Raw genomic sequence first — 72,089 nt, 5'->3', positions numbered from 1 at the left:
GCGGTGAAAGCTTATGGCCAGTGAGCCGCCATAGCGGCCACTCAGCAGCCCTAGCGGTACTGCTAAAGCGGTGAACGTAATTAAAACTGGGGCAGTCTCGTATAGTGAAAACACTATCTAAGACTTCATTTCGGGAATTGGTCTCATTTTTCTCCCAACCCTAAATTCCAGCCGCCTAGGTCCTTTAGGAAATAAAAAATAATCAGATTGTTGGTCTTGATAATCCTTCTAAGACCTTCAAATTCTCCTTCCACCTAGTAAATTTCTCCAAATAAATCTTCACCTAGAGAACCATCTAATGGGTATTACAAGTATCTATGGTGGGAGAATGATGGGTTAGCAATAATTTTCACCCGAATCCCATTAAGCAATCTTCCATGTTCTTCCCCTAAATGCGTTAATAACCTAGATTCCTACCTTTCTTTTTCTTAAAAATGAGTTCTTCCATGGATCTTGGAAATGGGTCTTCCTCAATATAAGCTTAAAAATTGGTGAATCACCTAGTGTTGTTGTAGATGGGATCTAGGAGTGGGTTAAGATCCCAAATCCTTCCTTTTAATCTGAAATCTCTTATGAGGGTTCTGATGGTAATTTCTATTCTTGGGCCTCATGGTTGTCTCCAAGCTCTTCATGCGGATTATGGTGTGGTGATCGAGTTGAAGAATCAATGGATGTTCATGGCACCCGTTCGGCCATGATGTAGGTTATGGCTTCCCTTTCGGTAGACCCCGGTTAGTTTCTCATATTCATGTACTAGAAGGAACAGAGAATGCATGTGTAGGAATTTGGAGATTTGAGATGGAATCCTAGGATGGTATTGTTGTGTATGTTCAGGCTTGTGGCCTGTAGATTCTATAGAATTTTTTATGTGGTTTCTTGAATATCGGTGGATTTATGTGACTTGGGAGTAGTGAGTGATATCTAATTCTTCTATGTCTCACGATAGGAACTTCCGTAATATGTGATTAGTGTTGAAACCCAATTTTGTCCCTCCCTTATTTAATTTTATTTACTCGGGCTTCTAAATTTACTGACGAGCTAAATACTTTATTTTCACTATTCTATTTTATTTCACTACTATTATTTTCGCTACTTTTATTTTCAACATTACGAGCATTACTTTATCACAAATTTTAAATGTTCTTCATCGTTTCATTTTCGGGTTTGGAATAGTTAAATTAATTACAAGACAACACTTTTTAAAATCTTTATTTCTCTACATGTTAATTATTAATTGTCTCCACATGGTATATATTGTACTAATTATTAAATTAGAGGCCCAAAAATAACTAAATAGAGGAGGAAGGATCAACAATTTTCAGCCAAATTAATGGCCCAAAATACAAATACAATATTACTTCCCTATCCAAATAAACAACCCACATTATATCAGCCCACATTTAAATTAATCGACCAGCCCAAACGAATTATTGACCCGGCCCAACTCCCCTTTTAACAAAAATGAAACCTAGGGTTTCATTTTCTCCTCACCCGCCTCCTTCGTCCCTCACTCTCTCTCTCTCATTCTCCTCGCCACCTCTCCTTACCCCCACGCTCCTCCCTGTCATCTCCACTCTCCCCGGTCCCCCACATTCTCTGCCACTTCCACCACGCCTCTGTCTCCTCCATCCCTCTCTGTCCCCCGCGCCTCTCTCTCATACGCTCCTCTCTCTATAAAGGGAGAAAGATTTACTCAGTTGAAAAAAAAAGGAGAAGGATTCAGTTTTTGAGAGACCCAACTATCTTCACACTTGATTTTTCCTTTTCCGGTGAACTTTAGCCGCGACCAACAATTACTCTATTTTCATTTTTCGTTTTGAAACTTTAATACTCTAATCGGGTTCGGGTTCGTTCGAGTTCGAGCATAGATTCGAGACGTCGATGTCTCAATTCACTGCACTCGAAACAGGTGAACTTACCTCTCCTTTAGTTATTTCTGCGTTTACTGGTGGTTCTCATTTTCTGTGTATGTGTTAGAAGATGGCCATGTTAATTGCTAGTTTAGGATATATTTATGTGCGTTAATTCCTATCTTTGTTTAGTTATGCTTAGTAGTAGTAGTCTAATATAATTCAATTTGTGCTTTATTGGCCATTTCAGCTGAATTATGTTGCTAGTAATAGTTTAATTAGTTTAATTTTGCGCTTTATTTACACTTTCAGTCAAGTTATAAGGATATCAACATGTTTAGCATAGTCTTTGTGCTTTCTTTACTGTTTTAGTCAAATCATGTTGCTGAAGTTAACTTGGCATAGCTTAGTTTCTTTTGTTTCATTTGCTGCCTTAGTCTAGAGTATGTTAGTAATGAAAATTAACCGCACGCTTGCGTGTTTTGTCTACTGATATTTGACTCTTGTGCATAACAAATGCTACTAATGACTAGTTTTCAATCTCAATATGGATCTTCCCTGTCATCTAGCCAAGTGAATGAACATGTCTATGTATTCTATTCAGCCTCAGCTGAGAATTATTAGCTTGTATTAGACTTATTTAAATCAGTTTAGACGACAACTTATATCTAAAAAAAAAACAAGATTCAGAGGCTTACTTAGTTAAACTAACATATTAATAGCTTTGGTGATAGAAGGTGCTGGTTGTTGGGTTAGTCCTTGCCTAATTTAAGTTTGGTGTGCTTATGCTATTTCATGGATAATCTGGTCCTCTGTATGATTGATTGAATAACATTAATATAGTCGTGATTCATTTAAGTATCTAGCTATCTGCCCTCTTAATGAACTCATGAGAGTTTTTAAACTCAGTAGAGGTGTTCAATGTGTTTTTTTTCAAACTAACTGTAAAGAGCCCTGCATGTAAAATGAACTTGAGGTAACATTTTAGGACTTCAACATGACTGTCCAAGCTTGTCATTTGCCTAGTTTAACATGGTAACTGCCTTGAGTTGCTTAATGCTTAGTTTTCTGTTAACATGGTAGGTTTAAGTCCATTATTGGTCTATATGCTTGGGTCTGGAACATGCTAGTGAGTTTATGTTTTCATGTGTTCAAGTACTGTGACTTGGGCTCAGATCAGGTGTGTGTTTAATTGCTATAAGTCTGTCATAGGTTAGCATAACACTTGAAAGTTCATTGACATTCGCTTGTGCTCAGTTCTAGTTGATTTCGGGCACCTATGACTTGTTTAAATAAAATCAGTATGATTTAACCTGTTATTGGTCCAGTCCAGTTTGCACATGTCACTCTAAATTGGTCTTTTGTGGTTGAATTCGTACGAGGAACCACCTACAAATCTGTGGCACATTTTTATTAAAACCCTCTGCCTAATATTAGTTTGGTTCATCTGAGACTTAATGTGATACATCATGCTGCATCAATTAAATATCTTTGTTCCTATTGAGTGATTCCCTTTGTATATTATCGCTTGCTAGTTCGAATCTGTTTTAAGTCGATAGCCATTTTCTTTAACTCTGATTAACATTTAGTGACATAACTGGTTCTGGGTGCGAAAAGGGGCAATCTCATCCTTGGTCCCAAACTTAGTTTAATACCCAGTTCATTCTCCTCTGAATCTGTGTTTATCTGCTGTTCCCTACACAAGATAACTGAGCCATAATGTTCGATGACAATCTGTTGGTTGTTGGTTCTTACGATATCGTCTCAAACCCATTCTAAGTTCAGATTTCTCTGTTAACTGAAGATATACTTGATGTTTCCCTTTTCTTTTCCCTCTCTGAGAACTGGCTGAAAAACATCAAATGTTACCAGTTTTCCTTTCCCTGCAGTTGTAGAATCCACTGAACATTTGTTTGAATTTCAAAACCTTTAAGGGTATCATAGCCAAGCAATTATTGATCTCTCTGTTGCTTTATATTGTATCGTGTTTTGTTGATTGCCAAATGAATGTGTACACCTAAGATATACCAAAATATACACAGTATGTACATAATCTACTGATTTGTTTTGAGTTATATTTTACATGTTTAACCTTATTCGTTGATTATATACTAATCCTTTTCTTTCATTTTATGCATGACTATCGCATACGAGTCCAAGCGACTCGTCATCTCCCGCATTCGGCGTTGGGACAAAGCCCAACGGAATCCTCCTCTCGAGTCAGCCCATCCACAACAATCTATTAAATTTCGCTGGGCCGAAGCCCAATAGCAACAGATCATAGCAGTCTAAAATGGGTTGAGCCCATTCACATTACATCTACTCCTCTATTTTATTTTGTGTGCATTTAATGTGTATTGTATGGCTAACATTTTGTTTGTTAATTTAGATGAACCTTAGTGACATTAAGGGGTTTAGTTTAGTAATGGGTAGTTAATTCAAAGAGAAACTAACAGTCAGCTCCATGGGTTTCATTTCCCTTTTATGTTAAAATTATTTATAGTATCTATACTATTTATTTATTAGAATAATTGATTTTCAAAAACAACATGACAATATATTTTGGCTAAAGTAATCATAATTTATGCTTACTATCTTAGAAGTTTAAATCGTCACAAATTTTACACTAACGTTAGCTTATTCTAAGAAATAAAAGGCAAACTAGTTTCAACAAATAATTCTTTCACTTTAATTTCTTTTCCAACACTTGAAATACATATTTAAAACAACCTTCGCACAATATACAATAAACTAATAGTCTTTCTATAAAACCTTTAAAATTTTATTTTTGTTAGTCATTTTCTCCAAATACATATAAACATTACATGTCCCGCTTCTTTTAGTTTATTTTTAAGTAAACTCTTTTATACAAATAATTATTCTCTACAAGTCTTACTTTAAATAGCATCCTATCTCTATCTATAACTTTAGCAGTATTTATAAGATATTTTCTTAAACATTTAAATATTACATCTACATTTTAGCCTTAATTAACTAACATAAGTCCGGTCGGTTAACCATTGTTAATGGGTCTTAAAGGATGCCTAATACCTTCCCTTTAGACTAATTGAACCCTTACCTAGAATCTTAAGTTTCACAGACTTTTAAAATGGAGTTAACTTTAAAATAACTTTAATAAACTTTAGGTGTCCTAATTCACCATAAATAATTAGGTGGCGACTCCTTAAAATAAACAAAAACAGGAATCACCAATATGTCGTACTTCTAATTTAATCCGGTTAAAATGGGGTATGACAGCTTGGCGACTCCGCTGGGGACTCTACCTAGGTTCTAACCATAACAGACTTAGATTTAATTAGGCTTTGTGTGCTAACTTAGTTACTTTATTTGCCTAAACTGTTACAAATTGTTTGCGTGATTAATTGTTTGTTTGATATAAACTGTTTAAGTGTTACTGCTTTGATAAATTGTCATTCCGTTTCACTTTCCTCCACATCTGGAAATTCACACTATCACACGTACACGCGAGGTGTGTTTTGCGCATCCGCAAATTTCTTTCAAAATCCCAAATTTTAGGAGAGTTGGCGTATGCGCGGGGTGTCCGAATAACGGAGACCGCGTAGCCTTCTCACTCGAGTAGTCCGCTCGGGACCCTTGCGTCTAGTAAACCCACTCTTAGTCAACCTAGGATAGAGCTAAACCAACACCCTTTATTAAGAGCATACATTTCATGACCTAGGAGGTTTAATACCCTTGGTGTATTAAATCCATTAGACAACTTTACCTAAACGTCCAAGCGGGTTCACGACCCCAAGTGACTCTAATCATACTTTATGTGCATGTTTGAAGGATAACTGTGCCTAAATATGGACTATTTGCTTTAACTAATTAAACTTTAGGGGGGAGGGAATGACTAACGTTTCTATGACAGGTATGGACTTCACATTAGAGTACGTTCGTGATCAACAAATGACGAAGACCAAAGGCATCACAAAATGGAGCTAGATGTCATATTTACTTTACTTAGATTAGAAAACATTTTATATTGTACTCATTTGACATGTAATAAATATTACACTACTTTTGTACTCTATTTTGGGGAAATAGAATTTGTTTAATCAAAGCAACGGGATGACGTATTATGGCACACTTTACCCTTCAAACAAACGTTAGGCCTACCTCTGGCACAAAGAGGTCACATGCATATTAGGACGCGCTATTGTTTGATATACTCGTATACATTTGTTTGACAACTTGTTTAACTTTATGACTTTACGTGATCATGACTTTACCTAGATATGTTAATACGACTGACATCATTTGCACTTTGTGTTTCTTTTTATTCCCAAAGAGTTGATTCGTGTTGACACTCGATGGCCGACCATCCTTACCTCACAAGGTCAAAGACGTCATCGTTACCTCACAAGGACAGATTCAGTTTCAACACCGATATCACACCAGATAGAGTCTACATGACTAAGTTAACTAAGAAGTCAACTGAGTCGTTCCGTGAATATGCACTGCGTTGGAGGTCAGAAGCAGCCAGGGTTCAACCTCCGATGAATGATAGAGAAATGACTGCCACCTTCATTGAATGCCAGACTGGCGTATTTTATGAGAAAATGATAGGTATGATGGGACAAAAATTCACAGAAGTTGTCCGAACGGGAGAAGCCGTAGAAGAAGGAATCAAATCAGGAAAGATTCAGGATCTTACAGCTTTGCAAGCTGTAAACAAAGCTATTCAATCTGGTTCTATCAGTGGGACTAAAAGGAAGAAAGAAGACGTAGCTGCAATCATGAACATCCAAGGGCATAGGCCAAGCCAAGCCATTACATACTTTAACCACCCACAACAACCTTTCTACCCTTACCACTACATTGAACCCTACCAAGCTCCACTAACTCCTTACCCTGTCTACAACGCCCAAGCAAACTACTACCAACCTCGAGCACCTCCACATCAAAACCCACGTCCATATCAATCCGTTCAAGCTCCAACTTACCAAAATCGACCACACACTACACCTAAAGCCCGTCCAAACCACGACATCAAAATTACCTGTAATTACACTCTGTTCGCTGAACCCTTGGCTCAATTATTCGAAAGACTGAAAGCTGCAGGTCTGATACAACCGGTTGAAGGGAAAATTCCCGATCCTATTCCAAGATGGTTTGATGGTTCCAAGTGTTGTGCATACCATTCTGGAGTTGCTGGGCACGACACTGATTAAAAACAAAATCGAAGCCTTGATCAAGGAAGGAGCGATCAAGCTCACTGGAGCTAGGCCCAATGTGGTCAACAAGCCTTTACCTGCTCACGAAGATGCCAAGATTTGAAAGAAGCCAGTGCGTCAATTGGAAGGGTGGAAAGGGGCATGTCATCAACTTTGTCGCTCCCGTGGGAACAATCCAAAGACAAACACACATGAAGATTACTGCTGCAACTACTCACAATACCGAGACATCGACCATACGGGGTGCCGAACTAGGAGAGACTCTGAAGAATCGGACTTGTACTCCGTCCCTGATTCGCCGGGAGTCTTGGTAGTTTGAACATGTAGTGAACTTGTTTTTTTTTTAAATTGAAGCTTGAATCATGCCCAAAACTTTTGTTTGCTTTGCTTCATCTTTTGGAAGCCTAATTGCGAAATCTATGAATGCATTTCTGATTCTCCTTAATCATCTATTATTGTTATTTTCTACTTTACTTATCAAATCTGCCAACTCTATGGTTGTGACATAAGATGAACAAATAACATACGTCTCGAGAGAGTAACAAAGGAAAACAAGAGGAAAAAATAAGATCCTACTCGGAAGAAATTGAAATAACCGATAGACAATGATATAAGCATGAAAGCTATCAGTCAAGAAGAAATCAAGGACAACAATAGGTTAGACAGCCTAGTTTGCAACCTTTCCTTTAACAAGGTACGAACTACGTTCCGACCTGATTCTCGTGGTGGGATACGTAGGCAGCCCACATAGGGTTCGGTTGCATTATAACAGAAAATCCAAAATCCTTATGCAAGGATGAACTGCACATAGCCTGATTCCCTCAGCGGGATTCGTAGACTATCAACATACGGGTCAGTCATAGTTAGGTAGAAATCTGACAAAATTTTTACCATTTACATAATAGAACTACGCTGACCTGATTCCCTTGGTGGGATACGTAGGCAATCCACATCGGGTTCGGTCTCTTTATTAAATTCTCAAACCATTTTTTATGAACCTTACGAACTACGTTCTGACCTGATTCCTTTGGTGGGATACGTAGGAAACCTATACAAGGTTCGGTCACACCACAACATAAATTTAGCATACTCTTCTGAACCCAAAACGGGGGCATATTTTGAAAAGATATAGACAAAAGAACGGTTGTACATCGACAAGATTAATGCTACCAGACAGGAAGTATTATAAACCAATGACTTTGGAAGTGTCACAATCTAAAGTTGGCAGAATATTTTACAACTTACATATATATACATTTACATATATATCTTTTCTTATATACATATACTTACGTATATATCTTTCCTTATACATATACTTACATACATACCTTTCAAATGAAACACTTTCTTTCAATTGTTTCACTACTGTTCATCTATCGGGGCTTGAACGGAGATCACAAGACCCAAACAAACAATACGAACGGAGCGCCAACAACGTCAAGCTTCGAGTCAACACGAATCAACTTCCCTCCTCCCGAACTAAGAATTTTTCTTTGAGTGCAGGAACCTAAAACCGCGAGATCAACAGTCAAGTCTATCAATCATGACAGAAAATCATCCTTTGGCCCATTATGGCTTCGCCTCAAAAGCCAAACGACTTTATTTCCAACTTTATCTTTAATTTTATTTTTATCACAATAACTTTATGACTTTATTAACAAATATACCTGTTTTGTAGGTTGTCAAGATTGAAGACGAATTAAATCAGGATTACGTGTCATTAGTTTGGCCTGTCACGATACCGTCAACATCATCAGCCAAACGGATATGCTATCACTTTACTCTATACTTTATCAATTATTTATCATTCACTTTACCTACTTTAACCACTTTACCCTGAACTTTACAGGAATCAACATTAAGTCTCCGAAGACAACCGGAGGCATCATTTGGCTATTCAGCCTCTTCCGCATTAGCCAAACGGCTACACTATCACTTTACTTTACCAATTACTTTATCATTTACTTTACCAACTTTAACGATTTTATCCTGAACTTTGCAGGGATTATCATTAAGTCTCCGAAGACAACCGTGTGCATCATTCGGCTATACAGCCTCATATGCATAAGCCAGACGACTACACTATGACTTTACTCCCTACTTTATCATTCACTTTACCAACTCTAACGACTTTACCCTGAACTTTACAGGAATTATCATTGAAGCCTCCGAAGACAACCGGAGACATCATCCACTTTACGACTTTACCAGTCTAGCCCAATACCTTATGCCCAACCCGGCCCACACTTTCCTATTTTTCTAAACCAAACAAAACCTAATCTCTTTCTCTTTCACCTCACTCTCTCTATTCTCAGCCGCCCCTCCCTTCTCCTCTCTTCCTTCTCTCTCCCACGTTCCCCGCTCCCTCCACTCACTGTTGTCCCCCATGCCTGTCTCCTGCTCCTTCGTATCTCTCTCTCATACGCTCCTCTCTTTTCTTCAATACAAAAAAAACCCTAACCTTTTCCTATAAATACGTCTCTAGTTCTTAGCCGAGGGAGAGAGACTGATCGGACATGGATTGGTGATACATGAGTATTTTCTAAAAATCTTGAGTTTTCTTTCATTTTCAAAAATCGGGTCTTGAACTTTTGTTTCAAATCAGAGAATACTCTCTGTTATGGAATTTGTGTTGAAAAATTAAGTTTCCACAATTCAATCAACTTTCGTCGCTGCTCGGCAAAAGAACTTTAATTACAACAAAGACATTTTAATTTGTTGACTCGAGTTTCAAATCTATCAATACGAGAGTAGATTCGAGGCCTCGACGCCCCAGTTCACTGCGCCAACAAAAGGTCAGTGCATTCTCCTTATTTCGGATCTAAGTTTCCGATGTGTTCGCGTTCTATTATGTGTTTGAGGCTATTGGATTCTCTTCAGATTGTTATGTGTTAAGTACCATGAATTTGGAATGTTTGTTGTCTGTTTGTCGATGACGTTTTAGATATAAAATATGAGTTGTATCTAGTAGCTTGATTGATACGATCGACGTTATTCGGTTTATGATGCCAATCCAGTGTTTTTGACTAAAATACGAATAGGTTAAAGTTGCTAGAGAAGAAGTTGATAAAAACATTTTTGATTATATGACCGAACAATACCTTGTTTGTTAGTATAAGTGGTGTCGGAACAGGCTCATATCGTCAAATTTTCGAGATAAAGATTGTGTGTTCCATGAGTTACTGTTGCCACCAGAAATGTATAGCTTATATGTTTAGGTAATTTGAGTCCGTCCCTTTGTTCAAACATGAACGACCATATGCCTAACTTAGAAAGGTAAGATCTATTTGATTAATTCTGTTAAAATATATTTGTCCAGAACTGTGTATGCCCACCGAATTGGATAAGAGTGTTGTTGTACTCTTTTACTCGAAGTCATCAGTTTGTGCTTGTGGAATGTACATTTGTGTCAATAACCTATTATTCTGTTTATGCTGGATAGAGGAAGAGGTGGCTTTAAATCATTGTGTCTTTTCTTCTGTTTTCATCATTCGCCTTTTATGCTTATGTCTACATGTTAATGCATCTTGGTATAAGCCAAGCTAAGAGTTATGCAGATTTAAAAGATAGATTCTGTTTAGTTTTCTTGATGATACAAGATATAAGTCGCATTTTAGTCTTTCTTACTACTTTGGTCATTTAAATACCCTCACAGTTCGGTGTTATACATACAAATTGGGGTTTAGTCAAATATCTAGGAATAGGACTTAAGAAAGCTTTTTGTTTGAAGGCTGCAGTTGTTTAATAGCATCACTATGTTTGCCTGATTAGCTCAAAAGATTGCACTAATTCATCATTGAAGGATCCCTGAATAGTTTAAGTCCAAGATAAATGGCAAATAGATACTACACTCGTTGCTGCATTTGGGTTGATTGGTGTTATCTTGAGACATACACTCCTGTTGTTATGTTTCTGCTGTATTCCTGAGGCAGACAAATGCTATAATTAATGTCCCAACACTGCACTTTGAGACTGCTAATCGCTGTAAACTTTGACTAAAAATCTTATTGGGTTTTTGAGGCTGAAATCACTACTGCGTTTTGGCCAAGCTATGGTTGCACTTTGAGCAAATTTGATATGCATTGCTGTTGCACTTTGATACCCATTTTGGGAGGGGGGGGGGGGGGGGGGAATTAACTGCTGCTTTTGTTCCATAAAAAATGAACTAATGCTTAGTTCTAGATGTATTATACTTCCAGGTGATTATTTGCTAATTCACGAATGCCTACTGGCTCATTTTCTAAGTCCTAATATATAAGAGTTATCTATACTCAGATTCAGCTTGTTGTTTAAGAATTTGTTTGGGAATTACTAACACGCTGACTGTGAGCAGTCCCTGTTTTAATTAAAATCATTAGGTTGTTAATTGATTGCCACACTTAGTATGTATTTTATGGAGTCTCGAATTGCTATTTTTCTACCCTGCACCATGTGTTCCAAAATGTTTCCCTGTTTTCTCTGTTTATTTTCTCCTCTTGTGCACATGTGTATCCCCTCCCCATCTCCCTTTATCTGCAAAATTAACTCCGTGTATGAGTGTCACGACCCAACTAGGGCCGCGACGGGTACCCGATACTTGTACCGAGCACCCTCTATCTCATATCGTATTCTTATTACTAAGTGGGCCGTATGAACTGCATCATATTTTTTTTTCTGTTCTACTTACCATTACCACTAGTAGCATAGTTATAAACATAGGCTAACAAACTCGGTTAGCACTTTATACAACAACGAGGACCATCAAAAGTACAAAACATCTAACTGTACATATCTGTCTACGAGCCTCTAAACATAGTACACATATACATAGGAAGGGCCGAGTACTGCCGTGCCCGAATATATACACAAAATAGTACCAAGGGACTGAGGCTCCGGGACAACTGGAGCGCTGCCACTTACTGTTGATAAAACTCCTAGGAATCAGGTCCGTCTACCTGCTGACCTGCGCGGCATGAAACGCAGCGTCCACAAGAAGGGACGTCAGTACAAATAGTGTACCGAGTATGTAAGGCATGGAAGATAATATAAACAGGAACATAAAGTACGAATAACGATATCATGGAATCATAGGACATGTAATGAGATAAGAAAGTAACCTGTACATAGGAATTCCCTTTTAGGCCGGATACCATGCATGCTTCGTTTTCCCTTATATAGAAAAAAAAACATTTCTTTTTCATAGTCATAGAAAATAGAGTTTATTCCATATCATGTCTCTTCTTTTTTCATACCATATCGTATCATATCATGCCGTATCGTATCATGTTGTATCATATCATGTCATATCAATGCATATCATATTATATCAAGTCATATCATATCATATCATAGCATAGCACCGAACGACGTCGGCTCGCCCACATAGCGCCGAAATACATCGGCTCGCCCATATATCCCGCGTCCGGGTATCCCGCGTCCAGGATGATAACGCCAGCTGACCAGGTGGCAATGAAACATATGTCCCTTTCCCTTCCCCCATATACATATACACATCATATACATATCTCATATACATACCTCATATACATATATTATTTCAGCGTGCAGGAGAATCCAAAGAAAATCATGTATCTGTCGGAGTGACGTAAGGTCAGTGACCTCCGATTACATTATGAAATAACCGTGATTGCTTTGTCTCACCTCGAAGGAACGAGTATTTTAGGCGAAACTATCAACGAAGAATAGCATTAGAAGTAAGCATAGAATGAAATAATGGATGACATAGAAATCAATTCATCTACTTTGGAACCTTTAGAAGAGGGTATCATAATCAAGGAATAGAATTAAAAATCAAGAACTAGTTTGACACTCTCGTATTCATATTGGGTCCTTATCTTAACACTCTTAGTCATGAGATCATTCTTTTCACACTTATCATAGACGTATTCTCTTCCTTAGCGTCATCGTTATCATGGTCATCATAGACATATTTGCATTAGAATGGTGCGGTACTTATCGTTTGATAATCGGAACAAGGATCAAAAGTTTCCTTTAGATTCTACTCCAAAATAAGTCAAACGGAGCAATAGGGAAAATCCGGGAGCAATGGGCCCACCTCGGGTCAAATGAGGCGGCGTACCAAATTTACGTACATTATATTTCATGACGTCACTTGTGAGGGTTTTGAGGTAGTCGGGTCATATTTATGCAAGTTCTATATGTTTAGGAAGGTTTTCCAACATTTTACACAATTTCTAATTCAATTCTACTGAATGAAAAAGGGGAAACTTTAGGTGCGGATTTCGAAGAATGGAGTTGTCCCCGAGGCTCGTATCCAACCTAGTATGCCTAAGATATGCCATAGAAGGAAGGGTGAAGCCTTACATACCTCTTTCCGCTCCTTATACTATCCCAAATTCAAGTTGCAAATCCGCCGAAATCTATAAATTGGTCACATTTACCAAACTTTGGTTAGAGCATTTAGAATTGGAATCTTAAGATAATACTTGGCTACCGAAATTTCGGCAGTACTTCCCCTGTAAATACTCCATCCCACAAAGTTCAACTTGACCAATTCCAATCAACAACAATCCCGGGAATTCAACCCGGCCAAACTATCAACATAATTTCAACAACCACACTAACAATTTCCATATTCAATCCAAGACACATTATAACAACTTAATCAATTTACTACTTCTTTCAAAACCTTCCAACTCCAATAAAAACAATAACAACCTTACAATATATATATTCCAACAACACCATACTAATATCATTATCTTCCATACATGTAGGAACATAATATTCAATTTACATAATCTTCCAAGACAAGCCTCCAACTACTAATACTTCACTAAGCTCATTAGGCTTTTATTTGCAATATAAAATCCACAACACAACAACCAACATAGCAAATAAAACTTGCTCACATTCCTTCATGATTCACCAAATATACACGGCTATACATCATGCATATACAACTACAACCTCTCCAAAATCATTCAACTTCCATTATCAACATAACATTCACAACAATAACAACCAATTACTAGATAAAATAATTAAAACATGATTTCTACACACACACATGCTACCTCACGGCCACCACCCCCCACTTCCATATTCCTCATGAATTTCATCCATCTTTGTACACTACAACATGCAAAAATATCCATAACATGTAAAGAGAATGAATTCTTACCTTTCTCCTCACTTCTTCACTTGGCTAATACTTCCAATTTGCAAGAATATGAATTTTTTATCCTTCCAAAAACCACTCCACCTTGCTAAGAATCCTTCAATTGGTATGAAATGATTTTTGAAGAAATTTTTGTCAATTTCCTTGGCAATTTTTGCACTTGGCCGAAATTGAAATGGCCTTGGAGAAGTTTCTCCTTCTTTCTTGTTCTTTTAATTTCTTGAAAATTCTAGAAAGTTATGGGAAAATAAGATGACTTTGTCATCTTTTATTTGGTTCATTAAACTCCATGTGGGCTTAAGCCCACCAAGAAGTGGATGGCCAAACATGGCCCATTACCAAGCCCACCCCTTTTTTTTTTTTACAATCCATGAAAAATTATTTTCCAAATTCCAAATTTGCCCTTCGTCCTCCTTATATTTCAACGAGTCATATTGCGAATTTTCCCTTTATACCCTTGACCTTTCTTAATATTCCCACTTCAAAATTTTCATAAACAACTTATGCACCCAACAAGATCAAAATTATAGTCTTGCTATTGACCTTTCGCCATTATCTCGAATTATCCAAATACGCAAGAATGTGGGATATAACAATGAGTATGCCCAGTTAACATGTAAAAAAGGAAACTGCCAAAAGACCTGTTTACATAATCAACGTTATGCCAGCTGTCTATCTTATACTTATGCTCTAGAATGCTCATGTTGGTTTATCTTTGCATATTCCCTAGCTGATTTCCTGTTGTTGTATGTTATACCTCGAAGTATACACGAGTATATGAACCTTAGTATACCCCTGGTGTATACAGGGGTTGCATATCAGTATATACCCTCCAGTTATACCAAATATACTCTGAATACTGTGCATATATCAACCACTGTATATGTCTGAACTCTCCCGCGTCTAATGCACAATAGATGTTATACGGTTTGATTCATCTATGTTGGTTGTTGCCTTGTTTATATGTAGTGTGTGGTGGCTGAATTGTGTGCACATAAGATACACCTAAATATGCATAATAATATACATAATCTATTAATTTGTTTTTTTTAGTTATATTTTACACGTTTTAACTTCATTCGCTGATCATATTTTAATCCTTTTCTTTTGTTTTATGCATGATTACCGCATACGAGTCCGAGGGGGCTCGTTTTCTTCCACATTTGGCGTTGGGCTAAAAGCCCAACATGACCTCTTCGAGTCAGCCCCCATATAGTAGCAGCCAATCCGCAGCCAAACGGGAAATAAAATCTGGGCCAAAGCCCAATAGGCTTGACAACAGCAGCAACATATAAAATTGCTACTGGGCCGAAGCCCAATAGTAGTCAGATCCACAGCAGTCCAGAAAAATAGGTCGAGCCCATTTAATTTCATTTCAGTCTCTATTTTGTTTGCGCATTTAACTTGTATTATTTGACTAACCCGTTACTTTGTTTGTTTTCCTAACTTAGATGAATTCTAGTAAAATTAGTGGGTTAGCTTTAGTAATGGGTAGTTAATTCCACAAATTACATTCACTTCTATTTTTAAAACTATTTATAGTATCTATAACATTTATTTGAGTAATTAATTTTCAAAATAGCATGACTACATCTTTTGGCTAAGGGAATCATAATTTATGTTTACTATCTTAGAAGTTTAAAACGTCACAAATCTTACACTAACGTTAGCTTATTCTAAGAAATAAAAAGCAAATTAGTTTCAACGGATAACCTTTTCACTTTAGTTCCTTTCCAACACTTGAAATACATATTTGTTTAAAACAACCTTCGCACAATATATGTTGAACTAATAGTCTTTCTATAAAACTTTATTAAATAACTATTTTAAATTTGTTAGTCATTTTCTCCAAAAACATATAAACATTACACATCCTGTTTCTTTTAGTTCATTTGTAACTAAACTCTTTTATGCAACTATTACTTTTCTACAAGTTTTATTTTAAATAACATTCTATTACTATCTATAACTTTAGCAATACTTACAAGATATTTTCTTAAATATTTAAATATTTACATCTACATTTTAGCCTTAATTAAATAACATAAGTCCGGTCGGTTAACCATTGTTAATGGGTCTTAAAGGATGCCTAATACCTTCCATTTAGACTAATTGAACCCTTACCTAGAATCATTTGGTTTCGCAGACTTTTAAAACGGAGTTAACTTTAAACATAACTTTACTAAACTTTAGGTGTCCTAATTCACCATAAATAATTAGGTGGCGACTCCTTAAAATAAATAAAATAGGAATCACCAATATGTTGTACTTCTAATTTAACCTGGTTAAAATGGGGTATGACAATTAGTTGTGTTATGCCATTAGTAGCAAGCCTAGTTAATAAATGGAAGGATAAAATGTACCAACAATTGTGATTGAGGTCTAGACTGAGTTGGGACGAATAATTGTGAGTAGAAGGTGAAATTGCTTGTTCTAAGCTAATAGGCTGATTAAGGGAAGTGGTAATAAGGTATATCGACTTAATTAACCTCTTGTGTGTTTGGGACTAGCCATTCTATTGTGTTGTGATTGATTGTTCTATTGTGCTAGCTTGATGCCTTGAGTTATTGATAGATGTTGGATTCTATTTTATCATCTCGATTACGATATTATTGGCATACCCATTGTTGGTATTTGTGATTCAGATATATTATTAGCGTACCCACTGTTGGTACTTGTGATACTAAGCATGAATATTGATGTTAATACATGCATTGCACGCACTCTCATTTTTATGATACACTGTTAAGATACTGATGATACTTGATAAAACATTTTGATGAGCTGGGCTCGGTTTTACTTATGTGAGATGGCTGATATCCGATGTTATTTCCAGAATCGTTGATTGACTGGGTGCATGGACTCCGCAAGTCCCCCAGAGTGGTGCTGGTAAGAACCCCCGTGGGAAAAGATCCGAGGTTCCATCTGTCTGTTAGGCAAAGATCCGGGACAGGTGGCACTTAGACTTTGCGAGTCATACTGGATTGTCCTACTGAGATGTCGATATTTCCGTCCGGACCACATGTGTATACAACATTTCCATAGCATTACACCATGGGTTTTGATTGAGATGTTTGGTGTTGTACTAGTGATGTCGGATTCGGATTTGATATATTCAGACTTGGCACATTTGGGATTAGATGCTCTACTTAGGCGATGGTGTGCGCTTGGTGTGATAGTTGTTGTTTATACTTGTCGAATTATTCCTTAGATCGTCTATAAAATCAATTACATATTGGTCTCTAAGTGGTGTAGGGTAAAGTGTTTTATGATAAGGAGTTGGCTCTTCGACTAAACGCGAACGATATAGTGATATATGAATTGCGAGTTTTTTGTGAAATTGTCTTATGGTTATTAGAGGGAAGTTAATTATTTAAAAGGTATTGATGTTATAATGCGCGGTAGATAGACGTATGACTTGGTTTCGTTACTATCATGTTATCTGTGAATTGTTTTACTTATATATGTTTCTAACCATTGTCGGCTTATGATACTTACTCAGTATGCGTGGATTGTACTGATATAGCACTTGCTACATCCTTTTTGGGGTGTAGATTGTTTCAGGTGGTTAGTTGTAGTATGAAGCAGAAATACGCGGTGACTATCTGGAAGGCCTCTTCTCACTTCATTCCGGGACGGAGGTTGAGTCTTAGAATGTAGTGGTAATCTGGAATCATTTAGTCTCTCTTGTAATAGTCTAGACCAGGTCATGGGAAGTTAGATCGAGTCTGTAATCATTAAATTGTTGTAATCATATTAAATCTTGAGTTTATTGAATATATTATGATGCTCCGTTGTTACTTCTAAATATCTATTGGTTTAAATGAATCGTCTTTATTTAATTGATGTGTTATTCATTGAGAGGGTTCGCCTATCGAGATGAAAAAGACAGGTGTCCACACGGTCCTAAAATGGGTTGTGACAGTTGGTATCAGAGCCTAGGTTACCGGTCTCACGAGAACAAGAGCAATGTCTAGTAGAGTCTCATGGAATTGTACGTAGACCGTACCCATTCACGAGAGGCTATAGGGCATTTAGGAAATTTCCTTCTTTCTTTCAAATTGTGCTACTTCAGTCAAATTGGTATCTCAGTGGATTCAATTGGTACTTGGACGGTCCCAATTGGTATCTACGTAGGAGAAGGTGTTACGTTATATTTCGATCTGAATTGTTCCATGTGTGCAAACTGTCGAAAGTTGAACACTACTATTCAGTGGTATTGCGACAGCAGTCCTTCAGCCGCTATGACGGCACCGCCATGGCAGCTTATTCACCGTTGTAGCGATTACCTGGTGCTCTCATGACAGTCGTTGCGATCCCTACTCCGCTGAAGCGGGACTGCTAGAGCGGTCTGAAAGATTATCGATGCGATGTGCCTGAGATCAGAGACCTGATTTTTCCCCTGTTTGCATTACTTTCCCCTGCTTTGATTTCAGCCAAAAATAGAAACACGACAAAAAGTCTACCGACAGCAATCACATAAAATAAACCCGACAAGGGCGATAAATCATCCAAAGCAGCTAATACAACCCAAATTACTTAAAAACCAAAAAGGAATGGTCCAAAATATAAGACCAAACCACCAAAATCTAAACCAAAAAGAAAACCAATAGAAATTATTTCAAACATCTAAGCCAACAAGGCAAACCAAATGAAAAGATTGTCTGGAAATAAAAGGCCCTACAAGGGCAACCAAGCATAATAAAAAAAGGGGAACGGGGAATCTCTAGGCCTTCCGCATGCTGGTTGCACCATCATCATCCGAGCTACCACCAATGTCATCTAATCCACCTTGTTTGCCATCTTTCCGGGCCTCCTCTCGAAGGAGCACTGCTCGGAGTCATCATCATCCTCCACTAGCATCGGCACAATGGGGTATATGTTATCGCACATTCCCTTAGTGACCCTCAAAGATCTGATGTTAAGCCTGTCGCGCGCCTTGTTCTTTATCCTCTCCTTATCAAAATCATTGCGAAGCATATCGTGGTTTTTAGCCAGGGTGGTGTATGTAGTCTAGAGGCTAGTGAGTAACTTACTCATCTGCGTCTGGGTATCAAAATACCCCTTCATCTCCTTCTGTGTAGGGCAGTTAGCAGTAGCACCTGATGAACTGGGGACATTGTCTGGAATATGGTTACCATCCCATAAAAGCGCGAATCTATGCGCTCAAAGAGGCCCTGGATATGAGGAGCCCCAGTCTCAGCACCACCTCCAACCCCAACCTCAGTATCATCCCCAGCTCCAGTGTCAGCCCCAGCTCCACTTCCCCCTTCGCCTGCATCGTCCACCTTCCTCCTTTTCTAACTGACAATCGCGGTCCCAAAACCCTTCGCTCGCAGCGGATGGAAAGGGGGATCAGGCTGGACCCAATCATCATCATCATCCTTATTTGGAACCTTATCCCTCTTGCATAGGAAGTTGATTAGGGAAGCGAATATCAATCTTCCCCCATCTCTATCCGCAAACTCCTTCCACTCTACAATGACCTATGCCTCCACATTTACCTGTATATCGGCAATAACAAGGGCGCGGGCATAGATCACATCACAGGTTTTCGATGAAAGGCGGACCCGATGACTAACAATGCGTAACCATTTCTTGGCTTCAGCAGTAAAACGATCACTATATATTGCTCCCCTACCATGAGCCCAGGGAGTCTTCGCTACATCATCTGCCTGTACCATGGCATATAATTACCTTACCTAAGACTCATTGCAATCACCTAGGTTTCGGACCAAGCGAGTCCACTTGGTCGCTACTAACCTGCTCCAAAAATTCGGAGACCGCCTTTCCACATCCGTTATGTCAAATCCTCGCTCCAATGGTAGAGGAATGGACTTCTGGCTCAAGTGTAGCCGTTTACTTTGGCGAGTGGAGAGTTTTTCATAAACGGGCACCTCCACATTTTGGGGCACCGCTCCTTGGAATTGAGGTACTTGTTCTTGATTTTCAGCTATTATGCCTGTAAAAGAATTAGAAGTGTATTAATTCTCGTGTTTTATCAGTTTCATATCATTCTAGTAAGAACCAACGTGAAAAACTCGATAAAGAATGCCCTGCCAGGGAACTGCACAGCTCCAGAATCTGCAAGTACCGCTGTAGCGGTCTGCAGACCGCCATGGTGGTATAGCAATGGCGGAAAACAAACCGCCACAGCGGTCCCACTAAATTCCTGATGACTGCCACAGCGGTCAACTGAGTGCCACAGCGGTAAAGCTGTAGCGGTCAGTCAACCTCTGTAGCTGTATCGTCTTTCCCGACAGAAAACGCAAATTTTCAGATTTCAAACCCCACTTTTTAGATCAAAAACTTGTTTTGAAGCACAGATTGGGCAGGAGATCAGTGCACATGAAGTTTAAACGCCATTGAGGTGCTATTCTAATAACAAACTAGCTCGAATTTTGAGAAAACTCCAAAATCTATTACAATAATTTTTCTTTACGATGTGCAAGTTTTTCGGCTCAAATCTGTGCGATGATCACACTGCGTTCGAAGGGGAGGATATCCTAACGATTAACTAGTTCGGATTGCTCCAAAAATTCGTCTTAGTAGAGTGTCAACCCAAAATTCCAAAAACCCTAACTTTGTACGAAATTCTAAAAAATCCTAACCACCTAGACTTGTTAAGCCTATGTGCAGTGTTGTTATTAACTATGTAGCAAAGGGGAATCGAATTTAACCTTGAGTTTTTGAAGCTTCGGATGAGTAGATGGAGGTCGATCCTTTCTTGCTTTGGTTGTCCTTCTTCTTCTTCTTCTTCTTCTTCTTCTTCTTCTTCTTCTTGAGGGAGAGAGAAAAGTGAGTGGATGAGGGGCCGTATTAGTGCTAAATAGGAAGAGTGGGGAATTAAGAGAGTTCTATTTGTGTAGAGGTGAAGTGAGGGTCGGAGTTTTAGGGAATGTGGAGAGGTTTTTTGAATGGGTTAGGAGTGGGAAGTGAAGGAAAAGGGTCCGTTCCCCCTTAATATTTTGCCAGCAATGCCGCTGTGACGGCCATACCATAGCGATCAGGAGGCCGTTATGGTGATATCCTATAGATTTTTGGGTGATCGTCGCAGCGGCCAGTGTTGGCGCTGTGGCGGCACCATCCCAACGATCATATAGCCACTATAGCGGTTTCCTAATTCCGTCCATGCAATACTTGATACATTGGGTAATATTCGAGCCTTACACCTTGTGGAGGACCTCTTACAATCACTCCTTGCCCATGAGTCCTTCTTGCCTTGATACATTGCAAAACATTTATAGTCTAATAGACTCCGAACTTGCTTGGATTGTAGTACAAGTTATGAAAATCAGTAACGATCACTAGTATAGTGTGGGTATGTGAAGCCGAAATCTTATTTGTAACCAGGCGATTTTATTGAGTACGTCTAAGAGCGCTAAGTAACGAAAGGTTCCCCAACTACGTCATTCATCGTGTTCACTTATGATGAATTCGAGCTATGAGGGTAAGATGGTACTATAAAGTCTTGGTTACTAAATGCATCACCTGTCAGCATTTGTTCATTCCCTTGCCGTTCGGGCACAAACGGTTATTCAATTGGTATCTGATGTAACGACCCATTTCGTCGTTACTGTGAATTTCAAAGAAAGACGGTAACTTCGACTCCTTAGTAATGTCTTTATCCAGTTTGCTCTGGAAATTGCTAATTCAATCGAAATCGTTGTGCGCATCGTGTGAGAGATAGAAGTGTGTGCCACCAGTCCCTATCTGAGCTGCCATGGCGCCAGTATTGGCGCTACAGTGTTGGAGCTGTAGCGGTCGAATCACCGCCATAGCGGTAAGAGCTTATAGCCAGTGAGCCGCCATAGCGATCACTCAGCCGCCCTCGCGGCATCGCTAAAGCGGTGAACTTACTGCTGGGGCGGTCTCGTACAGTAAAATCACTATTTAAGACCTCATTTGGGGAATTACTCTTATATTTCTCCCAACCCTAAATTCCAGCTGCCCAAGTCCTTTAGGAAGTGAAAATAATCAGATTGTTAGTCTTGATAATCCTTCTAATACCTTCAAATTCTCCTTCCACCTAGTAAATTTTTCCAAATAAATCTTCACCTAAAGAACCATCTAATGGGTATTACAAGTATTAATGTTGGGTGGATGATGGGTTAGCAATAATTTTCACAAGAATCCCATTAAGCAATCTTCCATGTTCTTCCTCTAAATGAGTTAATAACCTAGATTCCTACCGTCCTTTTTCTTAAAAATGAGTTCTTCCATAGATCTTGGAAATGGGTCTTCCTCAATATAAGCTTAAAAATTCGTAAATCATCTAGTGTTGTTATAGATGGAATCAAGGAATGGGTTAAGATCCCAAAACCTTTCTTTTAATCTGAAATCTCGTATGAGGGTTCTAATGGTAATTTCCATTCTTGGACCTCATGTTTGTCTCCAAGCTCATCATGCGGATTACGGTGTAGTGATCGAGTTGAAGAATCAATGGATGTTCGTGGTACCCGCTCGTCCATGAGGTAGGTTATGGCTTCCCTTTCAGCAGACTGCGATTAGTTTCTCATATTCATGTACTAAAATGAACGGAAAAAGCATGTGTAGAAATTTCGAGATTTGGGATGGAATCCTAGGATGGCATTGTTTTGTGATTTGTATGTTCGGGCTTGTGGCCTGTAGATTCTTTAGGATGTTTGATGTGGTTTCTTGAATATCGGTGGATATATATGACTTGGGATTAGTGGGTGATATCTAATTCTTCTATGTCTCACGACGGGAACTTCCGTAATATGTGATTAATTGTGTTACGTCTTAATAGCGAACCTAGTTAATAAATGGAAGGATAAAATGTACCAACGATTGTGATTGAGTTCTCTACTGAGTTGGGACGAATGATTGTGAGTAGAAGGTGAAATTGCTTTTTCTAATCTAATAGGCCGATTTAGGGAAGTGGTCATAAGGTATATCGACTTGATTAACCTGTTGTGTGTTTGGGACTAGCCATTCCATTGTGTTGTGATTGATTGTGTTCTATTGCGCTGGCTTGATGCCATGAGTTGTTGATAGATATTGGATTCTATTTTATCATCTCGATTATGATATTGTTGGCATACCCACTGTTGGTATTTGTGATTCGGATATATTATTGGTGTACCCATTACTGGTACTTATAATATTGAGCATGATTATTGATGTTGATAATTGCACGCATTCTCATTTTTTTGATACACTGTTGAGATGCTGATGATACTTGATGAAACATTTTGATGAGCTGGACTCGATTTTACTTGAGTGACGTGAGATGGCTGATATCTGAAGTTAGTTTCGGAATCATTGATTGAGTGAGTGCATAGACTCTGCGGTCCCATCTGTCTATTTGGCAAAGATCCGGGACGGGTAGCATTTAGACTTCGTGAGTCACACTGGGTTGTGCTACCGAGATGTTGATATTTCTGTTCGGAGCATATGTGTACACATCATTTGCATAGCATTGCATTGCATCCATACATTATTGCATTGCATTGCATCCACACATTATTGCATTGCATTGCACCATGGGTTATGATTGAGATGTTTGGTGTGGTACTTGTGATGTCAGATTCAGACTTGATATATTCGGATTTGGCATATTTGGAATTAGATGCTCTACTTAGGCATTGAGGTGCGCTTGGCGTGATAGTTGTTGTTTGTACTTGTCAAATTATTCCTTAGATCGTCCGTAAGATCAATTTCATATTGGTCTCTAAGTGCTATAGCGTAAAGGGTGTTATGATAAGGAGTTGACTTTTAGACTAAAAACGAACGATATAATGATATATGAATTGCGAGTTGGTTGTGAAATTGTCTTGTGGTTATTAGAGGGAAGTTAATCATTTAAAGGGTATTGATGTTATGATGCGCGGTAGATAGACGTATGACTTGGTTTGGTTACTATCATGTTATCTGTGAATTGTTTTACTGATATGTGTTTCTAACCATTGTCGGCTTATGGTACTTACTCAGTACGCGTGAATTGTACTGATATTGTACTTGCTACACCCTTTTTGGGGTGTAGATTGTTTCAAATGGTTGGTTGTGGTATGAAGCAGAAATGCGCGGTGTCTATCTGGAAGGCCTCCTTCCACTTCATTCCGGGACGGAGGTTGAGTCTTAGAACATAGTGGTAATCTGGAATCATTTAGTCTCTCTTGTACTAGTCTAGACCAGGTCATGGGAAGTCAGATCAAGTCTGTAATCATTAAATTGTTGTAATCACATTAAATCTTGAGTTTATTGAATATAATATGATGCTTCGTTGTTACTTCTAAATATCTATCGGTTTAAATGAATCGTCTTTATTTAATTGATATGTTATTCAATGAGAGGATTCGCCTGGGAAAGATAGGTGCCCGCACGATCCTAAATGGGTCGTGACATTAACTAAGAGCATTCACAAAAAATTTAAAATAGTAGTTTTTCGTTTAAATAGAAAAACAAATTTCTACTTTGTTTCATTTAATCATGTAATAATTTCTACTATATAGAAGACCCATACTTGGGACGATCAAGGATAGTTTCGTAAATTTATCAAAAAGCTAACTCAGAGCAGTTATACATTGTGCAAGTAAAAACAATGACTTTTCAAAAAAAAAAAAATCAGGCAATATCCATTTAATTCCAAAAGCATCCTCATTAAGTCAATAATTGTGGATTCACTCCCTTGTGTGTATCAACCCATTGGCGCGAGCAAAAGAAATCATTGTAGAACAAAAAACGTGGGCCTCATTTGATTGCTATTCTTCAAAAGTTTGTGTAGGTAGCAAAACCATACAACTTCTTTTTTTTTCTTTTCTTCTATTAGCCTGAGATCTAGTCTAGATATTTAACTGTCGTATTTGCTATTCTGTCATGTCATTTATCTGTAACTAGATAGGGATGCCCGTGCTGAGCACCGGCCCAACACTGCAACTTACGTGTTTGAGCTCATGTTAAGGAAACAAGTTTTAAGTATGATAATTTAGAGAGAAAAGAACATGACTTTGTGATAACTTTGAAAGTATAATGGCAATAGATATGAAGCAGAAGGAAATACAGTAATGGCCAATTCAATTAGTTCATCTATAAGCATGAAAAGCATCTTTGACCACATTGCTTGCTCAACTCCCACAGTAAAGAATCCAAATTCTCACGTTTTTCTTTTTGGGTCACTTTCTTCTAAACAACCTTATTGTTGTTTTGACCAAAGATATATTAGCGTATACATTTCTTGCACTTCAAGAAGCATTTCTTTTCCATTTTTAGAATCCAACTTTCAAAGAAAAAGTTGATAATGTAACATGTCAGCTCATGAAAACATTTTGATTCAAATAATATAGGTGTAATATTCTGTAAGAACTCTCACCATTTGAAGAGAGAATGAGGGTTTTTATATTCGTGCACTTCGTAGTAGATATGTATTTTTTGACATACTTGACTTTCATCAACTACAGAGTTCAGCACTTCAGCCTTCAGGGTTTAGCAAGGTTTTGAATGGGCTGACCTTTCACTAATCATGAGTCTATTTAAGTAAAGAAATCAAGATTATTCTTCATGTTATGACATAGTCACAAACAAATTAAGCAACTATCTTGATAGAAATGGTAATTTGACAAGTTGTTGAATTTTACCCTCTATAGTAATAGAGAACTTCTTTAGACTACGTACAGAGAGAAATCATACTTTCGTGCAATTTAATTCAGAAAAAGAAAAAGAAAGTGAACAGACCACTCAATAAACAACACTGGTCCATTACCAATTGTGCAGAAAGTCAATGACTTTACTACTTAATACAGGCCTACGATCATGGAAAAATTCCTTAAAAGACATAACAATTAACTTAAGACAACACCACAAAGAAGTTTAATGTAGTTCAAATAATTTTCACCTCAACTGCAAACTACTTGGAGTAAATTGCTGAAATTTTCTGTAACCATTACACTCTATTCGTGCCTATTTCATTCCAATGCTAAATAATTCATCTTTCAAGACCAATAGGGGATGAAACTCTTGAAGAATAAACTGACCTACTGAAATATTTCACAAAAGCAATTAACAGAGATTCGCTTTACATGAATTGATGGTGAGAAAGGCAAATAGATAATGGTCCATAGTCAAATTCTGCAAACATGTGAATGTGCATAAAGACTAAAAGTTACTTGCTATGAATGAGAATGAAAATTAATAAAGAAAAGAGCCTGATGCTAGAATCTATCGATTTTTGTAGACATAACTTCATATCTGCATTTTTAGGTATCATGGACATATCAAAAAAGGATCACCAACAGATCAAAAGTAATGTGTAATAAACTGTCGATGCTTCAAATACTATAAAACCATCAAAATATACAAAACCTCAGTCACTTGTGCAAAAGCAAGGCAATAATATCAAATTTTTCATTTATTTAGATAGTATTTGTCCTAAAATTACAACAAAAATGGGTCCAAAAATATCAGATGTATCTTTTAAGTTCAGCCTTACCTACAGAAAAACCTAGGCTGGAAAGAGCGGGCATCTTTGCCTGGTATGAACACAAGCTGAAAGAAATCAAGGGGAGAACAGAGCATATCTGTCGGTCCATTATTGAATAAAAGATATCTCAGATGGATAATTGACAAGTGACAACACATACTAATTGTTCCCCAAAGTCAAACAAAACTATTCTTGGCAGGTATGCCCTTGAAAAATATGGTTACCACCACCTCCTCTAGTTTATGATAGAATTCATGCCTGCAGTTATTTATATTACACGCTCCATATATTCTTAGGGACTCAACCAGAATTGTGCACAATATCACATCTTCTAACATTAAGTAGCAATTTCTTTGCTTTTTCATGCATGAAGCTAGAACAAATATAAAGATTTCTACAATCTTCATAATTCTTCTACAATTGGTTCCTTGACATCCCTAAACTTTTCCACCCTTTTCCTATTCTACCTATGCAAATCAACACTGGAATTCACATATAACAACAAATGAAAAAAATGAAAAAGCACATAATTAAATGCCACCATCTTCTTAATCGCAAAAGACTAAAAACGGGCAATTGAAATACTAACATTTCATACCGCAGGAGAAATTTCAACAACCAATCCAAGATGAAACGTCACAGCTAAGTACAAATAAAAATATATACCAAGATAATCTATCTCACATGGTTAAAGAAAACTTGTTTGCAGTAACTTAAAAGAAAGTGAGACACTACTTTACATGTAAATCTAGAATATTGAGGCCTCAAAATACCTTCATAACCAGCAAAATCATCCTCCCTAGCTTTTAATGATTGATCATCACCAAGTTCATTTGTAGCCTGCATCAAGTCATTCTTAAAAATAGCCCACACGAATGAATGCTTTGATGACCAAGAGCAACTTAAACATATACCAGATATTCACTAAATTAACAGTGGACAGATAATTTTGAACTATAGCTGCTTGAAGGTATCCATAAAAATAGAACCTGACCAAAGTTGAAGCATGATGGCGGTAATATGTTGCATACTAAGCTGGAGCTACTAACATGATAATATTCCTACTCTCAGGCTTCAGTCAATATTCAGATAAGCTTGTATGAAGAAAACATCGTTCAAGCTTTCTTAGGCACTAATTCTGAATAATAGAAATAGTGCAATAGATATATACATACAAGCAAATAGAATATGTCAACTATAAATGTTACACATACACATACCAATATCGTCCATTTGTTTTACAGTATTGTCCATTAAAACTGAAAAAATATACCTTTTGGACTTGTGCTAAGAGATGAATCTGTTGTAGTTCCTGCAAAAAAAAAAAAGGCGTCCGAAAAAATTAATTCAGTTGTTTTAGGCATATAATCAAATAACTTAGACGCATTCTGTGCAGAATAATGTTAGGGTGCTAAGCCAGTAACATCAGTATTAAATTACCCAACTTAATCGTGAGGTAGAAAATAGAAAAGCAGAGGAAAAGATTTACTTTCTAGAACCATATGCTAAAAATGTAAGAAAATCACATGATATAAAGCCAACCATTATTCAAATGAACTATCAAACTAAAAAATTCACCTTCACAACCAGATTTAACACTCAGTTAAATGAAAGTCGCTTACTGTTAACAAAGAGAAAAAGAACAGAACATCACGAAAAATAGAGATGGAGCATCGAAACAGCGAAGCAGTAACGAAGGCAGATTGCGGAACGAGTATCGAAGAGGAGATTAGTGTGGAGAATTGCAGATGTTACTCCCTGTTAGAAGACCCAAATAGTGCTGTAGAGATGGTTACATGTGGTTTACTTTAAGAAAAGTGGAATCCACATGTTTATTCCCGAGTATAAATATAAAATAGCCCGAACCCAACAATACAATCTACACTACTTTTTGTACAATAATTCATTGCAGTGTTCGTACACCATAAGTGTCATTTCTAAATATTACTAGATGGCCGAGCCCGTGCAAAACACGGACGAATGTTGTTATATAAAAGTGGTCTGACTTTTGCAAGGTACTTTCTTATTCGTTTTGTAGGAGTTTAACTAAAAAAAAGGAATTAGTACCATTAAGTTAAATATTACTCATAACATAATATGCTTCATATTGTGCGGAACAAAGTAATATTATTACATTGCCAAGCTTGCTAGAAAGAGAAAAGTTATGAAATTCTTGATGTTCTTGGTGTAAGCGGGTACAATCTGGATTCAACCAGTTGTTGTCGGCTGTGGAAAAGAGAAGAGAAACTTGTACAGTATCCCGATAAATCTGCAAATTGTAATGCAATGTTTAAGGTATACCATCAATCTTGGAGAGAGTTGGAATAAAAGTTCAAAATCATGCAGCAGTATGAGGATTCTATTAACAAACCATAAGAGTTGTCCAAATTAAAAGGTGAAGAATGAAACCAAAACCAAGTTAATTGAGTAGCAATTATCGAACTAAGGGAAGTTCCCTGCAAATTTTCAAGAAATAGAAGCAGCAAAGCAACATACATATTATGTAAAAGAGATCTGATTTCGAGAAGATAATTCCCTATTTGTTTTAATTGTTTAGTAGGAGTTAAATAAAATTAATGTAGTATGCCTCATATTATGTACATTCAATAGTGGAACAAAGTTATAGTACTACATTGTAAATGTAACTGGACTGTAGCAGCAATTGTTGGCAGCATGTGATTCATCTAGGTATTACTTGAAAAAGGAGGACCAAGCATACGAAGTTACAAGTCATAACTAATACATTCATTTTGTGAACCCAAAAATAAGATTATTCTTAATTTGCTCTAATAAACTTTAAATTTTATTCTTTAAAGTGATTTCTTTAAATACATGCTAGATATCAAATTTTATATTCGATGCTTACAAACATTGAAGTATACCTTCATGCCAAAATCTATACTGATCGTATATCTAAAATTAGGCAACCAGAAAATCTCAGACTCAACTAAATAGAAAGCATGGTATCTTCAATAGACAAGTAGATAAATGTGTACCTTCACTTGAAGTAACATTATATGCTGACTTGAGCTTTAAAAGGGAAGAGACACTCTTTTGGTCTGACTTTGATCTGCATCAGAGATAAGGATGATGTTGTAGTAAAAAACTTGGTGGTAAACAAAAGAGCTAAGTCCATAATGTTTTTAATCATTTCCAAACCTACTCTGATCATTATTTATCCCCAAAAATAGATTGTATTGCTAAACAACAATTTCACCCTCAATAGGACCGTAAAGGACCCATTTTCATACTCAAATACCATTTTGAATTTTGTAGAACCAAAATCAAAAACCAAAAACATGCATCTAGGCATATATTTGGAAACTTGTATCTACAAATAAAGAAGGAAAATTTGCATATGCACATATATCAACCAGCCAAGAACAAGCTTGATACAACAGATTTTTTTATGGACATCGATTTGTAGTAATTAATTAGTGCCAAAAATTGAAAAGGTGTCATTGATCAGTAATAAAAATAATATCGAATTACACATACACCAATCATCTATTTTCAGACATGCATGTGCATATAAGATAGAATTACCCTTATATTGCAATAGTAATTTTCACCTACATCAGTAGGAAGTTTAAAACGTGAGTGAGCAGTTCGTCCTCCAGGAAGCACTGAAGCTGCAACACCAGAAGTTGTTGTGGCTAAAGCTATAAATCCCTTTGATCGTACAGTAGCTAATAAAGCGCGGTATAAGAATGTTTTTCCCGTTCCTCCAGGACCATCAATAAAGAATGCTCCTGGTTCATTTGAGAATATTCTATTAAGTATGGCGATGTACGCTTGTTCTTGTTCTTTATTTAGTTTTTTATATAGTAATAAATCTTCTTCAGTTACAATTATGTTTCCTTCTAAATGAGGTGTCTCTAGCCTCTTGCATTATCCTAGAAGATGTAAAAGATGTAATATTTTCTGACGTGAGTTTAAATTCATTGATACTCCATCCCATCGAATGCAATATATCATTTATTTGACTTAGAACTAAATAACGAGTGTTTTTTGTTTGTATGTTTGACATAGCTGTAAAGTTTTCAGACATGGAGCTTTCAAATCTTTCCCATAATCCTTTAGGATTAGCAGGACTACAATATACTAATAGTGTGGCAAATAAACGTCATAGACTATAAGGCATTTGGTAATTTGCAGCTTCTAACATACATTCAATTAAGTTATTGTCAGAAGCTAACAATCCTCTTTTTTCTGCACATTCTCTAAATGTGTTATAGGATTTTTCGTTTACAGTCCTGAGATCTTCGTATGATTTTGTTCCTCGTATGTTCATCAATAATAGTCGAAGGTAGTATCTTTCTCCTTCTGTTGGATGACAACTAATAATACGTCCGATAGCATAACCTTGTCTTCGACGTGACCACATTTTATCAGTCATTGACCAAACAAAATGTTCTGGGAATTCTTTGTACAATAAGTTAAGTTCTATGGCATGTTTATTTTTTTCGTTCATTGAAAAAAATTCTGTCAACATTGTTCTTCGATTTGTAGGATTTTTAAGTATTGAATTTAGATTTGTAGTCGTTTTAAAGGAGACAAATTGTTGATTTTTAAGATGTAGCTGAAGTTGGTATACATTGGGATTCATCTCATTGATATGAAACGCAAACAAATGCCACATAGCTTCTGGGAGTGATACCCATCTGCCTGATCTATATTCCTTTATTTCATCTATGTCTGTATTGTTAGTGTCGTTACTTTGTAGATTGAAAGCAATTTTATCATGCCCTTTACAAATGTATTCATAGAGATATTTAACAACTTTAATATCTGCACAAACTTCAACATTTATGTGACAATTAAACTTTCTTAGTAGATATGGATTGTAAGGAACTACCCATGAATTGTCAAGATATTGGGCTCTAACTTTTACAAATTTTCCAGTATCTCGTCTCCTATATATTGGATGTGAATTCTGACCTTTAGATGTTCCATTGGCATAACTTTTGGGGTATTTAAATTTACAATATCCCTTTTTCTTCATGCACGAATTTGTAGGATTTAAAGTTCCACAAGGTCCATGCCTCATATGCTTAATAACCAAAGAATGTAAATATTGATTTGTATCAGGATTTGGTAGTTCGGCACAAACAATTCTATCATAAGCCTCAGGTGTCAATAATTTATACTCATCTTGAAGTATAATAAGGAAATGTGCATGAGGAAGACCTCTTTTTTGAAATTCTATAGAGTACATAAAAGCAGCAACTTTTCCAAATATACTTTTTTTTAACTATATCAGATTTTAGTTCTTCTAGTTTTGCTTTAAATACTCGGCTTATTAAATCGGGTCTATTTTGTATTTCATCAGTTGGAAGTAAGAAATCTTCTATTTCTGGCCATGAAGGATTACATGTCATGGTCAGAAAGATATCGGGTTTTTCAAAGTGTTGTACTAATGTAATGACATCCATGTATCGACGTCGCATATCTCTAAGACTCCCAGTAAAACTAGCAGGAAGGAATGTTTTTCTGCCAATATTTGAAGCCTCTCTTTCTCCTAGTCTTAAAAGATCAATAAGTCCTGCTAATACTTCAATTCGAAATAAATCTTGATTGAATAACAAGAAGTCTAATCTTTGTGTTTCCACTTTTATGTATTGATCTACATAAAATTGTTGGAATACTCTCCCAGAATGTAAAGTATCATTTTCTTCATCGTCTCTAATTTGAAATTTGTAACAGTAATATTCACGACAAGATACAGTGTTCTTTTTCTGTCTTTCTTTCTGCAAAATTTCTTGTTCAATATCAAGAAATCCATCAATTGAATACATGTTGGATACACTTGGAATGTTATGATGCTTGCAAGAAGAATATTTTCTAGGGAAGTTTGCTTTTTGTATAACTCTTTGGATACCACAATGCCAACTGTTTTCACCGTAGGGAAACAACAAAGGATACTGTAATGCATCGTAACAACCATAGTAATAGTGAACCAGTTGGTTAGTGTTGCTATGTATGTAAACACGAATATGTGGTGTAGAAGTAGGACTGTCCAATTCTTCATTAGTCCATATAGCTGCAACTTCTGAAACACTGGGTAAGTTGTATGTTTGTTGGTCCAAAGCAGAATCACATTTATGTGCGATGTAGAAGTTGGATAAGTTTGGAATATGTGTTAGAGATTTTAGAAAAACGGAGTATGGATTAATTTTTAGAATATCGACTAATTTCGCAATAACAGATCTATTGAGGTTTTATGAAAAGGCCATTCTATTAACTATATCATTCTCATGCATTATCATAAAAGTAAAGTTGTAAATTTCTTGCATTGTTATCTGTAGTAGTGAGGCTATTAAGAAAATGGTACATTTGTCCTTGAACTTTAAATGTGTAGATTCCTTGAGTTCTTTGTGCCAATTCCTTATCGTACTTTACTCCAAGTGAAGTGAATGCAAACATATTATTGTATGTTCTAATGTAAGTACGGAAATGATTGGATTCATCGGAGTTGCCATAGTAGAAACGTTTTAATTCAGGAGGTAGTTGGTGTGAAACTAATCTTACTGAACCATTACTACAGCAAAAGCTTGGGGTTTCATATTGAAATCTTTTGGCTTTGCAGAATCTACAATTTGGGACATTTTTTAAAATAGTAGGATAGGAAGGTAGTCGGTTCATATTCCAACAACCCACTTGTGTTGATTTGCGGCCTGAAACATTTTAATTTTTTAAGATCTAATGTAAATTGAGCGGTCAAGTAAAAATGAAGTTTGATTTAACCAACCATTTCGAGAAGAAGAAGGTGTCTCTCGAATGAACAGAGCAGGTTGTCCCAAAGCAAGGTCTCCTGAAATCATGCTTTTCTGAGTAGAACAGTCAAGAGTAGAATTTTTTGAGAGAGTATGCCTTTCCATAGCGTATTCTACCCGACGCCGTTCTAGAAGTGCTGCCTTTTGGTCAGGCGACATTTCTTTATAGGCAATACGACGTCTAAGATTTTTCTTCATTTGGACGTTGTTCGTCTTTCTTTTTCTGTCAGACATCTAATTTCGAAACAATTAAAAAGTACAAATAGTAATAAAATATGAAGATAAACAATTACGAAAATCAGATTGGTGGTATCTCTCCTCAAAAAATTATATTCACATTTATGGTATCTCTCCCTCGAGATGGCTGTTGACATGGAAGTTACTAAACAATTACTCTAATAAATCTAAATCAAATAGACTCTTAATCTGTTCACATCTTGTTAAATAAACTGATCAAATTTGGGTTTACAAACTAACTCAGCGATGTAGTTGTATAGAAGATAGATAAGAAAAAAATAAACGGAACCAAACATTTTATGCCAAAGTAATGTTGAATGCAAGTAGCTTATTATTGTCTTACTTTTCCAAACCTTTCTCTATGTATTTATATCTAATCTATTTATTTCAATAGAGAAGTTCAAGGCCTGCATTGCCAAAGATCAATATTTGTGTGATAACGTGATAAAACCTAAAAGAAGCAAGAAATAGTAAAGAGGAAGAAAAAAACCTTTGTGAAGTGGGAAATTAAAAAGTCACAAATAAAGCCGAGTAAGTTAAGCAAGAAGAAAAAATGTGTACCAGTAGCAGGAAACTTGGATCCTTGCAAGAAAATCTTATGTTATACCTCCAGCTTTGAGGTCCCTGGCCTGTGATTGGGAAGCAAGAACAAAATTGTTAGCTGTAGAATAAAAAGAAGATACAATTACCCTAAACTATCCTAAAAATGTGCAGGGAATAAAAAGAAGATAGAATTAAAATTTAATTTCACATAGCAATCACAACCGTAAGGTAGAACCGTAAGTTAATATTCGCAAAATAGGATAACAAAAACATAGGCCACAACCAACTTGGGAATAGAATTTAACATTTTGGTCTATCGCTCCGGTAGAATTATTAAGTCAATAGAAGCCAATGCAATCTTCCTCATAGATGAAGGGATAAACAAAACTGTAAGTATGGCTCTCTAAAATTTCTTCTAGATTGGCTACAAGTTAACATGAGAGTTTTCTTTGGCATGAGCCAATGGTGTCCCCAAAGGAATCCTCCACAACTTTCCAGGTATTCAAGGTGTGCATTATCCTCATACTACATAACAACAGAACAAAATGATCAAAATTGTAGAATTATACGATATTAGGAAAAAGACACACTATACTTACAAGTATATGATGCTATAACTTGTCTGGAAAAGGGGCTTGGATACCATAAACAAACTACAAATGGTCCATTTTGGTACTCAGCAGCTGCTCTTTACAGTCCTATAGATTCTTTGACAATAGTTGCTTTCACGAGAATCTGTAAGTTTACATATTTAAGTCCCCCCAAAGACTTTTAAGCAATCCAATTCTAGTGTTGAATATACACCTTTCTTTCATTGTTAGACATCAACTTTTCAAGTGCTTTATAAAGTTATATATTAAAGTTTAATTTGTAAGTTTAAATATTTATTCTATACCACACATAGAAATAACCAGCGAACAGAACACCACCACAAAGAAGCAAAAACAGGCCATCTTTTAGAGGAAAACATCAAATGAAGAAGCCAACTCATATCAATCAAATAGGAGACTCACCCAAAATCAGCAAGCATAAACAAATGGAAGTTTTTTTAAAATCAAACTTTCCACTCAATAATCCAACAACATTTCCAGGAAATTGGCTTGTATTATTCAATATGAAAGAGCTCGAGTTGAAAGACACAGACATGGAAAATCACTTATTTCTACTGTTAATGTGAAACAAAATTGTAGGACCATTACATGCAATTAAATGGATGGAAAAAGTAGGTGATTTTATATAATACAATGGATTAAGTAAAATACAAATTCACGAAATACACTCTATAACCCAGTCATAACACCAGTGAATTTCTTTGTACGACAAGAAATTGTTATTAGGTGTGCATGTCTATGAACTTAGGTATTCATTTTAGTCATCAATTCACTCTTACCTGTGCATCAAATTAACTACCAAGAATAATTCACTCTTACTTGTGCATCAAATTAACTACCAAGAATAGAAGGAAAATAACTTACTGTAACTCACTGATACAACACCACCGAAGACTAAGTCGAACCAAAGCAGAGAAATTGGGTCTGTATTGAGGAGCAGTAACGATGTCAGAAGGGGAGAAGATGAAGTGAGGGTGAATAGATCTGATGTTCTGGTAGCTTCTAAAATTTGTAAGGAGAGCCGTTTTTCCTTTTTTTTCAATATATGAAGATCATTGGAAGAAGTGTGTAGAAGTGGGACACATGTTTGGTTATTAACAGTAGGAAAAAAAATTGATATTTACGTATATACCCTTCGTCGTACCCAACCCTTCACTTATTAATAGTAGAAATATATATATATATATATATATATATATTATATAAGATGTTTACTAAAATAAATCTACTTAAAACATATGTATTTTAAAAAAAAAAAGATAGAATTTATTACTTTTTCATTTTTATTCTTACTCTAATAAATGTGAAAAGAGATTAATGTCGTAAAAGAAAAAAATAATATTAAATTGAGATCAAAGAATAAATAAGGTTAATTTAATCAAATTATTATTCTAACTGACGTTTCCTTAAAAAAAATGTGCAAATACAACATGACAAGTAAATTAAGATGAATGAAGTACTTGAAATTAGAATAAACTAAGAGCATTCACCAAAAAATTTAAAATAGTAGTTTTTCGTTTAAACAGAAAATCAAATTTCTACTTTGTTTCATTTTAAACATGTAATAATAATTTGAACTAATGTAAGTTTGTTTTAATTTTAGAATTATCCAAATCAAAATTTGGTAAAAATAATAAGTATTGTTTAGGTCCAATCTACATACATTAACAATAGAATATTTTACACCTTTAAATTAATCAAATTGAAATTCAAGTTATCAATTGATGGTTAAATATGTACTATTGTTTTGTCTCAAATAAGAGGGGACAATAGTTTTCCTTTTAAAAAAGTCTTCTCTTTTAAAAAGTATTAACAAATCACATAAAAATATCATCTCGAAGAATTTGAGTTTTTGCAAAATTTTATATTCGTAGCAAACATTAATATAATAAAGTTTTGGATATGAGCACAAACTACAGTATTATATTAATCGTGTTTTGAGCATACAACTTATTGGTAATATAAGTAAAATGCGGATTTTTATTTTAAAAAATGCCAAAATAATGAATGAATAAATGCAATTTGAGAAATTATATAACCAATAAACATTAATAAGAACAAACTTTGAAAGAAATTAATTTGATGTGTAACTATATATCATAAACTTTAGTAAAATTTAAATTTGATTTTAAAGAAAATACACTTATGATGTGAGACTACACGATAATATTTTCACTGAATTGATATAAATGGTAAAAGTACTTATTAATAATATATCATTGTAATCATGAAAAAAGAACATAAGCAAATGTTGTATCATGCTAACAACTTTTCTGCTATCTGTCGAGATAAATTACGCATTTTAATTAGGCGCCGAACTTTCTAAGTTTTATTTGTAGTAATAAATTATAAATGATTGATCTTCAAGAGAATAATGTATAATGACTCACTGTTGTTGTATAAAATACAACTCAATCCTAGAAGCAAATATATATCTTTGCAAACCTAATAAATTTATAGCATTAAGCTATAGTATAAGCAGATAGAATGTTAGATTCTTAGTGCTTACAACCTAAGAAATGAATGTTCTGATAATTAATACCAACGTACTATACGTGCAAAAAAAAAAAAAGGTTAAGTTACTTTATTAAATTATACTAAAATTTTGGTCAGGACCAGTAGAATATTGGTCAAAACACTATATAACTTTTTTGGGAACAACTTTTAAAATTTTAATTTTAATTTTTGTTAAATAGGCAAAATAGTAGCAGTAATTTTAAATTTTCTCTATATAAAATTTATCTCAAATTTGTTTACAGCCATATTGGGCCCATGCTCAGCATGAGGTTTAGATTATCTAGTACTTATATAAGAGAATAGAGATTTGATAAGCACTGATAAATACAAGTGTATAAAGCTTTGGATTATATAACATGAATTTAGCAGCGGAAAACTAAAGCTCTTCAGCTAACGTTAGTGGATGATGACACATGAAATATTAGGACAAAAACACTATTGAGACCAGGTGTTACCGGACCAGTTTGTTTGGTCACATCAGTGAGTCGGTGAATTCCTACGTCGGTGGGAACTGTTTACCCTAAAAAGAGTACAATAAAATTTGTATTGTGGTTCAAAGGATACGCGAATTGTTTTGTTATAAACAATAGTTAAAATTAGGTAATTAACAATTGAACAAAATAAATATAAAGTGATTTAGCCTAAGTTGAATGGGCTTGTAAGGAATCCTTCAATATATTGACTCCGGATGAGCAATTGAGCTTGAGTATCAGGTACAAAGAATAGTAGAAAAAGCTTATAAAATGCTTATAGAAATTATACTAATGGTGTTTAGCCTATGAGAGTTGTCCTTCAATCATGAGATTATGATCCTTTTATAAGTGCAATGTCATGACCCAAGCCGCCATGACTGGCACCCATCTAAATCCTAGTGGGCGAACCAACATACAAGACACCTATCCATTCAATCCGGTTTTATATTAACCAAACTAAATAATTATTACTCATTTAACAACAAAAGAAAAAAGTAAATCATGCCATAAATGCTGAAATAAGTGCGGAAGTTCTAACTATTACAATCCCCAAAATTCGAAAGTCATCGTATAGGACTCTAAGCTAAAACATGTCTAAGAATCTGAAGTCTAACAATTAAGTAATCTATAATGTCCAGAGTACGAAAAGACATCATAGCAAGAAGATCTTCGGGCGGCCCGGCATGGGAAGAAGCTCACCCAAAATCCATCAACAAATATCCTCCACGCTAGATGTGAGGACGAGCAACTGTCTCTGTATCAAAATCTGCACTCAAAGAATGCAACAAGGTAGTATCAGTAAAAACATTATGTACCGGTAGATATCATAGGCCGACTAAGATTAGTATCATGCATTTCTCGTAAAATCAATAGAATAAAACAAGCCAGTCAACAGACATGAATATCAAGAAATCACAGCAAGTCAACCAAGAATAATCAAAATGAAATCACCAAGATGTCAAGCAGCTCAATCACGTAAGTCACAACGGAATTAAATTTACCACAATAGCCTCACTTACTGTACATACATGCAAGCTGAATTCTTAGCTTAGTTCGTAGCTCAGTAGCCATGACCTACAGGGGACCCATGGTGTCCATGTACCACCCGTTCCGGAATACCTCTCGGACTCGAGCACAAACCTTCGCCCCGGAACGAACCTCGATTACGGGACATATCAAAGAACCTCTCGTGTCCAGAATGATCCTCGGACCACGAGCCCATAATCTGGGTCACAAGAGTGCCTTTCCACACCCCTTACCAAACAATGTTTCTTACCTTTCCAATATCAACAATCAACTCATCATTTCATGTTACAATACCCTTGAGAAGATTATATTAGCTTCTCATCAAAACACGTCTACTGTAGATTTAATCACACAGGAAACTAGACATGCTTTCTCCTAAGGAGATCACCAAACATACAATCAACTAACCAAAGTCTAACTTAAGTAAACCGTAACCTACCTCAAAGTAGAGCTGGAACACGCAGGTTACTCTGCTACAACCTTTCCTTTTCTCAAAGCCTCAATACATTCACGGTCTAAAAATAGAAGGTTCAATGAGTCACATTGCTCAATTTACAAACACCAAAGCAAGAATACCCTTCTTCTTCCCATTCTAAGGGTGGATGATTTTCTAGGTGATAAACAACCTATCAAGGCCCCTAGTATTCATTAATCATCTATTTATACAACATTCTATCAAACATTCCCATTCCAAACAATTTTCTATGGCAAAGACACCATTATTATAGAACCCTTGGCCTTAAATCACTTAGTTTACTATTCTAATTGTTCAATTTATGACAATTAGCAACTAAACAACACATTTAAATGATAACTAAGCGATAATAACCATAACCCATCAAGTTTAGAAGGTTTATTAACATTCTAGGGTTTCTATTTCAATTTTACCATTAAAGACCCAAGAAAATGATTACCATAATGAAGGGGAAGGGAATGATGGAATGAAAAGCAATGGAACTTACCTCTCGAGGTTATCTTTACCTAGCTGGAAAATTCTCTCTAGGTGCTTGTTGGGAAGTGTGTTGGTGTTTTGCGAAAAAAGAAAATAAAGCTGAGTATATAAAATTCGGGTTACTGTTTTACGCCTACCGCTGCAGCTGTTCCGCTCACCGCTATGGCGGTCGACTCACCGCTATAGTGGTACCGCCATAGCGGTCAATAATTCGCCACAGCGGTCACCCGATAAATGGCAGGCCGCTGGAAGCGGTCCACCCACAGCCACAACAGTATCGCCGTAGCGGTACTCCCACCACTGCAGCGGTCCATTTTGGGCAGTGAGCTCGACTTTGTCCAGTTTTTCCCCCAATCACCCCACATTTCATCCAAGGCCTCAAAAACACAACACAAAGCATGCATACATACAAAATGACACCCATGAATCTACCCGCGGCCTCGGAATTCCCAACAAAGTCCTAATTTCCCATAATGATCGGAAGTGTCTTTACATGCAAATCTTCAACCATTCATCTGTCAATTAATCACCACATAATGAACAATTATGGGTAATTAATGTCCTTTATTGCAAAGACGTTACACTCGGATAAGCAACTGGTTCGAATTCATAATGGTCGTAACGTGCGAACCCTCCCGTATAAATTGGTATGAATCGATTGCTCTGATCTTAAAATGATGTCTTGTTCCCTCGGTTATTTCTCACAGCTAACTCCTTTGAATTTTGTCATTATCCACGTCACCTTATGCCACGTGTAAATACAGAAGTTTTTTTTACCCTATACAGATAGTCCCCCCACTTCCCGGAGGCATCGAACAAATGCATCCGAGGAGTGGATAATGTTTTTTCAGACTTCTCTTTCTTCTTTGGCAGCAAATCCAAATGTCCCGCTGGTTAATCTGAAAGGCAACCGTCGATGCATTGAATGTGCCCTTCTCATCATGACGGTGCCTATTCATTTTTTCCAACTGATTGACATAAATCTACACATTCATGATGAGTTGCAACCCTTTCAACTTCCAAATATTACTTGTATTCTTTACTTATACAATGTTTGAGAATCTTCCTCAAAGATCCTTTCATATATTGCTCTTCCTTCTGCATAAATCATTCAAGAATTTTTTCCTTTTTCCATTACTGTTTTTTTTTTTGGCCAATGTCTTCCTCACCATCAAATTCTTTTTCTAAACGTACCTCCAACAGTGGCAATTCTAATGTACATCACCGGCCCAAAAAAGCTCCTATTTCTCCTTTTATACAGGAAATAGATTTGAATTCGCTCGCCGCTGACATCCTTCTTCCTGGTTTCAAATATCACGGCGATTTTCGTGTTGAAGGTCACCATGAATCTATTGAGTTGATAAACTCATTGATCACTGTTGATATTCTCCCTTAAGTACGTAAAGATTGTAGCTTTGACTTTGAGACTGATGTTGCGATTATGAATCCTAATGCTAGGATGAACCACCATGTTGAGGGTTTTAACATGGTTTACACCTATTGTAACAACCCGTTTGGTCGTTACGGCTAGTTTATTTCCGTTGACCCTGTCCCGAGCTATATCAATGTATATTTGACCCGCGGGGACAGGTGGTACGATTTTCGAGGTCATTAGATGCGAAATAGGTTGGGTTTTGTGAAATTAGACTTAAAGTGAAAAATGTTTGACTCGAAGTTAATTTTTTGGTAAACGGTCCTTTATCGGTAATCCATCAATTTCTAGAGGTCCAGATGGTCATTTAGAATTTATGTGTATATTCCCAATGCACTCGAGTGCATTTTGGGACTTGGCGTGGAAAGTTAGTTTTGAGGTATCGGGAGTTGACTCGATCAACGAGACCTCCGTTGGAAATTCTGAGGTCACGAGTGCGTTCGTAGTGTGTTTTTATGTATAGATTTGTGTGTATAGGGTCTCGAGTGATAATTGGATTTCGGAATGAGTTTGTGAAACGTGAATTATTTTCTGGTTTCTGGTGTACCGCAATAGCGGCACCAGTACTGCAATAGTGGCACTGCTATAGCAGTGGCCACGTCGTAAAAGCCGCTAAATATATTTTTTGGGTAATCGCTATAGCGGTGGGGTGAGCGCTGAAGCGGGACCGTTATAGCGGTCCCATAATCGCAGAAGCAGTTGACGGGCAGTGATATCATTTAATGACTTGTTAAAACCCCAATCCTTATGTCATTATTCTATTCTCATAACCTTAAGCTTGGGAGGCGAATTTAGGAGTTTTGGGGCAGATTCTTCATTGAGGTAATTCACTTGGCCTTAGACTTCCACAATTACTACTCCTAATCATGAATCTAATGCTAGAAATCTATGAATCAAAGGGGGATTAAATGGGTTTTCATGAAAGTTTCTTAAAAAAGGTTTAGACTCCCTAAGTTGATTGTGTTGATGAAATTGGTTGAGTTAGTGATAGGATCTAATGTTGTTGAGCTTATATCTACCATTGTTAGAGATTAATTCTTGAATTGAAATGCTAGGGTTGTACCCAAAAGTGGGGGATTTGCCTAGAATCTGAATTTGAGTAATCCATGATTTCTTCTAGCTTATAATTGGTGGAAATTGATCACCTGGAGTATTAATTTCATGTTGAGACTTATAGATTCCTAATTTTCTCTTTTTAGTTCATAAACCCCATTCCATGTGTTAGGAATTGGGTCTTGAATAGAAGTAAGGTTTGAATAATTATTCTTCTTGATTCTAATTTCCTAATTGGGATATGATTAGACTTTCATTATCATGAAGCACAACGGAAGGACAAGACTAAGGTTTGACTGTGGGAGATTTGCTGTTTCGCTTTCCAGCTAGGTTACAGTTTACCTTATGGTGAGGCTTTAATTAGTGAAGCATATGTTTAGATGATATTATCGGAGAATGCATGTAAACCTTCGGGTATATAGTTTGGGATGAATATTGCCTTAGTTGGGCCTTGTTGTATGATTTGGGGGCTAGCCACCCCGTTGCGTTGTTGAGTTATCTGGTCTATGTACTTGTTGGCTCACCGCCACGTTCAGATATAAGATATTGGTGGTTAGTTATATATCATGATTATGATACTGTCGTACCTTACTTTGTTGATATTGAGATAAGAACTGTGAATCTATTATGGCTTATTTTGTAGCCTTATTGATAATATTACTTGTGTACCCATGTGTGGTACTGTTTGGGATTGATATGGTTTATTGATATTACACTTGCATTGTATTCATACTCATTTCCATGATATATTGATATTGCCTTGATATGGTACCGATGATGGGAAATGAGAAGGAAATACAGATGTATTAAGACATATTGATACGATTCAGCTCTAGGCTGTGTGCGGAGTGATAAGTATTCTTTCGAGAGATATTGTATATTAAGTCATCTCTGGGCTGTCTGCGGAGTAACTGCTACGGAAACACTTATCTATCTGACCCATATTGGATATTGAGTCATCTCTGGGCTGTGTGCGGAGTGATTGGTATTGGATGTTGAGTCATCTCTGGGCTGTGTGCGGAGTGACTGGTTTTGTAAGTTGAGTCATTTTTGGGCTGTGTGAGGAGTGACCGGTACATGGACTTAGCGGGTCCCCCATGGGTTGTGCTGCCGAGACGTGATGTTCCATCATCGGAGTACAAGTGTACGAGTATATGCATTGCATACATATCGTATATATCTTGCATTGCATCTTATCATATCTCTTGGTTGATTATGATATGGACTTGTGATTGAAATCTCTGAGACTTGTCACGATTGGGTTTAGATGCGTGATATGGTTGTGATTGATGGATTCGAAGTTGATATACTAAGACTTGGCATATATTTCTATTGCAATTTTGTTGACTCTTTTATGTACTGAGCGTGATTTGGATTGTTATTGGATTTGATATGGATTGTGTTGGGATCCTTGTATGTGACTAAATAGGGACAGGATACTGTAGTCATAGTTTGGTCTTGGGTGATTATTCTTAAGCTTGGAACATTTAGGCTTAGATGCTATAACATAGATTGTGATTAGTATTGTGGATACTTGTCTAGTTATGACTTGTACTTTACTGTTTACGTGTTATTCTTACTTTATTATCTTCATATATATTAACTAATCTTAGTTGGCCTATGATACCTATCAGTACTTGTTGTTTGTATTGACCTACACTTGCTGCATTATTTTATGGATGCAGAGTACTTGCCAGGTTTCACTTCATCTCCTCGTGGCTGATTTTGAGTTTGCTGTTGAGTCCATTCAGGGTGAGCATGATGAAATTCGCTGCCCGAAGACTCCTCTTTATTGCTTATATCTTACTTCCTATTCCGAGATATCTATTTACTAGAGCTTTTGTATGATTAGACCCTGATATTGTGGTTGGATTTCACTACTTCCGCACTGTTATATTATTATTGCTTTTCAGACTTATGTTATTTCTATTTTCTTCCGCTTTACTTATGTTTATGAATGTTTGGGATAAGAGTTCGCCTACCGAGGTGAGAAAGGTAGGTGCCTGCGCGACTTATCTAAATGGGTCATGACAAGTTGGTATCAGAACATTAGGTTACCCAGTCTATAATACAAGAGCGTGTCTGGTAGAGTCATATGGATCGGTACGATGAGCTCCGTATCTATCTGCGAGAGGCTATAAGACATTTTAGGAAACTTCCAACTCTTTCATTTTCTCGTTGGACTTCATTCAAATTAGTATCTAGTCGATCCCAATTGGTATATGAACTTTCTTATCTTAATCACCCACAGAGGGTGGAAACTCGTCCTCGAGTTCTTATAGGAATGGTCGATCTATGACGTGTTGTGGTATGGTACGAGATGTGTTATTCTGATTCGAATGCGCGATCAAGTTCAGTTTCTAGCTATGGCATAACATTTCGATTGTGTGGAGCCGCAATTAGACTTGGTTGTTGTGTGGGGTCGCGATTAGACTTGTTTATCGTGGGGGATTCTTGAGAAATGGGTTTGTGGAAAGCATATAGCAAAGTAAATTTTCTTAGGATATCTCAAATATGAGTACTTTCGTGATATTAGAAAGAAAAAATTGGTATCTGACATGGTTGTCAGGACAAAGGTTGCAATTGATGCGAGGGAAAATTTCGTGTTCGGTTGTGAAAGGTAAAGGGGGTTTGGCATGATAGAATGGTACCAATGGAAGTGGTCGTCTAAGCTATGGTTATTATAGAGTATTGAATCTTGTGGAAATAATTAGGTATGGTTTGGTAACGATCGTACTTATAAGTTCACGTGATATCTCGGGGATATGGTACTAAAAGTCATTCTTGATATAAGTTGATGTTAAAGGACTACTTTGCTAATAAGTGAATGCTATGGCCATACCGTTTGATCAGTAAATTTGACTGGGTTGTAGACTTTTGAGGAGCTAGTAATCGACTAATAGAAATGACTTCAATTATGGGTGAATGCGATCAGTTAATAACTTAAAGAGTTACTGGTTGTTTTACTTAGATTTGAGGAGAAATATTGGTATTGTTTTGTGGTTCGTCTGGCTTAGATGGATGATTAGTTTAGAGGATCGGGTGTATTTAAGTGTTTGTTGGTAGATAATGATAAAAGTGATTCGAAATGAAATATGGGAACTGAAGGATTACGATGAGGCATCTTGCTATGGGTTCAGGGGATTAAGGTTCGTAAGACTTGAGGTGAGATAATATGGGTACTTAAGTCATGTTTAGATTGCGATGGCATTATATCATTACCTTCAGTAAAAGGTGTGACCGATGAGGTTGATTGGTGTCTTCGAGGTTAAGGGCAGAAGGGGAATTTCTGAAACAAGAGCCAGTAATGTGAGAGCTTGGTTGTGGTGCTACAATATAGAGTGGGCTTCAGAGTTTATGGATGAGTTGGTATGTTCGGTTGTGTCGTGGGCTAATAGAGGTCAGTGGTTGATGAATGGAACGATTATCCGTGTCGGGCCAGTTTAAAAGTTTAGTACTCATGAGGGTGAATCAGGTGTACCTAATGTTGGACTAAGGTTGGGGGCCTTGTATTCATTGTGTAAATTTTACTAGATCCCACTACTAGTGGTGTTATTACTCGGCTTATGTGATTGAAAAAAAAAAAGATAGTCGTGCGAGTGGTTAGAGGTGTTCAGATTCGATAATTGAGTTAAGAGGTGATTCTTTGAGGACTAATAACGTTAATGATTTTGAGTAAGGGATTAGTAAGCAAGGATACTGAAATGGTAGATCAATGATGGGTTAACTGAGTTAAGTTCGGGATAACATTTCGGGAATTGAGAAAGGCAATTCGGGCAAGGACGCTTCAGTGAGATACATGAGGATATTAGTAAGACTGATGATGTGATATGCTGAATTTAGAGAGTTTTCAGTTTAGAGTTGAGTGAGTTAAGGGAAAGCTATACTGTATAGAGTGTATGGCCTACTATTATCTCAAGGGTGATTCAGCTAGTGCCAGACTTATGGTTATCCAATAGATTATTGAACGGGTTCGAGTGATGATTAGACAATGGCAGTGATTATGATCCGATGGGAATTAAGAAATTAAAGATTTAAGAAAAGGCATAGTTGATTAAGAATCGATAACAATGAAATACATCTTTGGGATTACTTGGGTCAGTGTAGATAGTAGTGATGTTATCCTGCATGTTTTAGATGAGTGTGATTGTTGAGTACATGTTATGACCCGGCTAGGGCCATGACGGGTACCCGGGGCTAACCACCTAGTACCACTCGTTCTATTACTCATTCTGCGTACAGTCATATTTCTTATGCTCATAATCGTAGGAAAATCATTTTAATTTGAAACATATTTACCTTTATATACATAAGCCCTTTAGCTGTCAAAATAATACATATATACACGCGGGAATTCGTGAGACCATACTACCCACACATACGTATCTACGAGCCTCTACTAGAGTGCTAGACATAGGGACGGGACAGGACCCCATCGTGCCCAAAATACATGTACATACACAAAAGAATAAGTCAATGGCACCTCCGGAACAATGGAGTGCTCTTAAGTCAGCTAATAGCTCCTATGAGTCTGGATCACCTCCCTGCCTATATGTGGGCATGAACACAGTGTCCAAAGAAAAAGGACGTCAGTACGAACATTGTACTGAGTATGTAAAGCATCAACAATAATAGTACATCAATGAAATAAGGAAGCATCAAATGAGGAGCAACCTATAACTGACTATCAATTATAAAAGAAATAATGCGCGCTGGCTTACACCATAATCCTCATCATATCATGTACGCATATATGTATAAGCTGCCCGACCATATAGGTACGGTGTGATAATCATTAGCTCGCGTCCAGGCCTCCCGCGTTCGGGGTACTATCTTATGCCGCCCATTAGTGTTGTCTGCCCATGCCATCTAGACATGGTGTATATGCTACCCGCCTTAGTAGTGTCTACCCGGCCATATAGGCGCGGTGTAATATCATCATCATGTACTCGTTATAATGCATGCATAGATTTCAAGACAGCTATACTTTATCGGTGTGACATAAGGTCGTGAACTCCCGATTCCTTTATGGAGCATTCATAAGCATTCTGCCTCACCTTGGAGGAATTAGCATATAAGGTGAGTGTATACAATAAACAACATCAATGGATCGTAGTTAACATCATTAGCTTTGTAGAAACACCATATCGTGAACTCTAGAATCTTTGGACTTAAGCTCATCATCATCATCATTTTCATAATATCTCTTAGTTTTAACTCATATGGCTATTCATGAACATAGACTCTTAGTTTTTAGGAATATAGGAAATTCATGGGGAAGGAGGGAAGATCATGCCATAAGATTCATGCCTTAGAAAGAAAGGACTAGCCTCACATACCTTTTCCTTTATCTATTCTACCGCTTGATCGTTCTCCTTCAATGCTCACGTCTTTACCTTCAAGGGAGTTCGTATTAACATTAGCTAAACGATTATAAGAACATGCTTACTAAAGCTAGAGAAAATTTGGCAGCATTTCCTTTGTTTATACAACTTTCCCCATATTCCATATCAACTCTCAAACATCCATAACAACATTCACAATATTATAGGCAATCATCATCATTCATCTACATTATCCACATTTCACAATTTCACTTCAATTCCTCCATAATCATGGTCATAGTTCACTATTGCATTTTCTCACATATAATACTTATCCCATATTCTAAATGTCACTTATAGCATGCTTACAATCACAACATATCAATATTCATGACTCCTTCCAAAATACTACTCAAAATGTCACTATTCCCAGATTCATGACCCATTTTCTATATCCTTCTACTATCCAAGTGTTTCAACTTTTCAATACCTTAAACAATATAGAATGATCATAAAACTTACCTTAGATAGTGTAGGATCAAGTTTTGGATGATAATCTTTCACTTGAAGAAAAACCCTAGCTTTTAATCCAAAGAGTTTTCTTGACTCCAAGCAATCCTAGAGAGCTTCTTGCATTTGATTTCCTTGGTTTGATGAAGTTGATCATAAATTTCTCTTGAGTTCTTGTGGATGAAGAGTGGAGAGGTCTCTAGAATGTTCTTGAAATGTGGAGAGGAGAAATGAAATAAATTGAATGGGGTTGGGTCCTTATATCATTTTTAAGAATCTGTCCCGACACTAATCTACAGACCAACATACGGTCCGTATCTTTTCTACTGGTCGTATGTCTGGCCGTATATTTGGTCCAGTGAAAGAGCCATTACTGGCAGAACATACGGCCAGTATATTTTATACGGCTAGTATGTTGGACCGTATGTTGCCCAACCTTCCGGAATTCATTCTCGTCGACTCGTTTGATCTCCAATTCTTATGGAACCTTCTTAACACTTGTTTAACACCTCATTACCAATCTAAGGGACGTTATAACTCTTCTCCAAAACATTATTAAGCCATCACTAACTCGGTACTCGTAAATCTTTTTCAATACATAACGCATACCTTGTCTTTCTTGGCAAACTTTCTTCTCTTACTTCGAATGTCTTTGAAATCTCAATTAGGATCATCAAATGCTATTTATTACTTATCGAAACATCGTATACCTCTGGACCTTCGTTAGTCTATTCACTGTACGTTAACGGGAAATTTTTTGAGGTGTAACATTCTCCCCCCCCCCCCCCCCCCCCCCCCCCCACACCTTTTGGAACATTCGTCCTCGAATGTTAAGCACTCGGGAAATCTATGAAAATTTCGCCAGAGTTTCCCCTGTAATGTGGAACTACTATCCTATCACAACAGCCCATAATAACAATGCCTCACAGGGCCACAACATAATAACAATATAGTTTGGCCACACACGACCCATATGCATAAAGAGAAAGCATATGCCTCATAATCTTGATGTTTCGTCTTGGATCTCTTCCGGGGATGAAATAAGTGCGGGTACTTGGATTTCATATTTTCTTCCGTTTCCCATGTCATTTCTTCTCGGTTATTGTTTCTCCACAAAACCTTAACTGAGACCACTTCTTTGTTTCTAAGCCTTCGTACTTGCCTATCTAATATGGCAATGGGTATCTCTTCATAAGTCAATTTTTCTGTCACTTGAACATCATTTGCTGGCACGATCCTAGTAGGATCTCCAACACATTTACGAAGCATCGAGACATGAAAAACTAGGTGAACTGACTCCAAATCAGGAAGTAGATCTAATTCATAAGCCACTTTGCCTACTTTGCGCACAATCTCATAAGGCCTAATGTATCGGGGATTAAGCTTCCCCTTTTTGCCAAATCTCATAACGCCCTTCATTGGCGACACTTTTAAGAATAATCAATCTTTCACTTGAAATTCTAAGTCTCGTCGATCCTTTTTCTTACTTAATGATGATATTAAGTCTTACAAGGTTTGCAAATCTATCCCACTTTCTTTCTTCCATGTGACCATGATAATGGTATTGATTTACATTTGTAGAGTCTAGATAAATTCAATCCGAGGTGTCTTGTCGTAGGTGTCCCTCGTCGACTCATTCAAGACTTCATAATTTTCAAGAATTTCATAACCCTTTGGTAACTGTCGGAAATTTGCTATAACCATAATGGTACAAAAATGAAAATTCCGAGGCGTAATATTCTTTTGGTAAATTCCCCCTTCATTCAGTGATCTTATTGCATTCGTAAGTTGTCACACCCCAGGGCTACCGTAGGAAGCATATAGCATGTACTTGTATCATATTATAAGTAATTGTCCTATTTATCCTTAACGATAATCCCAACTCAACATTTCAACTCAATTCACCATATGTTTTCCTTCAACTGACCCGGAGTATCATGACCATACTATTCTTGTTTACCTCTTACTCCTCTTTTAAGTACCCACTTGGTTTCATTGGAGACATGTAAATACTTGCAGGTTACATACACATCTATACATATACATGTATCGTGTACATACACATCTATACATATACATGTATCCATATCCGTATACATATTCGTGTCCATATTCATATCCATAGCATACCCGACCTTAAAGGTTCGGTGGTTTTCGCATACCCGGCCACGACAAGGCTCGGTGTCATACATACCAAAACTTTTTTGTCTATCTGTAGTAACTTCTCTCATCATGCTCTCTTCCTTCCTTTATTTTTTCCCCTTGATTATCATATCTTATGTTCTACTATAGAAAGCCTTAGGTCCCTTTCTTAATTGTCGCTTATAAATCGCAATATCATTAACAACGACTCTACCGTTAGTGCCTTTGCCTCTATTCTAATATAGCATCACTATATTTTACAATATTCCTTGAGTTATTTTCTCTCAATGTCACATGGTTCAAGGTCTTCGCGAATGATTTCCAGCACAGTCTCAGATGCCTGCTCAATTTGTGTTCTTTTATTTACTAGTTATGTCACGACCCAACTCCGTAGGCCGCGACTAGTGTCCGTGCAGGACACCCAAGCGTACCTAATAACCCAAATTGGCGTAATGACAGATTATTTTTAAACATAAAAGTCACTTGGCGTTGGCAATTAGCATGAAAGAACCGACACAGTACATGGAAGCCGATGAGGCTGTCACAGATCATATCATACCCAAACATATACAGAACCCACACAAGTATATCTACAGACCTCTACAGATCATAACATAATCATAAGACGGGACAGGGCCCCGTCATACCCCTGAATAGCATACATATATAATAGCGACGGACTATACCAACATATAGGCTCTGGACAAAAGAGCGCTCCCAATATATCAGAATAGATGTCCTAGGCAGGCGGTCAGCAAATCTGTCTTCTGTACCTGCGCGGCATGAAAACGCAGCCCCCGAAGAAAGGGGGTCAGTACGAAATATGTACTGAATATGTAAAGCATAGAACGTAGTAAGCGAAGTCATAATCAAAGCAGAAGGTACAGAAAATGGACAGAATATCCAGATTAGCAAAATATTGATCATAAAGCATAAATAGTATTTGTTGAAAACATATGTCGTACCTGGTCCCAATACGGAACAAGATCATAACCGAAACAGGACTTACAGAGAAGTAAGTGTGACATCCGACGTATCAAATGCATATTTTCAAAACATGAGGAGTGTGTTCAGAAACATATACCATATCATATCCGGCCCCTGCCAAGGGCTCGGCGAAACAGAACGTGGCCACCCCCCGACGCTGGTGCCACCACATATAAGAAACAGAGTAGGGGATAATCCCGTAACATATCATATCATATCATATCAAATGGCCATATCAGATCATATCATATCAGAATGTGTGTACATGGCACAGCATACTCCAAAACCCATGTACATATATACCTGCCCCCTCACATCGAGGCACGACGAACAATGCAATGGAATACGCTTGACAACATATCCTGGCCCGGGCTCAGTGTGGGAAACATTGGGGCATCCACGAATGGAGTAGTGAGAGACTAAATGCAACAAAAATATCACAGATTTTCAGAGACTCAATGAGGCATATCGAATGACAAATCAAATCAATGAAGTCGGACAGAATCATAGTAGGTGTATGTCGTATGTCATAATGAGTTACGGAAGAATCATCCTTCTGGGATCATTTTCATATTCCAAAATAGTTTACCAGACTTGAGGGAATCATTAAAACAATTTTCCTTAGTCGTTAAAAGGGTAGTTAAAACGTTTCATTTTTTTATATTGTTCGAAGATAAGGCAATAGTACAATAAGAGAGCAAAGTGGGAATAGTGGAGCTAAACGTAATACCAAAATATCGTACCTTTACAGGGACTCAATATAGTATCCAGAATAAGTATCATTAGTAGTTGGAAAAGTAGTTAAGACATTTCCTTAAAAATTACTTGAAATCAAGTTGCAAAGGACCATAAGGGTAAAATCGGAAATAATGGGCCCACCTCGGGACAACCAAAGCGGCTGGCTCAAATTACGCGTATTAAGCTTATGGGGTCACCTACAGAGGTCCTAGGGCATTCCATAACTTCCTAAGTGATTTGGAGAAATTTTGCATAATTTTTCAATAAAGCATACTAAAAGGGTTCAATTCTATTGAACGAAAAGGTGACATTTTCAGACGCGGATTCCGATGAGCAGAATATTCTCCGAGGCGTGAATCCGATCCTAGTACATCTAGGACATGCCAAAAGAAGAATCGGGTAGCTTTACATACCTTTTACGCACTTTACACCTTTCCAAGTTCACTTCCCGTTTCGTCCAAAATCTGCAAATGGTCACATTTACCAAAGGCTAACCATAAGGCTTTAGGCTTAAATCTCAAGTCAACAATTTCCTACAGAAATTTGGGCAGCATTTCCCCTATACATATAGCATCCCCGAGAATTCAACTCGGCCAAAATAGTCAACAACAACCCAACAACAACACCAACCATAACAACAACTACAACAAAACATACAATATGGCACAACTAACCTTCTTTCCGACATAGTGTCAGTCATACCCTTCATTCAAACTTCATATTTTCAAATCAATATCAACATTCTCGTATTCATTACTAATTAAGATCATTACAACACAATTTAGAAGCATTTCATATCACTTCTACAAAATATTCATGAGATATACATAATATACAATCTTCCCGCCAAAGTCATAATTCATCCAAAGCTTCTAATCTTTGGCATACATATTCATGACATGTTTCCATATTTCAAGTTCATCAACAATCATCATAGTTTGCACCTTAACAGCCCCATTTCCATAATGTCATAAAATCATACTAAAACGACATAAACTTCTACATTCCATTTCAATGCAAACTTACATCATTTCATCTTTACTTACATTGCAAGAATCACAACAACACAACTAACATGTTAAGCAAAAGTGATTCATTCCCATTCCAATTTTAATACCACACGGCCAACATTCCATTCTTCCAACTTTCATCAAATCCATTCAACTTTCATTCTCAATATGAATTCCATCCTACACATAACTAGAATACAACATAAATTTCAACTTATCACATGTATACATTAATACATACACACGGCCACACATAGCTATGCACACCCACTTTGCAAACTTCCATATTTTCGTGAATTCTACTCATTTCCATGTATTACAACATAAACAAACCCTCATAACATAATAATATGGAATGAATTCTTACCTTTTTCTCCAATCTTCTTCACTCAAACATGTGGTCATATTGAGGAAACAAGGGCTCTTCCTTTCCAAACAATTGCACCATGTTGTAGAGGGCCCTTAATATGGTAGGAATACCACAAGAAAAATATTTTTAAATCAAGCTTTCAAGGAGGCAAAAATTGAGGGCATGGCCGAATGCCTTGCTCCTCTTGTTCTTGTTGTGCTTGTTTTTCTCCTTGACTTCTTTCTTGAATATTCCAATGGATAAGTGCTTACTTATATTAATTTGCACATGTCAAATATTCATTAACTTGGAGGGGTTTGGGCCAAGTGATGGCCGGCCACCCTCCTCCTTTTTGGGCCTCATTTTCAACTTTTATTTTTTGAGCCCAATTGATAATAATTCTTGTTTTGAAATTCCCGAAACTAATTTTCGAAGTTCCAATTTTTGCCCTTAGCCTTCCTCGACACTTCCACATTAATATTCTTTTCATGAACAACACACACATATATTAATTCAAATCAACATATGGCCTCATTCCTTACAAATCAACATTATTTCAAATTTTCCCGAATACACAAAAATACGGGATATAACATCCTCCCCCCCTTTAGAACATTCGTCCTCGAATGTTAGATTAGTCTTATAGGGTCTGTAAGTACTTCAGGGGAGCTTTCTTTTACGGTCAGCACAATTGATACACATTCGCGTTGAATGTAATCAAGTAAGGAATTTAGATTACCAGTGGGCATAAGAAATAAGTGGGGCCACTTCCTTTCATTCCGTCCTTTACTTCCAAGGTCATTTCTCCTCCATTATTGTTTTGCCATAAGACCTTAATAGGGGTATATCTTTAGTGCGTAATCTCTGCACCTGGCGATCCAGAATGATTTCAGATTGTTTTTCGTCAGACAATTCTTCCATCACTTGAATCTCTCTTACTGAGAATATTTTGGGAGGTCCACCAATGCATTCGCGAAGCATAGATACATGAAATGCTGGATGTACCTCTCCCAGATCAGATGGTAAATATAACTCATAGGGGACATTCCAAATCTTTCAAATAATCTGCTAGGGTCCGATATATCGCGGACTGAGCTTACTCTTTTTGCCGAATAGCATTACGCCTCTCATAGGCGATACTTTCAAAAGTGCCCAATCGCCGACCTGGAACTCTAAGAGTCGACGTCGTTTGTCAGCATACGATCTCTGCCGACTCTGGGCTGCTAATTGCCGCTCTCGGATAAGTTTCACCTTATCAACTGCCTGTTGGATCATACCTGGGCCGATTAATCCTATTTTTCCAATACCAAACCAGTCAATCAGTGACCTGCATTTTCTGCCCTACAAAGCCTCGTATCGACCTAGAATCGTAGCTGTCATTATAAGCAAACTCGATCAACGGCAGATGATCGTCCCGGCTACCTCTGAATTCAATAACACAGGCCCGTAACATATCTTCTGGTGTCTGTATAGAGTGCTCGGACTGTCCGTCATTCTGAAGACGGAATACTTATGCTCAGACTTACCTGAGCCCCTAATCCTTCCTGAAAGCAAAGCACCAGAAATTAGTCATAAACTGAGTACCTCTGTCAGTGACAATAGATATAGGAACTCCGTGGAGTCTCACTATTCCTTTAATATATATAGCCTGGCATAATCCTCAACTGAATAAGTGGTCCTGACGGGGAGAAAATGGGCTGATTTTGTCAGCCTATCACCCATACCCCATATGGAAATCATACTTCCGTGGGGTGCGCGGCAAACCTGTAATGAGATCCATATTAATTATCTCTCACTTCCAAGTCAGAATTCTATTTCCTGAAACAGTCCACCCGTCTCAGCTCGTGCGACCCCTATAAAGTTTCTAACCATTCCACATATCCAAATTCCTTTAGGTTACCCCGAATTTCTTATTCGTCTCTTATACCTATGTTTGCAAAAATTTTTGCACATTTCCCAGGGGGTCACCCATCCCAGAATTGCTCTGGCCCTGGCACGCTTAACCTTACAACTTCAATGTATTTAGGCACGTTAAGACCGGTATAATCACATTGATTGCCCCGCACAGCCCTTTGTCACGTAATTTAAGACAAGTCGGGGTCTTGACAACTTTTCAGAACATTCTCGTAGCGGGTCCCACCCGGACCTAGCGAGAATTCTTTTATTTTTCTGGCTATATAGTTACCGCGTTGCCCCCTGTAAACCCTCAATATTTACGTTCATGCATGTATGTTTCTAAACAGCCCACGAGTTTGACTTTTCATTCCACAAATTCCATCTCCCACAAGTCGAGGAAAACTGATAAAATGTGTAGTAGGGTATCTTCCGACCACCAGCAAAAGAAAGCTAGAATCCAACGAACTTCGCGGAATCTTTTTGTACTTAATTCACATAATTACCTCCATATTTATATATATATATTTGAGTCGTGAGCGAACCACTCAATTCCCGACTGCTTGTCATACGTTTTGTATTCTTCCAATTAGAGGAAACTTAATCGTTGGACATTTTTGCCCTTCCGTATATTTTTGCCCTTTTCATGGGCTATGCTAAAACAAAATAGGGTTAGAACATATTTCTGGTCCCTCCAAATAAATTACGAATTCGCTACTCGTATATGCTCTCTCGAGATAAAATTTTCCCGATAAGGGCAATGCTTCTTACAAATGACATGGAGGGTACCTCTTAAACTTTTAATCCACATAATAGATTTATCCTATCGGTATCGACCTTCAGGCTTCAAGACAGGTTAAGAATTTATATCTCATTTTCCTCTTCATATTCCTAGAAAAATTTGGGCAGAGGTTCCTCTGTATTTCTTACTATCCCAAAACCTGTACACAGGAAATACCAACTATGCCTCACAGGGCCAACACATATACGTATATACGTATCATATCATATCACATCATAGCCACACGGGGCTAACAATTTCAGATCAAAGTATAAATATGCCGAGGCTTACCTCACATGCCCAACTCAAACTGCACCTGCTACACTTTTCTTTTTAATTTTCAACATTATGTTTCAATCGTATTCCAAACACCTTACCCAGCATACATCTTTCATATCATTACTTACCTGTGTACTGTGTAGCTTCCAATATCGGTAGTCGCTGTCTTACGTCGATACCGTTCTCCAGCTGAAATCAAGGGTTAGTAAAGAAAGGGATTCATTTCCTACAGCTGGCTCTATTGCACGATCTAAGAATCAAAGAAAGGTAACACCCTAAATGTCCTGTAGCTTCCTGTTTATAGATGTGGTGCACAACACACCGATAAACAGGACTCTACTAGACACGGTCCGTAGACACTCCGAGGACGAACCGCTCTGATACCACTTCTGTCACGACCCAACTCCGTAGGCCGCGACTAGTGTCCGTGCAGGACACCCAAGCGTACCCAATAACCCAAATTGGCGTAATGACAGATTATTTTTAAACATAAAAGTCACTTGGCGTTGGCAATTAGCATGAAAGAACCGACACAGTACATGGAAGCCGATGAGGCTGTCACAGATCATATCATACCCAAACATATACTTGTGTGGGTTCTGTATATGTTTGGGTATGATATGATCTGTGACAGCCTCATCGGCTTCCATGTACTGTGTCGGTTCTTTCATGCTAATTGCCAACGCCAAGTGACTTTTATGTTTAAAAATAATCTGTCATTACGCCAATTTGGGTTATTGGGTACGCTTGGGTGTCCTGCACGGACACTAGTCGCGGCCTACGGAGTTGGGTCGTGACAAGTTATTAGACTCATTTCTGCGTAACTCTCACTCTTTGTTTTAGAGTCTATATCTGTCACATCTTAGGGTCCATCGTTTCAATCTCTACACTTGTATTCTCTTTACTCGCTTCCCCCCTTTAAGGGTTTTACTTGTACCATTCTCAAATCCGTTGCCTCACTTTCAAATCTTGAATTCATATATCCCTTACTATACTACATCTTATTCATGTCGTTTCCCATAGTTTATAGCTATGATAATTCATGTGTGAAGTCTTAACATACTCATCTTGCAGGTTTGTAATCCAGTAATACAACCGACATAGCAATCCGAACAAGGATGTATTTTACTTAGCTCATCTGGTAGTTATGAGTCAATGTCTAAATCGGCTCCAATTAACAACTTTTGTCCCATAGGGATACTCGAAATAGTAGTATGTCTAGTTATCCATACCATCCATGCAATGTCACTTGCCCTCTTCTTCGGTGCTCAAAGATCACTTGTAACGTCATCTTTGTTTTCCAGGGCCAAAGTCTCATACGCAACTAATACCCCTTATGCCTCATACTCTTTTACTCTTGTGTTGCACTCATCATTGATTTCAAAACCAATCATAATCATATTGTATTTGTCGTTGATGATAGCTTTGCTCTATCGCTTTATCGTCGTACGGTAAACTCATAACTCATGGCCACCTTTTTCTTTTCAACACATTACTTCATATACTTTACTCGTTCTAACTTGGTATATGATATTCGTAGGAGATGCATCTTCCTTTAATCATAACACGACTACTTCTTAAGCGCGCGTACTTTGCGGCGCATTTCCTTCTCTTTCTATTCCCATTCTTATTCCTTTACATTCCTTCCTCCTCAATTTATCTTATTCCTCCCGTTTTATAAGCAATCCTTTATTCTTCGCATGAGGAACCCTATTCTTAACTCAGTACCGCTTTGTCTTTTAGAATATATTACCTCTATACAATTCGTTCTTCGCTTTCAAAACTTATTCTGTTCATTCTGATCATCCCCTCTCATCTTTATTATGCTAATCCTTCTCCTAACAATCGTTCTATTTCGTTATTCATCTTCCCGTAGTCTTGGTCTTTTATATCCAGTCAAAGATATCACTCGTGATCTCGATTATACAAATCACCAACTGTTACTACTTTGCCATATCACTTTTCTCCGATTTCTTTTTCAGGTTGACTTCCCCCTTTTGTTTGCTATCATTTCTGTCATTGAGGAACCCTTATGCTGGATTTTCCCCTAACAAGGTCTGATAAGCTTTCTCATCTACTGCCCCATGGCTCGCTTGTTAGTCTCACCCTTGCATTCACTCTTTATTAATATAGAACATGTCACATCTTTAGTCATTTCCTCGCTATACTTTGCTTACATTGTATTGCAGTTCTTGCCACGCTCTCATTATATCTTGATCATAATCAACGCTATAGAGTGCCACTTCTTTACCTCGTTTGCAAGCCTGCCCGTAAAATAGAATAAACCTTGTGAAGTAAGCATACTCAACATGTTACTCCTTCTAATCAACCCTATTACACTTACCATATAAGTTGTTTTACCAATGGATTCACATTCGTTATACCCCTTCGTATTTCATACCCCTGCCTTAGTCATGCTGTTACTCTATTTTGCTAATAGACTTATCGTATCTTACTCGTGCTTATCCATCCAATCAATACTCCGGTATCACACTCTATTGGAGTTACCATTCCTCTCCTATGCCGTGTTTTAGCACTACCAGTCTCCCTAATTTACTCTAGCATTTCTCTTTACCGTATCAATGTTGATCTTATAATTACCGTTACTATCAATTCAATAGTATTTAACTCATCTCTTGTAGTTGTTAACGATACTCCTAACTTAATCTCGTCCTGCCATTTACTTTTTGCATAACATCTTTTCCCGTTAGGACATATTACAAGCTTATAACTTATCTCTTTTAGATTCTAGGAAAATTTTGGCGGAGTTTCCCCTATATTTCTTACTATCCCAAAACCTGCACACGGCAAATACCAACAATGCCTCACCGGGCTAATATATACATATGAGATACCTCAGCCACACAGGGCTCCCAATTTCAAGTAAAAGCACAAAGATGTCGGAACTTACCTCATATATCACACTTCGAGATGTACCTGATCCTTTAGCGATATGCCCTGTTATCCCTTCCTATTTACTTTTCCTTTCATCCTTCAGCTTTACATTTCAATCACACTCCAATATTCTTACCTTACTCGATACACAGCTTTCGTACCGTCGCTTACCTTTGTTCTGATTCATTCAATTTGTTTAGTTCACAAACTTATAACTGAACTTATCATCAAGAGATACCTTTAGTCAATTCCTCTGTTGTACTTACACCGACTTACCTCTATGACAACCAATCCATTATCATATAAATACATATTCCGATAACGTAGCCTCAACGAAGGGGCTTACCCCCGTAACTTTCAATGTCATCAATCACTTTATTCTGTCAATACCCTTCTTCTGCTGCAATCAAGGGTTAGTATAAGGAATCTCATTTCCTATGGCTTAGCTCTACCGCACGATCTTATAGAGATGAAAGAATGGTCATTTTTCCTAAAAGCCCTGTAGCCTCCTGTTTATTAGTGTGGCGCGCAACACACCATAAACAAGACTCTACTAGACACGGCTCGTAGACACTTACTAAGACTGAACTGCTCTGATATCACTTTTGTCACGACCCGGCTAGGGCCATGACGGGTACCCGGGGCTAACCACCGAGCACCACTCGTTCTGTTACTCATTCTGCGTACAGTCGTATTTCTTATGCTCATAATCGTAGGAAAACCATTTTCATTTGAAACATATTTGCCTTTATATACATAAGCCCTTTGTCTATCAAAATAATACATATATACACGTGGAAATCGTGAGACCATACTACCCACACATACGTATCTACGAGCCTCTACTAGAGTGCTAGACATAGGGACGGGACAGGACCCCGTCGTGCCCAAAATACATGTATATACACAAAAGAATAAGTCAATGGCACCTCCGGAACAATGGAGTACTCTCAAGTCAGCTAATAGCTCCTAAGAGTCTGGATCACCTCCCTACCTACATGTGGGAATGAACACAGCGTCCAAAGAAAAAGGACGTCAGTACGAACATTGTACTGAGTATGTAAAGCATCAACAATAATAGTACATCAATGAAATAAGGAAGCATCAAATGAGGAGCAACCTGTAACTGACTATCAATTATAAAAGAAATAATGCATGCTGGCTTACTCCATAATCCTCATCATATCATGTACGCATATATGTATAAGCTGCCCGACCATATAGGTATGGTGTGATAATCATTAGCCCGCGTTCAGGCCTCCCGCGTCCGGGGTACCATCTCATGCTGCCCACTAATGGTGTCTGCCCATGCCATCTAGACATGGTGTATATGCTATCCACCTTAGCAGTGTCGGCCCGGCCATATAGGTGTGGTGTAATATCATTATCATGTACTCGTCATAATGCATGCATAGAATTCAAGACAGCTATACATTATCGGGGTGACATAAGGTCGTGAACCCCCGATTCCATTATGGAGCATTCATAAGCATTCTAAGTCACCTTGGAGGAATTAGCATATAAGGTGAGTGTATACAATAAACAACATCAATGGATCGTAGTTAACATCATTAGCTTTGTAGAAACATCATATCGTGAACTCTAGAATCTTTGGACTTAAGCTCATCATCATCATGTTCATAATATCTCTTATTTTTAACTCATATGGCTATTCATGAACATAGACTCTTAGTTTTCATGAATATAGGAAATTCATGGGGAAGGAGGGAAGATCATGCCATAAGACTCATGCCTTATAAAGAAAGGACTAGCCTCACATACCTTTTCCTTTAGCTATTCTACCGCTTGATCGTTCTCCTTCAATGCTCACGTCTTTACCTTCAAGGGAGTTCGTATTAACATTAGCTAAACGATTATAAGAACATGCTTACTAAAGCTAGAGAAAATTTAGCAGCATTTCCTTTGTTTATACAACTTTCCCCATATTCCATATCAACTCTCAAACATCCATAACAGCATTCACAATATTATAGGCAACCATCATCATTCATCTACATTATCCACATTTCACAATTTCACTTCAATTCCTCTATAATCATGGTCATAGTTCACTATTGCGTTTTCTCACATATAATACTTATCCCATATTCTAAATGTCACTTATAGCATGCTTACAATCATAACATATCAATATTCATGACTCCTTCCAAACTACTGCTCAAAATGTCACTATTGCCACATTCATGACCCATTTTCTATATCCTTCTACAATTCAAATGTTTCAACTTTTCAATACCTTAAACAACATAGAATGATCATAAAATTGTTGAATTTCCTGTTATATAAATTGTTGTTTATTGTTGAGTGATGTGAGTTGAGAGTTGGGTGCTGATATAAGAAAAAAAATGGGGCAAAATACGTGCTTAGAATCATTGAATTGAAGCCCCAAAAATGATGCCCATAACCTGTTTGTGAAAATGTTTCGCTGAATCTGAAACGATTCAGCGTGATCGCGCCCATACAAGATGCGAACGCGCTGAATAATGGAGTAAAATTGGCGCAAATGCATCATGCTGAACCGCGATCGCGGTGAATGAAATCATAAAAATGGCGCGATCGCGCCAGTTCCCTGCGCGATCGCGCTGAAGGAATGCATCGAAATGGCGCGATCGCACCTCTTTGTCACGCGATCGCGCTGAAGAAAAAATGCCAGTGCACAAAGAGAATGCTCGGACAGAGCTGCTCAAAACTTGGGTGCCCAATTTCGTTAACCTAATTGCCTCATTATACATCATTGTAGGTGTTCATATGCATTGTGTTTGTTTTGTAGGTACTTAAACTTAAAAAATGGCTTCATCATCCAATGCTGCCCAAGTGCCCTTGATTGAATACTATGACACCACCACCTTCCAGTCAGCAAAATGTTCGAAGCTATATGATAGACTGCTGGGAAAGAGCTTCATTGAAGAGAGGGGCTTTGTAACAGAAAATTTGGAAGAAAAGATGCCCGAGTTCTATGGAAGGTTGGTAACAAGCGGCTGGATACGCTTTGCAGATGAACCAATCAGGGCAAATCATACCCTTGTGCGGGAATTCTACGCAAATGCTGCAGAGGCAGACATTACACATAGGGCAATTGTCAAAGTCAGAGGTGTGGATGTCCTGTGCAATGCCTCTAGAATCAATGCCTATTACAATCTGCAGGATGGTGACAACAGCGAGATGGCACAGATGTATGAACAACTGCGGCAACAATGTTTTGTGACCCACCTTCACGGTGGGGAGCAACCAAAGTGGCTAAACACAATGCAGAAAAGGATTGACTCTGCAGATTTCACTGCTGAAGCCAAAACTTGGCTTGATATTGTCACATCCAGGGTGCTGCCTTCAAAACACGATTCAGAGGTGCCCCTTGAGAGGGCTAAAGTAATTTGTGTTGTGATGGAAGGGTTGCCTGTTGACGTGGGGAGGCTCATTATGCAGGAAATCCCGGAGGTGGTGCTTGAACGGACTAAGAGCTTATTCTTCCCATCATTGATCACTTACTTGTGCTCCACTGATGGAGTGCCCACAAGACCAGGCGACAAAGAAAAAGGGCCTGGTGGACCGATTTATCCGTTGAAAAAGAGAGGGCCCGGTAATGTACAGAAGAAAAGGAAGATTGATATAGCAGCCTCATCATTTGAGCAGTTCACATCTACTGCATCAGATTCTATTGGTGGGGCATCTGCTCCTCCCATGGCTATACCAATCTTGCCACCACTGCAAGAAGCCGTCAGGCCTTTCCAATATATCTCCACCCAGGTCCATGGGGTGGACAATCGGATTCAGCAGCTAGTGGTTAGTCTCCATGCGGGCCCACATGGAGAAGGCACATCTATAGCTCCCTCTGTTCCTATTGGTCCGACATTAGCAGGTGTGGTGGAGGACATGAAGCATATCAAAGAAAAGACAAGAGAGCACGCAAAGAAGCAAAGCAAATTTCTGAACAAAATGATGAGCATTCTGAGGAGTGTATGCGGAGCACAGCACGAAGAGGAGGAAAATGAGGACGATTTTGTCCTGCCAGAGCCCAGCAGCTCCAGTTCAGAGGGTGAGCAGAGATGACCATAGCACGCAGTGCTAGGAGGTATGAAAAAAAAAGTTTTTCTGTGTTGATGTACTGCAGTGAGGACACTGCAAGTTTTTTAGTTAGGGGTAGGAACCTCCTCGGCTTTTCTTTGCCAGAGTTCTTTTCCTGAGGGGGGTTTTTATTTTTGTTGAAACTGGCATGTTTAGGATGTTACTTAGGTTGAATAGAGTAAATTTGTTTTATTTGGTACTACTTGGTAACTAATGGCATGTATTGTGTTTTGTTCAAATTTTTAGACCCCTCGAAATTTTGAAAAATGCATACTTAGAACAGTTATTGTCTAACATGATTGATTCTTTATATGACATTGTGATTATTGGGGTGTTGTGTGTGATAAATTACTACTTAGGAGGTCACAAGTGTAAAAATTATTGTCCTTATGCCGATGTGTGTGTGAGTTGTTAGTTTAATTCTGTTTACGCATGTATAATCTAGAACTTGCCTGGTTGGTCGTGTTTGAAATGCGAAAGTTAGTTTGGTTGTGAAATGATCTTAGGCTTTCTTTGTGTAAATAAGTCATTGTGCCTAAATAAGCCTCTCCAAAAGCTGAAAATACCCCTAGTTTTCCCTTTTGAGCCTTTTTGACCTTTTTCTTGGCTAGCCAATTATGAAACCTCACCCTTTGTGAAATTAATCCATCTTCACACCCGTTCCCTCCTTGATGCTACTAGTTAGATGAGGCAAAATGCCTAAGTTGGGGGTGATTAAATGTGGAGTACATGTTAAAAACATAAGTTGGGGGTGGTGGAGTTTGCTAGTGAAGATTCAATGTGGTAGTTGCGTATATATATATACATAAAAAAAATAAAAAATCAAGAATTCACATGCCAAGGTTTAAATAAGTTGGTACCAAGCAAGCCAAAAATTAGCCAAGGGGCAAAAAATCACATCCCAACACCATTTTTACTCCTAAACTACCTAACTAAGAACGGAAATAAAATAATAAAAATGACTAATCTACAACATGCCAAAAGAACTAAATTTTTAAAAATTTGAGCAAGTTCCATTTGTAACGTTTATCCACAGCCACACCAAAAATCATAAAACAAGCCCAGCAAGGGCACACAATCAAGCATAACCAAAATATAACGTGCTACCACATGCCACCCCCAACTAAAAATATTGCAGTGTCCTCACTGCACAATGACAACAAAGGACAGTTTTGCAGAAGCAAAAACTGAACAGTTTTTCAGAAACTGGACAGTTTTGCAGAAACTGGACAGTTTTTGCTTCTGCAAAACTGTCCAGTTTTTGTGAGTTCTTTTGCATTACTTGTGGTCTAGAACTTGCCCGGAATGTGTTTCAAGGCGAAATCCTAGACTACACTTGGTTTAAAAAATGATGTTAGGCCTTCCTTGGACCGTTTTTGCCCCTTAAATATCCTACCCTTGCATGTTTTCCCTAGTTAACCCCTTTTGAGCCTTTAACCTTTTCTTTGAAAACCATGTTACAAGCTTTACCTTGTTCTTCATTGATCCATCTTTTGGTACTCTACCTCCTTAAGTGCGTTGAAAGTGCAAACATAGGCTAAAGCCTAAGTTTGGGGGTGATGGTTGGAAAAGTTGTTATGAGGGAGTTACTTTAAAGGTGAAAAGGTGAAAGAATTTTTTTTTGAAAACTTCCTTGTTATTTTGAAAAAGAAAAAAAAAATGAAGGAAGAATAAAGAGTTGTGATTAATGGGAAGACTAAGTGGTGAAATGAAAAAATGAAGAAAGGGGTGAAAAGTTTCCAAGGAAGTGTGAGTTGAATGTTGAAAATTGTAGTGCTTAGGGAAGTTTTGAGTCACTTTTACCCAAATTGTGCCCTACCTTAACCAAAAGCCTAAATTACAACCCTTTAAATCCTAATTGATTTTGAACCAAGTGTGTCTACATTAATGGAGAAATACATGAAGGGCAAGCTTATGGTACTACTTGTGTGTATTTGAACATCTTTGTGAGAGAGAGAGAGTTAATTCTTTCTATTTGATATCTCATTTGAATTACATTTTCTAAGTGTGGGATTCTCTCTTGAGTGTGAGGGCACATGAGAATTTAAGTTGTGAATTTGTTCCATTTTTCAATTGAGAGGAATGAACAAAAGAAAGTTGTTTTGTGATAATGAGGCAAATTTTGAAGCTTTAGTTTCATGACGTGATTGCTACTTTGATTAACTTGGTGTTTGAGCACTTGAAATGAAAATGAAGTTTTTTTGAGAAGAAGTTGGTGATTCATATGTTTTGGATTAATTGTTGGTACCAATCAAAGTCATATGTTTGTGCTTAAAGTAGACCTTTTTGACTTGGTATGATGTTGGTGCACTTTTGAATGGAGTCCTTTGAACGAAATTATAATTTGATTTGCTTGAGGACAAGCAATAGTTTAAGTTTTGGGGTTTGATAAGTTGGTATTTTACCAACTTATTTCTTCTTTAATCTTAGATTGTTGCTATGTTTTGATTAAAAAAATAGTGCATTTAATGTTGTTTACTTCCATTTTATAGGTTTATGTGATTTAGAAGTGATCGGAAGAAACCAAGCGAAAATAAAGTAAAAAAGAGGCCAAATTGGACAAAAACTGCACAGTTTTGCAAAACTGTCAAAACTGGACAGTTTTGCAAAAACGGGACAGATTTGCAAAGAATGGGCAGAACTGCAAAAACGAAAATCTGGGGCATATTTTGTCATTTTTTGGACTTGGAAAAATGGGGGAAACATAAAAGGAAGACTTGGGGGAAAACATTATCATCTTTGGCAGCTTTCACAAGTTGGAGGCTAGGGTTCCTACAAAAATGTTCTCTCTTCTTTTTAATCCTTGTTGATGGAAATCTCTTGGTGACAATTAAGATTGATACTCTTGTTGTGCTTATTTATTCATTTGCATTGTTCTTAATCAAGTAAGTTTTTGCTATTTTAATTATTCTTGTTCATGAATGTTTTCAATGGAATAGCTAACCTTTGAACTCGCCCATTTACTTTGTTTGAAACTCGGAAGAGGAAGAACGGGGTTGGGATAGAATAATTAACATAAATTTGGGGCGTTAACCCTCATCTAATGAAAGTTGACCTAGGAATAGGCAATACCACTTGTAGCCATATTCGAGTGTTCTTAATGCTCCTAATTACTTGAGGGATCTTCAATTGGGTAGTCTAGTTAATCTTCGGAAGAAGTTAATATAGAGTCATTATCCGAGGCTAAATAACATAAACTTGCTATTATTCATAATTCGTGAAATAGATTGGATCGTTACTTGAGAATTAGTTTCCTTTATTCCATTCTTGTTGCCATTGATCAATTTACTTGCTTTCTAGATTAGAATTTATATTTCCATATTTTATCAAAACCTTATCAAAAACCACCATTGATGCGTTCGGACATAGCTATTGTTAGTGATAATTCCTAATCTGCTTAAATCGCCTACATATTGTTCTCTGTGGGATTCGACCCCAACCTTGTTGGGTTACTATATTTGACAACGTCCGCGTTATACCATTAATAGGTGTAATTTGAGCGTATCAATTATTTAGACTTATAGTTTTAGCAGAGCTCTTGTATGACCAGACCATGATATTGGGATTGGATTTCACTACTTCCGCACTGTTATATTATTATTGCTTTTGAGACTTATGTTATTTTTATTTTCTTCCGCTTTACTTATGTTTATGAATGTTTGGGATAAGAGTTCACCTACCGAGGTGGGAAAGGTAGGTGCCCGCATGACTTATTTAAAATGGGTTGTGAGACCTGTCCCTTCCCTATTGGATTCAGCCTTCCGATTCCTCAAATTATCGACGACTTTTGTCATTGATATAGGGTATATCTTGGTCAATTTGCACCTCAAATCTATAGGATTGTTCACTGTATGCAAATATTAGCAGATCGGGCTGAGGTTCTCTTTACCCTCGATCACCTAAATCATATATACACTCCTCGACTGTTTCGAGGTGGTTTGATTCATCTTTATCCTCAAGGAAACCGTAGCTTAATTAATGCTGAGGTCGATTATGATAGAAGTTGGTTGAATAGATTCATGATGCTCCGAACTAATCAACTGCACCGATCCTTATCCAAACCTTTTCCTAAAACATGGAACCCCTCGCGTAAGTTCTTTTTGTCTGCTACAAAATTTAACCAATCCATTCCCTTTTCGTTCCTTTCTTTTTAATCTTGTCAAATATATTTTTCACATATATAGGTTGTTGCTCCGGTTGAACCTCAACTGCTAGTTGGGATCTTCGAATGGGTTGTTGAACTCCTTCGAACTTTGGCCGATGTGACTCGGACCTGGAAGAGTATAAATTCCTGTTCGTGGAAAGGAAAAAGCCACGGTAAGCTTTTAATGCATCTCTCCCCTTTTTTTTCCACTTCTTTTTTGCGTACCATTCTTTCTAATTTTGCGTTCCTTAGGTATTCCTTCGAAGAAATTTGCTTCTTGCAAGATCCCTAACCGTGCTACCGCCTTAGTAAACATCGTGCAAGCTGCCTCCACCAGTTGTCAACGCAGACTCCGGGATATGGATGGCTCTGCTCATGTAAGAATTGGTTCTCGAGTTAGGGCACGCCGTAGGTGTTACACCCCGTACTTCCGGAGAAACATTTATCAAATTGTAGCCTAAGTATGTCAAACTATGACTAAGTAAAACAACTTTGGGATATAAGGAGCGGAGCCTTATTGAGTATATTCTAGGAGTAAAGGATGCACATAAGGAATACCGGGAGGTCTTATAGGAAAATGAGTTGAAGAAGTTGAGTTAGTATGACTTTGGAAGAAGATGAGTGTTACTTTGAACAACAAAGTATGAACCAACTAGGGGAAAGAATATCTTCTAGCATATGAAGAGTTTTGAAGAAAATCAACCTGCTAATTTAAAGTTCATGAAGACTAGTTTCCAATGCAAAAAACCGCTCGTCGATGCGGCATCGGAGTAAAGAGTTATGGACGTTACAAGTTTGGCTAGCAGGCCAAGGATTTGGTCAGCGCGAACGCGCCACCACTAGGCGCGAATGCACAGAAGGGTGCCAGACAACCCAGTGCGAACGCGACACTTCCCAGCGCGATCGAGCAGGGTTAATTCTTAAGTCGGTGGAACCGACTTTGGCAAGTATAAATGTTACACCTCGAAAAATTTCATGTCGTCTTATGGTAGGTATACTAACGCAAGGTGAGAAGTATATGATGTTTCTTTAAGTAAGAAGTAGTACTAGATGGTTCTCATTAAGATTTCCAAAGACATTTGAAGCAAGGGAAGAAAGTTCGTTAAAGAATGTTGAGCACAAGTTGTATTTTGAAGAAGGGTTTGTAAAGTATCGAGTTAATGTTGATTCAATGATGTCTTAAAGAAGAGTTATAACGCCCCTTAGATTGTTAATGAAGTGTTAAACAAGTGCTAAGAAGGTTCCATAAGGATTGGAGATCAAACGAAACGACGGAAACCATTTCAGGGAAGTGGAGTTATACAACCACTTATACGGTCCGTATAAGGGGTCCGTATAACCCCAACAGGAAGATGTTTTCCATGATGGTGAACCACGGTCACTTATACGGACCGTACAATGTCATACGGACCGTATAAGTGTCCGTATAACACCCGATGGGCTGAACTTTTTCCAAGTATATAAATGTGATCCCGCTTCATTATTCTCATTTTCCACACTTCTCCACTTCTCTCCAAGTCTCTAGAACATTCCATACATTTCAATAACAAGAATTTAAGGGAAATCAAGGATCAATATCATCAACTCAAGGAAATCAAGTGTGAGTAAGCTCTCTAGGGTTGCTAGAGTCAAGAAATCGCTTTGGATTGGAGCTAGGGCTTTTCTTCAAGTGAAGCATTTTCATCTAAAACTTGCTCCTACACAATCAAAGGTAAGTTTCATGATCATTACATGTTGTTTATCATATTGAATGGTTGAAAGACTTAGATTATAGAAGAAAGTGGAATATGGAGCTCAAGTGTGAAATTATGGTATTCTTGAATAGCAGTTGACATAAATGATAATTCTTGAGATGTTATGCGTATAATCTTGTTATAAATGATATTAAGAATATGGGAGAAACATTATAGGAGGATGAATGTAATGTTGTATTATGACCATGGTTATGGAGGCCCTTGAAATAGAAGTAGGAGAATTGAATAATGTATGGTTGATGAAGATTGTTGATTATGAGATCATGAATATTATTATTGATGTTTGGGAGTTGTTATATGATATGGAGAAAGTTGTAGAAACAAAGGAGATGTTGCCAAATTTTCTCTAGCTTTAGTTCAAGCACGCTTATGTTATCGATTACCTAATATTAGTACGAACTCTCTTGAAGGTAGAAACGTGAATAGTGGAGGGGAACGTTCAAGTGATAAGGTAGCTAAACGAGAAAGTATGTAAGGCTAGTCCCTTCTTTTCTAAGGCATGATTTCTGTGACATGAATTCCCTTATCTCTCCATGACTTTCTTACATTCCATGAACTATGAGTCAATGTTGATAAAGAGCTTCTTATGGGATAAAGATGAGAAATATGTCATGAATATGATAATGATGATGATGATGATGAGTCTAAGCCAAGAGATCCTAAAGCTTATGATATGATAACTCCATGAAGCTAATGATCCTTATACGATTCTTTAATGTTATTCATTGTTGCTAGACCCACCTTATGATGTTAGTTCCTTCAAGGTAAGGTATGTGGTTATGATTACTCCATAATGGAATCTGGGGTTCTTGTCTTAAGTTCTTATGCATGCTTTATGATATGTATGTGATGATACGATTCCACCGTGCCTGAATGGCCGGACATGTCACCGCTGATGCGAGCTACTTATGATTACACCGTGCCTAGAGGGCAGGACATGACACCACTAGTGGGCGGCGTATGATGGTTACCCGGACGCGGGTTAACGATGATAGCATATGTGATATGTATGACATGTGTTTCCTTTAAAGGTTAAGCAGGTTATATCTTTAGCTCATGTTTCATTGTTTCTTTATTATGCTATTGCTATTCAAACCTTACATACTCAGTACAATGTTCGTACTGACGTCCTTTCTTTTTGGACGCTGTGTTCATGCCCATAGGTAGATAGGGAGACGGTGCGGATCCGTAGGAGCTTATCAGCAGATTCACAGGAGCACTCCATTATTCCGGAGGTGCTACTTATGATCACATTCTTTTGTATATATATTTTGGGCACGACGGGGTCCTGTCCTGTCCTTATGTCTAGTACTCTAGTAGAGGCTCGTAGATACGCATGTGTGGGTAAATTGTGTCCCATGATGATGTCATTGTACTTTTTGTATATCATTTTGTAGCCGTGAGGGCTTATGTATATAGATCTATGTTTCTTTGGAGATTATATATGTTCAGGTTGAGTATGATGGTTAACCTAGTGATAGGTGCTCGGTAGTCAGCTCCGGGTACCCGTCATGGCCCCTAACCGGGTCGTGACAATAAAAGGACCCTTTTGGTAATTTTTTGGTCATTCCCCAGCTCTAAACCATTCCACAACATACATAGATGTTCCTACAAGTCCATATGCAAAGTTTGGTCATAAAGTGTTGAAGTTTGACATCAACAAGGCTCGGGAAGTGTATAGGGTTTTGTAGTTCTTGTTCTAAACATCAAATCTTGATGGGACGAAGGAATCTATCGAAGATAAATAAGATTTCAAGCTCTTACAACCTTGATGGAGGTAAGGATTTTCCTTTTTATTGATATTATGAATTGTATTATGGTGATTTAGTCGATAAAGCTTCGTAAAGTCGATTGATTAGTTGAGAAATTGGATAAATATCGTGCGAAATATTTTATTGAGTATATTGGTATTGATGATGATGTTGTGGATATTAGTATTGCTATTATTGTTGTTTTATTGGTATTGTGATTTCGGGCTAGGGATATAAACAGAGTAGATACTGCTCGAATTTCGGCAGATTCTAAGGGAATTTAGTTTGAAGGCTTAAGACAAGCATATGACGATGAGACTAGCCATAATATGAATGGTTTTATATGTAGATTACGAGACTACAAATGATCTTATGTAGATTGCAAGACAGGAAGTAGGTTGGAAAGCCGAGAAGTAAGCTTCTAGGTATGTTAAGGATGTTCCTTCTTTTCTTGGCATGATTTCGTATGTGGTAAGAGTGTAATGAACCTTATGACTAGAGATTTGTCAAAGTAGAGCTTGTCATATAGTTGCATAGTTTTCGAGTGTTATGTTATTCTTTCTGAGGGGCCACATCCCCTTCTTATGTCCTTGAGTTCATAGAGAAACAGAAGAGACATGTCACAGTATCAACATCTTTCAACACATGCATGATATACATACATTTTATTTAGCCTGGCCACTTGGTCAGTGAGACATTTTATTTGGCCTGGCCACTTGGTCAGTGAGACATTTTATTTAGCCTGGCCACTTGGTAAGTGAGACATTTTATTTGGCCTGGCCACTTGGTCAGTGAGACATTTTATTTGGCCTGGCCACTTAGTCAGTAAGACATTTTATTTAGCCTGGCCACTTGGTTAGTGAGACACATTTGCCTGGCCGACGGGTCAGTGAGATTTTACAGTTGCTTGTCCACTTGGTCAGTGAGACATATGATATTATTGTATTGCATTTCATATGAGACAGATCATAGAGATATTCAGGGCATTCTTTGGCCTCTAGATTGTATTGTTTTCAGTTCAGTTTCAGTTATTATTTGCCATACATGCTCAATACATTGTTTCGTACTGACGTCCCTTTTGCCGGGGGGGCGCTGCATTCATGCCCTCAGGTTCAAGTATCCAGTCAGGGGATCCAGCTCAGTAGGTCTTCCACTTAGCTGCAGACAGTGCGCTCCACTTGGCTCGGAGCTGCAGTCC

General features: G+C 37.5%; 1 protein-coding gene across 4 annotated transcripts; it reads right to left on the bottom strand.

Moving 5' to 3' along the window:
• Window positions 1–27,202: 27,202 nt before the first annotated feature.
• Window positions 27,203–35,839, bottom strand: LOC132635720 (uncharacterized). Of its 4 annotated transcripts, XM_060352227.1 has the most exons (7): window positions 35,663–35,839; window positions 34,206–34,273; window positions 33,383–33,641; window positions 29,628–29,701; window positions 28,766–28,900; window positions 27,905–27,943; window positions 27,203–27,471 (listed from the first exon to the last, which is right to left on the bottom strand). In XM_060352227.1, exons 4-7 carry the CDS (start codon window positions 29,643–29,645, stop codon window positions 27,307–27,309), a joined length of 357 nt encoding a protein of 118 aa, XP_060208210.1. In that variant the 5' UTR covers window positions 29,646–29,701; window positions 33,383–33,641; window positions 34,206–34,273; window positions 35,663–35,839; the 3' UTR covers window positions 27,203–27,306. The 4 variants fall into 4 exon arrangements, 2 of the variants coding, with proteins under 2 accessions (XP_060208210.1, XP_060208211.1); XR_009580694.1 differs by lacking the exon at window positions 28,766–28,900; XM_060352228.1 differs by lacking the exon at window positions 33,383–33,641.
• Window positions 35,840–72,089: the final 36,250 nt, after the last annotated feature.

Source organism: Lycium barbarum, chromosome 4 (assembly GCF_019175385.1).
Source record: "Lycium barbarum isolate Lr01 chromosome 4, ASM1917538v2, whole genome shotgun sequence".
Lineage (NCBI taxonomy): Eukaryota > Viridiplantae > Streptophyta > Magnoliopsida > Solanales > Solanaceae > Lycium > Lycium barbarum.
This window is presented reverse-complemented; position numbering and strand designations above follow the sequence as displayed.

Bases quoted from the DNA above. Each gene is read 5' to 3' on its own strand.
- LOC132635720 (XM_060352227.1), bottom strand. The intron at 27,944-28,765 runs GTAATAATATTA...TTTTTTTTGCAG, and splicing joins TTTCTAGCAAGCTTGGCAAT to GAACTACAACAGATTCATCT. The intron at 27,472-27,904 runs GTATATTTTTTC...GACTTGATGCAG, and splicing joins TCTTAGCACAAGTCCAAAAG to GCTACAAATGAACTTGGTGA.